At 43.4% G+C, this 72,089-nt stretch overlaps 2 protein-coding genes across 5 annotated transcripts; both read right to left on the bottom strand.

The window, feature by feature from the left end:
* Positions 1-16,322: 16,322 nt before the first annotated feature.
* On the bottom strand, positions 16,323-21,639 carry LOC117365478 (potassium voltage-gated channel subfamily V member 2-like). Its single transcript, XM_033955955.1, has 2 exons — positions 20,383-21,639; positions 16,323-16,717 (listed from the first exon to the last, which is right to left on the bottom strand). Exons 1-2 carry the CDS (start codon positions 21,637-21,639, stop codon positions 16,451-16,453), a joined length of 1,524 nt encoding a protein of 507 aa, XP_033811846.1. The 3' UTR covers positions 16,323-16,450.
* Positions 21,640-40,179: 18,540 nt separating this feature from the next.
* Positions 40,180-71,124, bottom strand: LOC117364466 (very low-density lipoprotein receptor-like). Of its 4 annotated transcripts, none has more exons than XM_033953665.1 (7): positions 70,974-71,124; positions 64,277-64,399; positions 60,650-60,778; positions 59,097-59,522; positions 55,077-55,154; positions 44,570-44,712; positions 40,180-41,691 (listed from the first exon to the last, which is right to left on the bottom strand). In XM_033953665.1, exons 1-7 carry the CDS (start codon positions 71,050-71,052, stop codon positions 41,656-41,658), a joined length of 1,014 nt encoding a protein of 337 aa, XP_033809556.1. In that variant the 5' UTR covers positions 71,053-71,124; the 3' UTR covers positions 40,180-41,655. The 4 variants fall into 4 exon arrangements, with proteins under 4 accessions (XP_033809556.1, XP_033809557.1, XP_033809559.1 ...); XM_033953666.1 differs by having other exon boundaries at positions 60,650-60,772; XM_033953668.1 differs by lacking the exon at positions 70,974-71,124 and adding an exon at positions 70,670-70,725 and having other exon boundaries at positions 60,650-60,772.
* Positions 71,125-72,089: the final 965 nt, after the last annotated feature.

Raw genomic sequence — 72,089 nt, 5'->3', positions numbered from 1 at the left:
ACCTCTGAATCCTGCTGGGCGCCCAGAGCTGAAAGGGGTGTTTTTGGAGGAGGGGTTAGGGCGGGATGTGGGCTGACCTAGACTTAGTTGACCTGCAACGATAATCGAATGTTTGACGAGACTGCCTAGACGAAACTTATACATTGTGAGTTAGACAATGTAAAGAAAGGTATAAGTGCCCAAAAAGTATCCAAAGTGACCAAATAATCACTGCAGGGACAAAGTAAAGACCCCACACACTCCCCCCCCCCCCCCCAAATGCTTGAGTACCTGAATAAACCCATGTAAACCGTTCTGAGCTCTTCTGAGAGAGAGGTATAGAAAACTGAATAAATAAAAAATAAATGTTCACTGAGCCCATCACACCCTCACAAAGTTCAGAATAAAAATGTACATACCTGCCTGGAACATCAGCAGCTGTCTTAAGTAATTTGGGGGGTTGGCTAGTGAACCATAGAGAGGAGGACCCAGGCCCATAAGCCACTCTAACCATTACCTTCATGATGGAAAATGTGAGCCCTCAAAACTCTACTGTACTGCCATATAGGTGGCACTTGCAGCCATAAGGTCTATTGGGGTTGTAGACAGGTGGGTATAGTGGGTTTTGGGGGTGTTTTAGGGGGCTCACCATAACCTATAAGGGAGTTCTGGTGAGGTGTTTATGTGGCACCCTTTTTGTGAAGTTCACAGCAGTGCCTGCAAGGTGCCCCACTTCTCTGTTGCTATGTCTGGGTGGCCAGTCCATCACAATGCTGTCCCCTCCCATGTCCAAAAGGTCTGGTTCTAAGTGTTTGGGACTTGGATGAATTTTTGGTCAAGAATATGGTATAAAAATAGACGTAGTGGCGGTCTAGATGATCAAACGTCTGGATGTACAGATAGACAATTTTAGAAAAAAATATATTTTGGACATGCTTTTCGAGAATGGACATTTTACCGCTGCCGACTTTGGGCGACTAGCACCCTATGTCCAAATCGGATTTAGATGTATGTTTTGATTATGCCCCTCTATGTGTGTTGGTAGAGGAAGCATATTATATATGTGGAAGAGAGAATGTTTTTCGTTTAAAAACTTTATTTTTTTCATGTAAATTTATTAAACATGAAATATCTATCAAAGCAAAAAAAATAAGCTTAAGAAACACTACTACAATTAAGTTTCAAGTTTATTAGGATTTTATATACCGCCTATCAAGGTTATCTAAGCGGTTTTACAATCAGGTACTCAAGCATTTTCCCTCTCTGTCCCGGTGGGCTCACAATCTAGCTAACGTACCTGGGGCTATGGAGGATTAAGTGACTTGCCCAGGATCACAAGGAGCAGCGCGGGGTTTGAACCCACAACCCCAGGGTGCTGAGGCTGTAGATCCAACCACTGCACCACACACTCCTCCACAATTTGAAACCACCTGAGCTGTAATATAGGCCCCCTTTTATGAAGCTACATTAGCGTTTTTTATTGCAGGCTGCTGTGGCAAAAGCTCTGATGCTCATAGAATTCCTATGAGCATTGAAGCTTTTACCACAGCGACTCACTTTTTTTAAAAAAAAAACCCCTAACACAGCTTCATTAAAGGAGGCCATAAGCCATAGAAAGTCACAGCAGATACAGGGCTCCTTTTACTAAACAGAGGAAAAACTTCTTACTGCAGGCCGGCGAGGTAAAGGCTCCGATGCTTATTCAATTCCTATGAACATCGGAGCATTTACCTCACTGGCTTGCAGTAAGAAGTTCTTCCGTGGTTTTAGCAAAACCCAGCCACAATGAAAAACAGATTTGTAGAAGTGATTTTATTACTACATAATAAATAATACGTATTTTAAAGTGAGTAGATCTTATAAATGAAAGGGTCACTCTTTTTGCCGTGATTTTTTTTTTTATATATATAATTTTTATTAACTTTTTCAAATAATACATCTTAAACATAAATTACACATATCGATCAAAAATAAAGAAAATCGAAAAACAATACAAATTTATATATAAAATAGAACATATACTAATAAATTAAAGTAAACATAAAATAAAACAAAAATACACACAAGAGCTGCAGAATCTTTAATCAGAAACAAAGGAGTCTCGTTTAACTATAATAGGTTTCTACAAAAATCATCTAGTGGAGCCCATTTCAGATTGAAATTAACAATGTTATTACATTTGAAAGCTATCATTTCTTTTTTTTTTTTTTAAATTCTTTATTCATTTTCAAACTTACAATAAGTGTGATAAAATGTCCAAACAAATTAACAATATCTATATCACTTAATAATCATCAATGGTAACAGTGATAAATACTTAACTCCCACCCTTCCCCCTTACCTATCAAATAATCAATACTTATACAATACATAACTATAAAATTCCCCCCCTTCCCTCACAATTGACTTGTAAATTTAAGGGAAAAGAAAATTTCATCTAATCAGTAAAATACTTTGTTAATGGCTCCCAAACATCTTGAAATTTCTTGAAACTACTCCACTGTATTGCTAGAAATCTCTCCATTTTATATATATGACATAAGGAATTCCACCAAAAATTATAACTTAATCTACTCCAGTTATTCCAATTATACATAATTTGTGAAATAGCACAGTATCATATGATAATGCCACTGGGTTATCTAATAAACAATTAATTTGGTCCCAAATTGATTTACAGAAATTCATAATAAATGGACAATAGAATAATAAATGATCTAAAGTCCCTGCTTCGAGATAACAGTGGCAACATCTATTAGACTTAGAGCTATCCAATTTTTTTTTTTTTTTTAATTTATCAAATTTTTACATGTTATAAATCAAGTATCCACTTGTACAGAAAGTTGAAGAAAAGCAAGAAAATAATACTCAAAGGTAAAATACATAATAATCAAATAAAATAAAATAAATATTTAGCTTAAATTCAGCTCAAGTCCTCAACATTAGATCCAAGAAGGATAAGGCGGACATATTAACAAATGCTAACAACTGCTAACAACTATCAATTCAAATATTAGGAAAACAAGATCCCCTGGCTGAGAAAGGATATCATTATTCAAATGCACTTCACTTTGATTTTGATTTTCCTTCATCCAGCCGAGTTCCTGCCAAAAAGGCTGTCAACTGGAATGGTTCAAAGAATACATATTTCTTCATATGGTATTGTATTATACATTTACAAGGGTGTCGAAGGAAAAAAGTCCCACCAAGAGATGTAACCCCTGGCTTCATCAAAAGAAACTCTCGCCTTCTCCTCTGGGTTTCCCGTGCCAAGTCTGGAAACATTAATATTTTTTGTCCAAGAAATTCTTTCATTTTATTTCTAAAGAACAATCTAAGCAACCAATTTTTATCTGGAGCAAGAGCCACAGTGAGAAGCAATGTTGCCGGAGATGCAAGCTCTCTATCCGAAAGTTCCAAGATTGCTGAAACATTAAGTAGTTGATTATTCTCCTGTTGTTTAGATGGTGATTTAATAGCTTTCATTGGTAGGTAATATACTTGAGTAAGTGGTGGTAATGTATCCTCTGGGATACCCAAAATCTCCAACATATAACGTTTCAACATATCCCTAGGTGTCACCGAGGCTATCCTAGGAAAGTTAATCAGTCGGAGATTATTATTACGAGAAAAATTCTCCAAAGATTCCAGTTTTCTACGCATATTTGTATTATCTTTTATTATTGCTTCATTAAGCTGTTTTGATACTTTTAACTCCTGTTGCTATCCAATTTCTTCATTTATCATTTGTACATTTATTCTGGTCAAGCATTTGGCCAAAAATACTTTCTATAACTCATTTAGACAGTGATATCTCTATCTCTTACAGAGTCATTATTTTGCGCGCCTCGTGCCCAGATATCTCGATCCCATCAAAGTACTTTAAAATATTTGACATTATCGGCCTCTTTTACAAAGCCGTGCTAGCGGCTGCACTGCGCTAATGGCCCCGAAGCCCATAGAGATTTAAAGGGCTTTGGGGCTGTTTCCGCACGGCTTTGTAAAAGAGGCCGTATGATTGCTCTGGCTATTCATCATATTGTCTGCAATTGGAAAGATAACTCCAATCTCAATTTTCATGAATGGTGGACTCACTTGTGTATGATTAGGAAATATGAAGAAATAATAATAATAACAGTTTATATACCGCAGGACCGTGAAGTTCTAAGCGGTTTACAATGAATTAGAAAGATTCTATGAATTAGAATGAATTACAATGAATTAGAAAGATTCAATGCGGTTTACAATTAATTAGAAGATTCTACAATTGAATGGAACATTCATAGCTAGAGATTAGTGGTTGACAGTTTACGGGATCGGATTTGGGGGGGGTGAGATTGTGATGGGGTCGATTGTGCAGATTCGTTACCTAGGTACTTCAAGAACAGGTATGTTTTTAGATGTTTCCTAAATTCACCATAGTTATTTGCGTGTATAATTAGTTTTTCCAGGTCTTGAAATGATAGCTTTCTGCCGTGATTTTAACTTAGCACAGTTTACTACACAAGTTAGTTCAAGAGAAAGGTGTCACTTTGATTTTTATTTGGTTTTATTATGACTGTTCTGAATATTTGTACTTGATTCGCTTAGTCCTTGAATAATGCCCCAAATACATTATTTGTATTTGGCTAAATTGTGATTTAAATTTGAATCCGTATAATCCAGGGCTCTACTGTGCTAAATCTTACTGAAATAAACACTTGATCTCTGATTTTGCATTGATTTTTTTTATTATTCGTTATATTAAAGCTCAATGTCCATTATTTGTATTTGGTATAGGAGGAGTAACCTAGTGGTTAGTGCAGCAGACTACAATCCCTGGGGAACTGGATTCGATTTCCACTGCAGTTCCTTGTGACTCTGGGAAAGCCACTTAACTCTCCATTGCTCCAGGTACAAAAACTTAGGGCCTCTTTTCATGGCAGGATTAATTCGTCGAGGACCCCTAAGCACACAAGTACACTGGGAAAGTTAAGGAGGTAGGAGGGAAGGGGTGCCCAAAGACAGCAGGGAGGGGGGTCAGGAAGGAGCAGTGGGAGGAGAGGAGAAAAGGTGCTGGCACCCCCACCAAGACAGCGCCTGGGGTGGACTACCCCCCTTACTACACCACTGGCAGCAGGAAGATCACTACCACGGCTTTTTAAAAAGCATCCTTAGATTGGAAGCCCATTAGGAACAGAGAAAGTACCGTATTTTTCAGACCATAAGATGCACTTTTTCCACCCCCAAAAAGGGGGTGCGTCTTATGGACCAAATACACCGCGCCCCCCCCTCCCCCCCGGGGTCTGGTACCTTTTTTAAGTGGCGGTGGTCCAGCGCGATCTCCAGCTGGACAGCTGCCTCTATGCACAGCGACGCACAATGCAGGAGCGCAACCTTTGCGCTTTCTACCTGCTCCCATGCTGCTCTGTGATTGGCAGCAGTCAGCTACGGATTGTTAAGTGTATATATGTAAGATAATGCTCTGATGTGTGTTTATATATAGGTCTGTCCTATTTTAGTATTTGGAGTTCCTTTCTATTTTATGATATGTTTGTAAACCACTTGGACCTGTCTTTTTTTAATCATTTATTCTTTATTGAATTTCAATTTTTTATGACCACAATCATATTGAAAATAACAGTATTACTGGCAATAATTTCTTAATAAGATGCAAGGAAAACATAGTATGTTTCTACTGTACATTAGTCCACTATTCATAGAGAAGGAGTTACAAATAGTCGGATATTATTACCACTTCATAATTAAACATTCCAGGAAAAAAGAAAACAGTCTGAACTAGGCCCAGAGTTCCCAAATATGAGCGTTACACTTGTCTATTGGTAGGGTGTTAATTTCAATCTTGCCCACTGCAGACATCTAAGTGTGTTACTCAGGTGTCTCATTTATGAAATTTGCTACTGTTGACAATCCAAAATAAAGTGAAGCATTGAACCAATATAAGTATTAATTTTTAATGTTTAACACAGTCTGAACAAGCAGGTCAAGGCAGTTTACAAAATTAATAGTATGTGTAAGCTTGAAATCTTTTGATGGCCATCAGAGCTTTCTTAAAAGTCACACTGCAACTCTTTACATTACAAAGATCGGAGACCACTGGTCTATGATACATGGCCACGTGTTGCATTCTATAAGCAAACTCCAGTTCTAGTTTGATATAAACACCATTTTACAACAATCGTAAATTAGATTGTAGTCTCTGTCCCCTGGAAGCAAGTTTCAAGTTTATTGGTTTTTTATACCCCGATCATAAAACAAATATCTGACCGGTTAACAATAAAATTTAGATAGGAAAGAAAGAAATATTTAAATGTGTTTAGAGAGATTAGTGAGAAAAATAGAAACATTTAAAACGTATGGACAAACCTGACAGTGAGGGTAAGTGGGAAGGTTGGGAAAAAGTTACATAATCTTAGGAGAAATGAGATAGAGGGAAGGGATATAACACAGGGGACAGGGGTGCCTGCTAAGAGTGATATACTCTGAGGATGATAATAAGATTGAAAAAGAAATCGACAAGTAGACGAGGAAAAGATTAAGATTTGGCATAGGCGTCTTTAAATAGATAAGTTTTAAGAATAGTCTTAAATTTTGGTAATTGGGTTTCGTCCCGAAGAAATTGGGGGAGAGAGTTCCATAATGTGGGTGCAGTTATGGCGAAGTTAGTATTCCTGGTGTAAAAGGATTCTTTTAGAGAAGGAATGAAGCATCTGCTATGCAATAGTGAGTGCCACGTCATTGCTCAAGGGAGTGAAGAGAGGCAGGATGTGTGAACTAAGGCCTGCAGTACAGCACAGCGTGTCTACTACCTAAAGGTGGCATTCACAGAGCAACTAAACTCACCCCACCAAACCTAAAAGTCATTTCTAAGTAGAGGTCTGCACGGGAACGGGGATCGCGGGAATCCCGCGGGTCCCGTGGGGGTCCCCCCCCATAATCCACAGGACTCCCACGGGGACCCCCTTCTGGCCCACGGGACTCCCACGGGGATGGAAGGCTTTGGAAGAAGGGTTCGTCCATATAATACAATGGACACATCAGCCTTAGTAAAAGAGGGGGTTTATAAGTTAATTACCTGAAAAGAAAACAAAAAAAAAGGGTTCCACCAAAGAGATTCCACAAGGAAGACAGCAAAAGCAACTGTGGAATTGATGATCCTGTCAGAAGTAATTGCTGCTTTTTATGGGGATGGGCGGGGATGGAGGTAATTCCTTGCAGGGATGGGTGGGGACGAGAGGATCCTGATGGGGACGGTGGAGATGGGTGGGATTTCTGTCCCCACGCAACTCTCTATTTCTAAGGGCAAGCAGCACTACCTTACAATGCTGAGTCTGAGCTATTTTTACTAAGCCGTGGTCAAGATGGACTTGAGAAAATCCACTGCTTATTTGGACACAGGATACTGGGCTTGATGGTCCTTCGGTCTGTTCCAGTAAGGCAATTCTTATGCTCTTAAAGACCACAAGATATTATGTCCTATGCACACATCTGGACTCGTTTGCCCTGTCTCTCACACACTGCCTGTTTCTCTTGCACCTAAGTCTTTTTAAACACAACACCTGCATGACACAGAATTACAAATAAACCTTCCCAGCCTTCCTCTATGCTTGCCAGTTCATCCACCTTCCTGCTGGATTCTCTCCCCAAGTTTTTGTCCCCTTCTCTTAAAATTACTTGAATTCTAATCAGGGCTGAGGGTCAGCTCCTCTTCCTGGCTGTAGTATTTGGTTCTGAGATCTAGATTCTCAAAACTTTGTGTTAAAAACCGATGGGCCGCTTTCTCAGCTGTTATTGGAGCGAAGGTTTGCTAAATCTGCATGTGCTCTTCGCTGGCGATAGCGATGGGCACATGCGCAGAATAAACGCCAAGCAACGCCCCCCTGACTAGGGTTACCAGATGTCTGGATTTCTCGGACATGTCCTCCTTTTGAGGACATGTCCGGGGGTCCAGACGGCTTTTCAAAACTCAGCACTTTGTCCAGGTTTTGAAAAGCTTGCAACAAATCACTGTCGGGCAGGAGGGTGTCCACACATGCACTGATGCCAAACGCACATGCGCGTAAAATCATCGTGTTGCATCCGTGTATGCGCGGATGCCCTCCTGCCCAACAAGAGCAGGCAGTTGGGGGGGGAGGGGGAGGCTGGGGGGGCTAGGGCAGGATTGGGGGCGGGACTGGGACATAATGGGGTGGGGATGGGTTGAACTGGTCGGGTCTGGGGGCGGGTCTAAGGGGTCCAGATTTTCCAAATGGACACCTCCGGCAGCGGGAGAGATGCCCACTCCCTCCTGCTGCCATACAACCCCCCACCCCCATGCTTCCGACGACATCCGCCCCTCATCTTGTTAACAATGGCTGGCTGGAGGGATGCCTACTCCTCTGGCCAGCAGGCCCTCTTCTTCAAAATGGTGGGCTTGTCCCTCTCTGGTTCATCCTGGGATGCACTGGGGAAGGACCTAAGACTCTGATTGGCCCAGGTTGTTTAAGGCCCCTCCTATGGGAGAGGCCTTAGGCTTCTAGGCCAAACAGAGCCTCAGATCCCTCCCCGGATGCACCGGGGAGTGGCCTATGGTTCTGAATAGCCCAGGTCGTTTAAGGCCCTTCCTATGGGCATTGCTTGTTGGCCAATCTGCACTCAAGCACTGATCAAAAAGTAAGGCATTGACAGCTCAGACCTGTCTGCAAATTTTGGCCACAAATGTGGCACAACGAGGTTAGAGAATCACTCGGCGATTATAGAGAATCACTCGGAGCAATCATTTTAATATTAATGACGTCATTGTACTACATTTGCATGGCAGTATCGGAGACTGCTAGAAAACTCGGAAAAGATCTCAGTAAGCCATTTTGATAATTCGCCGCTAAAATACATGCATGCTAAACCAGCTGGAACCGGTTTAGCGAGCACGTTAAAGGCAGATTTTAGTTTTGAGAATCTGCCCCTCTGAATTCCTTGAGGTGTAGCACTCTCCCTCCTGGAGATTCGGATAATTAAACTCAACAATCATGACTACTGTAACAGCGGAGCTTGCAGGGGGCATTTGTAGGTCAGTAGGAGGAGTTTGAATTGTATTCAGAAATGGATGGGAAGTCAATGAAGTGACTTTAGGAGAGGGGTACTGTGAATATAGTGGTTCTCATGGAGTATGAGTCGTGCAGCTGAATTCTGGACGGATTGAAGGGGAGAGATGGCTGAACAGAAGACCTGAAAGTAGTGAGTTGCAGGAAACTAAGCACAAGGTGATGAGGTTGTGGAGAAGGGTTTTGGTAGTGTACTTGGAGAAGGGTCGGATTTCAGTAATAATAGCCATGTGCCATGCATAGGTGTTCCTAAGGGTGCAGAGTAAGGATTGAATCGTGACATGCCCATATATATATATATATTGTAAATACACAAGTACATGTGTAGCTTCGGAGTAGGTATGAATGAATATAGTGGCATTTGTGTGCTTTAGGATGTCTATTTTATAAATGCCCATTGGCACCTGTACTGCCTTCATAAAATAGATGCTTTTTGGACTTTTCATGTAGTATCCTTTTGTAAATACAAGCCCTTAGATTAGTGAATCTTAGCTCAATGGAGGTACCAGGGTTCAATACCAGTTGAGGTTTTATATGCTTCCTGGATCTGGGGATGCTTAAGAGGAAGCTCTGGCATTCCCTGAGGAGGAAGGTATTGGAGTCATTTTGTAACCTAATGGTTAGATTTGGTGGCCATAATTACACAGTTCCAATAAGATCCCTGATGCGGGACCTCCTATGGACTGGAGGACTGCCTTTCAGTGACCTGGCTGAAGTAAGCTGGGCATGGATATAAATAGGAGGGGAGAAATTCCTGGGAGGTTACAAAAGAAAGCGCATAGCACTTGATCCCAGCATAAGTTCTGTTTTTTTTAGTTCACATAATTTTTGTTCCTGTGAAAACAGCATATGATTCCTTACGGATAGGTTAAGCAACTACACGTGGTTAAGGCCTTCCAGCATGCACAGGTGCTCAAGGGCCCGCACCGTACACTGTACGTGGCCAATCTCAGTATCATAGGGACATTGACTAATCTGCCTTGCCATCTACCAAATTAAACAGAGGCTATCTTGTAGCTCCCTCTGCTGGAAGCAGTACAGACTGCAAGGCCAGTAATCAGGATTCACCATTTTCAGTCAGGACACCCCTGATAGACAATACTCACATAGGGTTACTGTCAACCCCCTGGTGGTGAAAGATGGTACTACAGTTGGTGCATTTAAAATTAATTTTTGTCATGAGTTTTAGGGTTTCCCAGTTAAATTTTCACCAGCTAGCGTTTTGCACAAGAAAAATATATTTATTTTTACTAGTTGTTAAAATTTCAAAATACAAACACACAAAAAAATCATACAAAACAAATTCTATTTAAAAAGATTGCATTTCTATAACAGAAACTCATTTTTACATATTAGATTAGAATACTAACTGATTTCAAACAACAAGTCAGAAATTATTCTCTCTCAGTTTCTTCAAACCCAGATTATTTTTAAAAGAATCTGTGACCTGGGTCAGTGTGCACACTTTTTTAAAAAATTCCCAGAGCTTTCTTGAAAGTTGGGCGACTTTGTCTTTGCTTTCTGGTCACCATGGTCAGGAACCTCCAGCAGCGCACCTATTAGCCTAGCTATACCAAATTAATAAAACAAATCTACTTCCCTAACAATATGTAATTCAAAGTATCCTGGCATTTTCAAAAACGTGTATGTGAGGGTTGCTTCAACATAACTGAATAAATAGCTAGCCCAAGAAATAAAATTTAACAAAAACAGTCCCCGACTTTCCCACCCAGAAGCCCAAATCATAGCTTCCTCCCAAATGACTCTCATCAGCAACTGCAGCATCTAGAATGTTTACACCCTGGTTACCAGGGCAACCAGCAAATGCAATGAAAGTGCATAGAATAACTTTATCACCCCCTTTACACTTCTCCCGGCTGACACAAATGGCATCCCGACATTCCTAAGCATACCACCGTAGCTGATAAACACTATACACAATTAAATCTAGTACTATCTTCAATTAAACACTCACATCATTTCCTCACAGACCAAGCATACCACTCCCTGAACTAATACAAATAATAGTTTTCTGTCAGGTATTTTGGAAGACACCTTCTATTTTCCCTAGAGTAATTACTCCTAGGAGAGCAAACAGTTGCTTCTCCCGCTATTTCATTGTCCATGTCAATTTCTACTGTCTCAGCTACTGGAATAGCAATGTCATGTTCAATATGGGTACCAGGCTCACCTAATAATAAATATAACACACTACAGTGTTCTCCCCAGAAATTTTTTCCAGCCGGGTGGCATGAAAAAGTAGCTGGGTGGGGCGGGGCGGGGAAATTTGGTAGTGGGGAAAATTAAATGTATACTATTTTTATTAGTTAATTATTATTATTTTCCAATGCTCGATATGACTTCCTTTTTTAAGGTTTGACACTTGTGCCAGAATATTTTTACTAAATTTAAGAAGTATCCAATTCTAGAAGTGAATAATTAGATATTCACCCTCTTTCAAATAGTATAGAGGTTTAAAAAAGGGAAATACGTTAATGAAGTCATTAGGTTCAATCTAACCATTTATTTCTGCATGAATTTAAACAACTAAAAAAAAAAGATAAATATAGCTCATCCAGTCATACAAGAAATGGCTGTACAACACCTGTAATAATGTTTTGATCACTAGGTTCCTTCCTGAGGTCTTACTGAGGATATGAAATAGATGCTATCCCCACTTCCAGACCTCTTCCACATAATTTATGGAGAGGGCCTTGAAGGGCACCTGTGTGATTGATCGTTATCTGCTTCTTTTTTATTTTGCTATAGTGCAAAGTAAGAGCTAGGGCAAAACAGTATAGGTAAAGATGCAGGTAATAATTAGCAATGTATTAAAAATATTTTATTTTTATTTGCTTATAATGTCATTTGAAAGATGCTTGATGATAATACAACTTTAATTTAATTCTTTATAATGTGTTTGTCTGTGTGTTGGGGGGGACAACACCTACGTCAAAGTAAAGTTAGAATAGGGTCATTAAATCCAGTGGTGTACCTAGTATATATGACAGCCAGTGCTAATCATATTTTTAACAATCCCCTCCTCTATATAAAAAAAGATATTTTTAGTAATAATCCATGAGTCACACAAGTGCATCTAGGAAAAGGCAGCATCTTAAACACTGCAGTGAGCACTAGAACACCAACACACGCATTGTAAAACTAAACAAACCAGATTCTACACAGTCAATTGATTCTGTACAGTCATTGCTAACAGAAAGCCATGTCCCTTTTATACACACAGACAGATACACCCTCGCCCAATATGGAATAATCACAAACTAAAAATAGAAATATGTAGACAAAAGTTAAACTGAACCAAGAAACCAGACTCTGCATACAATGCAACACGACAGAAACAGTGACACATGTCCCCTAATACTGTGCAAAATATAAAGACAGTAGATGTAAATTTGAAAAAAAACTTCTACATAACAGTCACCACTTTACAAATTAACAAATAGAAATAAAATAATGAGAAATATGAAAATACAATTTTATTGGACTAATCCATTTTTCAATTAGCTTTCAGAGGCCAAATCTTTCTTCAAGACAGTACAGTATACAGCTGTTATGGTATCCTGTCCTGACCTGAGGAAAGGGGTTTATTCCCCCCCAAAATTGCATTTCCATTTCCTATTGATAAATTTTAATCAATACAGTTACAATACTGCTTGATTCTACATAAAGCAACAAAAATATTTTTTTTCTACCTTTTGTCGTTTCGGCTTTAGTCATCTTCTCTTCACTCTCTTCTTTCTATTCAGCATTTGTCCTCGCTCCCTTCCATGCAACATCTGTCCTTTCTCTCTTTGCCCCTTCCACCCAGCCTCTACCTTCTCTCTACCCCTTCCATCTACTGTCCACCTTATCTCTGCCCCTTGCATCCACTGTCCACCCTTTCTGCTTTTTCCATCCAGTGTCTGCCCTCTCCCTGTTCCATATGGTATTTTCCCTCTTTCTATGTCCCTTCAATAAACTCTATATCCTGTGCCCTTTCTCTCCTTTGTACATGATTTATTTCAGCTTTAACCCCTCTCCATTTTTTTGTCTCCACCCCTCCCCTATGCTCTGGCATCTCTCTCTTCTCCTTTCATTCCTTCCTTCCCACTCCACCCCATGGTCTGACATCTCTATCTCCTTCCCTTCTCTCCCCCCTCTCCAGTATCTGCCTCCTGTCTTTCCCCTTTGGTCCAGGCCTCTCTCTTTCTCTCCGTCTCTTCTGTGAGGAGATCATGTTGATCTTGAACACTGAATAATTCTTCCACATTCTCCATATCACTGTACTGTAGACTGGTCCAGCAGACTGCTTTGGCACTATTACATGGGTAATAGTAAATTCATTATGCATCAGCTTTCCACACAGAATGCCACAAGTCTCTATTTCTTGCACTGTGTTTACATCTGCCAACAGCAGAAACTTGTGAGACAGATCCCTTGGCAATACTACACTTCGGAGCCCTTTGACCATCTGGTTCTGTATGGCTGCAGGCTTTAAAGCTCTGTTTACTGGAAGAGACTGTCCAGCATACATAGTTGCATCACTCTTAAGGATCTGATCAGAGATTACATTAGACAAGGTGGTATTTTTAGGCATGGAAAAACAGGACATGTTCTCCTCAATCTGCTCAGATGCCTTCAAATGCCCTTTAATGTTCATCTGATCTCGGGCTAAATCTTGCCTCCTGAGCTGATCTTCAAAGGAGAGCGGAGTGAGAGCCATATCGGCAGTGAGATCCATTTTGGGCCGCATGTTGTGCGGGGCTGGACTAAGGCAAGTTGTAAGCTTCCTTCCATTGCTGACCTATCTTCCATAAGTCAGCAACGGAAAGAAGCTTACAACTCGCTGCTCTTGCTTGCTTCGGGCCTTCCTCGTTGCCGGATCCTGCCTTCACGGAAACAGAAAGTAGGCAGTACCCGGCAGCGAGGAAAGCCCGAAGCAAGCAAGAGCAAGTTGTAAGCTGACCTGTCTCCTATAGCGAACCCATGCTCCGGGGCGTGTGCATGCCGACTTCCACCCTCGGGACGTGACTTCCAGTTTCGGAGGGAAGCGGCATGCACGTTAGAGCCCCGGAGCATGGGTTCAAGTCGCTTGCTGGCATTAAAAACTAAAAAAAAAAAAAAAGGCTCCTGCGATTCAGGCTGTGCCGAGTCAGCCCGGTAAATCTCCAAGCCGGTGAGAAGGTTTTTTTTTTAAATGTTGAGCAGAAGGCGGCAGCAGCAGCAGGATTGCGATCGAAATTACAGCCAGTCGCTCATCTAAATTAGCTGGGCAGAGCACCCGGCTGAAAGGCCCTGGGGAGAACACTGCACTATTGTCTCCATCAACATCAGTTTCTGCATCAATCTCTGTAAAACTGTATCAATCTCGGAAAACTGTTTTTATAAGACCACCTTCTTCAGGTATAACTTTAAGATTACTTTCATCTGGGTCATTTACTTGATCAACCACATATACCTTATTCTCCCAGAAATCTTGGATTTTGTGACAACCTATAAATATCTCCCTTCTTCAGTAAGGTCTCTTTCACTTGCCGATCATAACATCTCTTCCGAATTTGACCTTTTTTTCAGCTGTCTCCTCTTCCCAGAGCTTTCTTGAAAGTTGGGTGCCTTTGTCTTTGCTTTCTGGTCACTATGGTCAGTAACCTCCAGCATTGATCTCAGCAGCTCACCTACTAGTCTATCTATACCAAATTAATAAAACAAATCTACTTCCCTAGCAATATGCAATTCAAAGTATCCTGGCATTTTCAAAATGTCTATGTGAGGGTTGCTTCAACATAACTGAATAAATATCTAGCCCAAGAAATAAAATTTAACAAAAACAGTCCCCGACTTTCCCACCCAGAAGCCCAAATCATAGCTTCCTTCCAACTGACTCTCATCACAACTGACTCTCTTCAGCAACTGCAGCATCTAAAATGTTTACACCCTGGTTACCTTGGCAACCAGTAAATACATTACCTTATATCCAGATTTACCTGGACATGTCCTATTTTTAGAGGACAACTTGGATGTCCGGATGTTTCTTCTAAAACCCAGCAGTTTGTCCGGGTTTTGGACTCAGAGTCCAGCCTTTTTTTTTCCTTTGCAGGAAGGCAGCATTCTAGCCTAGTGCAACGATCACCCTGGAGGGCCAGAACGGAACTGCCAGGGATTGTTTCTGGAGGGTCGCAAAGCCCCGAGCACCAGAAAGGGGCAGCGAGGCTGCCCAGAGCATGGTGGTGCTTGACGCCACAGTGCATTTACAAAACAGCAGCCATTAGTATGAGCTCATGATTCTGTGGATGTAGAGGAGAGAAAAAAGCAAGCAGCAAATAGAGGAAACATATGCTGCATGAATTCTCCACTTACTCAGAAACACTTCCTTGTACAACATCCATCACGGCGTATCTCAAAGGTACCGCCTGAGAAGTGGGTGTTTTTTTGATTCTCTAATAGGAAGCTTGAAGGAGAAAGGGACAGAGAAGGTACTTGGCAGGGGTGGGGTCTGAGAGGGGTAGGGACAGCTTTGAAGAAAGATCTCATTACTGTGGTGTGGCTTTGACTTGTCAGTGATATGGATGGGCATGGTGGTGATAACATGTTTCCTAAGCCCTCCATCTGACCATGGGAAAAATATGCTTTGGATATCAGGGTTTAAATAGCCTGCTCATTAGCACAAAAAAGATCCAGGGGTTGATTCCTAGTCAATCTGGATTCAAGTCTTCAGGCTGTCTGGAACTCTAGACTGCATTCACAAGTAAATCCCCAGGAAGATATCTCATGTATTGTGCAATGGCGCCACCTACTGCTTTCCCAGAGGTGGGGTTAATGAAAGAAAGTAAAAATGAGAAAACCTCCAGGGCGATATAGGTCCAATAGAGGCCAGTTCTGATTGAACTAGAAGCCCAAATGAAGTAACCATACATAAAAGATTTTAAAAAGGAATATATAATATAACCAAGAAGAGGTTTTGAGAGTTGCTATGTGAAGTGACATAAAATCTTAGGGCAGTACTGCACTCATCATTCCCTCAAGAACTGTCATCTTTGCAGTAACTACAAACATGTTTATTAAGATTTGATATACCCCTCCCGCATTTTACTGACCTACGTGGTTTACAATGTTAACAATTGAATAATGAAAGGAACTCCATTGGTTCCCCATCATTGTATGTCAAAATGTATCTGTTCATCCCGCTAGGTTTATGGGGTCCTCTTTTTAGAAGACATCCCCATTTCTGACACATTGGTTCAAACATCTCAATGAGATCCCATAATAATGCTGCACCTATCACCATCTAATCAACATGCTATCCTATACAGCAGCCCTCGTTTCTGCACAGAAAACTCTGCTTGCCTAATTGTTATATTCCCCTCTACTGCCCCAGGGTTCCTTGGCCTCTTTCACTGCCTTAGGCTAGAGTTTCCTGTCCAGCATTCTTCCAGCCTTCTGAGCACACGTTTCTGGAACTGAACTGCTGTCTCAGGTTTCTTGGCTCTGGGAGTTTCATGCGCTTTTAGCTTGGTATAGAAATCAGAGAATCTGTTGTATAGGATGGAAATGGGCATCCCGTTCAGGATGATACCAAAGGAGATACAGAGGAATGCCACAATCCGCCCCAGCAATGTTTCTGGCACACTGTCACCATAGCCCACTGTAGAGATGCTGACCTGAAAGCAGAAAATGAGAAGAGTTGACTTCCTTGGTTCCCCATCATTGTATTTGTATGTCAAAATGTATCTGTTCATCCTGCTAGGTTTATGGTGTCCTCTTTTTAGAACAAAAGACAAACAGGAGAAACTGCCTTCACAAAAGTGAGGGGCATGAAAACAACAATGAAGACCAGATGGTCTCCTTCGTTGTTGTTTTCATGCATCCTCTTTTTAGAAGACATCCCTGTTTCTGACAAATTGGTTCACACAGGTTGCAGAAATTGCAGCCATTGAAAAACTGCCTCATATCTTCCAGAAATAACAATCCCAAAACTCTTAGAGGGTAATTAACTTAGGGCTCCATAAGCAAGTTTTATGACCCTATTTGGGGTCCTAACCTACAGTTTGGGAAGCTCTGCTCTATATTAACTCCTTTATAACCTCAGCCCTGTTTTGGCCAAGACCTGTAACTGCAGTCTTTCCAGCACTAAGGACCCCTCTAGCTCCTTTAGGATCTAAGCCCTCTGTTGCCTAAGACCTGTAACTGTAGTTTTGTTTAGCACTGAGGAAAACCACTCTCCTCAATTTCCCTCTTTCCTAGCTTCTTTTTAATTCCAGCTCTCTATAGGCTAAACCTAGTAATAAATCTAGTACTCTTTTTCCATCTTCCAACCCATCAACCAAAAGATCCACTGATCACATAGGGCCAATTCAACTGACCCCTTTTACTGTCAGGATGAGGCATTTGTCTTGCCACCATAAAATGCACCCATTACTTATGTACACTAAATTGTGTTTCTATAAACAGACGCTGATCCTTTCCCCCAGCCCCACACTAAGGTTTCAGAATGTAATGTAATATTTTCCTGCCTGCAGTGAACTTGCCCAGCTGTCAGTATGCCTTCAACAAACAAATCCTATCTCATACAAAACCTTTGTCCAGAAGAGTTTCATTCATGGGCCTGGAACTTGGTAGCCTATTAGCAGGGTGGCTTGCCATTGACTTAAGAACATAAGAATTGTCATACAGGGATAAACCAAAGGTCCATCAAGCCCAGTATCCTGTATCCAAAAGTGGTCAATCCAGGTCACAAGCACCTGGCAAGATCCCAAGGAGAAAAACAGTATTTATGCTGCCTATTTTAGGAATAAGCAGTGGATTTTCCCCAAGCTATCTTTATCCACCAGTGAATGGATAGCTGAGTTGGCCAGATGCTGGCTATCTGATGGTAACACGAGCGTGGAATTTGAACAGAAGTCATGGGCAAGAAAGCAAGCAACTTACCAATTGCACAAGAAGGCCTCAATTAGGAATTATTGAACCTGAATACAGATATTGCTATAAGTCATCTTGACCATTAATTTAATGCCCTCTGTAAAGGCATAATTTAATGCTCTCTATAAAGGCATAACCAAAAAAGAAATAAGAAGACTCCAGATAATACAGAACACCGCCGTAAAGATTATATTCAATGCAAAGAAATCCGACCATGTTACCCCCCCCCCCCCTTTTGCAAGAAGCCCACTGGTTGCCAGTGGAACACAGAATCACTTACAAAATTCTTCTGTTAACATTTAAGACCAGCCAAAACAATCAACCTGAATTTATTAATAATCTTCTTACCCCTTATAATCTTTCTAAGACCCTAAGATCGACAGCTAATAACCTTTTCTCTATTCCGTCACTGAAGTTTATATATACAGTAAAGCCTTGGTTTGCGAGCATAATTCGTTCCAGAAGAATGCTTGTAATCCAAAGCACTCGTATATCAAAGCAAATTTTCCCATAGGAAATAATGGAAACTCAGACGATTCGTTCCACAACCCAAAAATTTTAATACAAAATACTATACATACTTGTATTGCAATACCTCGCTCATTTAGAACAGTCACTACACTCTTGCAGTGTCAGAGAGAGAAGAATCATCGGCTAAGTTGTGATGTGTGTATACTGAATGTACTTGTATTGCGAGACATTGCTTGTATATCAAGTTAAAATTTAAACAAATGTTTTGCTTGTCTTGCAAACCAAGTTACTTGCAATCCAAGGTTTTACTGTACAACGAGGTCTACTATCTTCTCTGTCACTGCCCCCTCTCTTTGGAATAGTATTCCAAATTACTTACGCGAAGAATCAATTCTTAATAACTTTAAGACGAAGCTAAAGACATTTTTTCTTCCTTGATACCTTTGAGACCTAACTGTCCTTTTAAGGACAATTGAGTGCAAATACTATTGAGTTCAACGTTATTTATAGCAGCCCCTCCTATTGTTTCTTCCTTAATTGTTCTCTTTTACTTTGACTATTGTATTTCTTGCCTTTTACCTTTTGTTCCTGTTTGTCTTTGTCTTTAAATGTCTTCAAAAGTTATTAAAAGTTACAGTTTGGTAATGTAATGTCAGCTTAAACTTGTATTTTAATAAAGTTTGTTCTATGTTTTTATGAATTTGTACACCGCCTAGAAGGATGATTGGGTGGCATAAGAAATTTTAAATAAACTTGAAACTTGCCTTAAACAACTGAAATCCATACAGTTAATTATGAAGAGCTAGTGCCGATACCTCATATACATTTTCATCGACTTGCAAATGGTACTAAAAAAACTATTTTGTGAAAACATGGAATACTCTATCAAATGTACAGCATTTTGAAAATTCAAGATAATTTAGCTTAATTAAATACACCTACACTGGCCAATATTCAAAATCATTTAACCAGCAAGAAATGCTGCCGACCTGTTAAATCGTTTGTTTGTGGCTACTTAGGGCCCCTTTTACAAAACTGTGGTAGCAATTTCCATGCAGCAAATGCAACACAGCCCATTCAATTCCTATGGGTTGCGTTGGATTTGCCACACTGGGACTCAGCTTTGTAAAAGGGGTCCTTAACCAATTATCTTTGCTTAAAATGACCGGTTAGCATCAAATTCAAAAGCGGTTAACTTGTGGGTGTTTCAGGAGCAGAATTGGGTTAAGTGCTTCTATTCAACCCCCTCACCACATAAGTAAGCTGCTTAAATCGGGCAGCATAAATAGCAGTCCTATCTTTAAGTGGTTTGGCTTATGCAGTCAAGGATTGAATATTGACTTAAACGGCTATATGTCAGCCTGCTCAAAAAAAAAAAAAAATGGCTATTCAGTGCCAAAGCCCAGACAGGGCCCAACACTGAATATATGGGGGTAACACCGGCAGCAGACAGCAAAATGCATAGGCCTGGACTTTCAGCTGCCGATTGCGTGTCAATCACGTGATAGAGCCGAATACAGAATTGTGTCTCCGAGAAAGATAGGTGCCGGAAATGTAGGCCTGGGTTTTCCAGGCCTCTATTTTTGGCACCTATCTTTGTCATGAATTGCGCCATAGTAGGCGCTTTAGGCTGCCTAATGCCACTTCTGCCCACAGTGGCGTTAGGCAGCCAAAGCACCTATGGAGGCAGGATCCCAGCACTGATTTTTTAGGCTCCAGTAGGAACTTTAACTTCAACATTTTTGCCATTTTAAATGGTGTTTCTTAATTAACTTAGGCGCCGGTAGGGCACCATTTATAGAATTTCCCCTTTACTGCCATCAGCTGTGTATTGGAGGCAGAGTTTAATAAGCACAACATTGTTGTTATCATCCTTGGTAATCCTCTAAAGACTGAAAAATTATGATCAGGGATAATGAAATTGGATTAGACTGACCGTTGCCCACCACCAGGTCTCAGGGATGCTGGTGAAGTTGGTGCCAGGATGATCGTGCTCCACTGAATGCATAAGAGATGAGAAGGTGAAGATGCTTATGGTGATGAAGAGGATGAGGCAGCAAACTTGCTGGTAGCAGTGCCGTAGGGTGAACCCGAAAGCCCTCAGTCCTGTGGAGTGCCGGGCAAGCTTCAAAATCCGGAAAATATGCATGAGCCGGACGATTTTCAGTACGTTTCCCAGCTGCCCTACCCTCTCCATTTTCTTGATGTCATCATGGTGGACATGCAGTTCTACCTCTTCCGGAAGTTGCTCAAAGAGAATCTGGATGTAAAATGGGAGGATTGCCACCAAGTCCACAACATTTAGGGCTGTGGTCAGGAACTTCTTTATGTCTGCTGTGGAAAGCATCCGCACCAGGTACTCCATGGTGAAGAACCCTATGCAGAAAACTTCCACCTGCTCCATGCAGGACTTTCCATGGATATGGAGCTGCTGCAGCTCCTTCACTGTGCTGAGGCACATGGCCACAATGGAAACCAGGACAAAGATGCTGGAGAGGATGGAAATGACTTTTGCAGAGACTGAAGAGTAGGGATTCTCCACAAGATTCCATATCCTTTTTCGAAGCTCGCTGAGCCACTTCCCCTCAAAGTGTTCTTCCTGTGCGAGGGGCTCCAGCTCAGCTTGCAGCTCCTTTTGGATCTTAAGATGTTCTTTCAGTTCATCCTGGTGCTCCTTGAAAAGACTGTGGCAGCAGCTCTGCAAATAGCTCAAAGGAATTCCCCAGTACTCAATTTCCTCAATAAAGCTGGTTGGGCAAAGCTCATCCATGATCCACAGGACCCCAGTACAGTAAAAATGAACAATATAATGGAAGATGATGGGATCACGGTCAAAAAAATATTCATTACTTTCAACAGAGAAGTCATCACAGAGGTCTAATTTCTTGACTGGGTCCATACAGGCAGCCAGCCTTCCAATTCTTGTGAGGGGGTAACGAGCAGGCATATAGATATCCAGTTGGAATACTGTACCTCCAACATTGATGTTGAGAAAGCAGTAGCTGTCGCTAGAAGATGCTGGAGGTGCACCATGCTTTTGCTGGGGCCTTTCATTTAGGTTTTGCATGGATCTCCAAGGCTTCACTGAACTCGCCTGTGCAAATAGAAAGGAGTGCTCCTCCACTGTCCTCACCCGCTCACCAATTTTCAGGTTTGCAGAGAGGCTTAGTCGTCTCCTTGCCAATGCCCTCATTACCCTTGGCGATTTTCAGAGCAGAGAGAAGTTTTGGTTTCCAAGCATTGTCCTACATTTGCTCAGCTGTTCAGAGCAAACTGCAGTTTGTCAGTCCTTGAATATATGCACATCCTTTTCAACTAGGATGTTGCTCTCTCATGAGTCACCTAATCTCTGGCCCTGAGCAAAAGCCAGATTATAAGCGAGAGAGACTTAGTGATTGTTTGCAATATACACAGCCTCCAGAAAGAGATTCCAGTTGCTTAAGAAGATAATAAGATTGATTCCCAAGCCATCTTAACTGGCCAGAGACTGGGACAATGTTACTGTCAAAATATTTCAGTCTGATTCCTATTTTGCATACTTGTAACTTGCATTTTCCACCATCAGCTTTTGCCCATGCATAAGGGAAGGAAACAAGACATTTCTTGCGGTAGATCTACACTCAATTCATATGGTCACACAGGGCATCAATTAATCAATAAATTCATTAAGCTGAAACTTTTAACCAAAATCATTTCATATAACAACACAAAAGTAGCTCAGAAAGGAGGAGTCAAAAGGACTTAGGTTTAAACTCAATACTTAACAATGAAAGATCAAAGGATAGAAGAACCTTTTTCCACTGAAAGTCACTTAACCCTCCATTGCCCCAGGTACAAAATAAGTACCTATATGTAAATATGTAAAACTGCTTTGATTGTAAATACAGAAAAGAGGTAAATCAATTCCATTTCCTTTCAGAATATTTTTAGACATAAAACACTGGATTGAGTGCAGAATTTTGGGTGTGGATCACAGATCTGCATGTAAACTAATTAGGCAATAATAATCAATTATTCACATTAACAAGCACCTAATTGGCAGTAATTAGGAATTACACAGAGATCTGCCCTACTGCCTATTCTATAACATTGTGACAGGGTGAAGTTTCTGTCACTGGCCAGCAGAAGGAACCTGAGCAATGGAGAGTGTAGAGCTAATTTGCTTTAAGAGCTGAAAAGGCACCTGGGAGCTATCCACTCACCCTGAGTGAAAAAGGGTGCTGAGAAGAAAAGCTCCAGGATAGAGAGCTAGGGAAAGCAGAAGCTAGGTGATCCTCAAAGGGAGGAATGCTTGTTTCTGATCTAGCCCTTGGTAAGCCTGTTAGACTGGCCTACTTGGTAGAGCTTAGAGTGACTAGTGGGGTACCCCAGGCTTGATGACTAGCAGTGGGCTGGGTGAGTGACAGTGCTGTCCTCACAGAAAGCACATGAGGAGCTGGAGGAAGTTCTCAGGAAGAGCCCTCTGCGAGAGACTGGTTTGGGAAGGAGTCCTCAGTATGTGCATCCAGAAAAAGACAGTTAAGTGACTGGTTCTCAATGTGTGCTTCTGGGAAATAACTGAGGGACCGGAAGAGTCCTCAGTGCATGTGTCCAGGAAAGGATAACTGATTTACTGTGAGAGGGCCTAGAAGAAGGAGTAGCCAAAGGGCCCTGGTAGAGCCTGGAGTCCAGGTGGGGCTCAGGCATGATGACTGGTTGAGGGACTGGTGAAGAAGTTTCCAGAATTCATGGGGACCCAAGAGGCCGGGAAGCATAGGGACTGGTGATGGCCCAAGAACAGCTAGAAGAATGAAGGTCCAAGGCTGAGAGGGTCTGGCAAGTGACCGACGGAGGGACCGACAGATCAGTGGCAACCATCGGAGAGATCGTTAATGGCACTGGAAGCAGCCACAGGAGTCCAGGGAAGCAGCCTGAAAGACTCGGGAGAAAGTTGGCTAAAGGTGACTGTCGAGCAACTAGTGGTGACCAGCAGAGAGACAGATAATGGCACTGGAAGCTGCAAGAAGACCTGAAGGGTCAATGAACAGTTGGGAGAGGACCAGAAGACTATGGAGTCCAGGAAGGACCCAGGTAAGACCTGTAGGACAAGTGAGGGTCAGAGAAGACCCAGAGATGACCAGGAGGTTCTGGAAGAACCTGGCCAGTTTTAAGAGTTTGTGAATAAAGTGTTGATGTGTTGTGTAACTGTGTTGTGTTTTGTACCAACAGTGCCTGGGGACAGATTGGGACGGGTGTTGACCGCTGAGCCCATCACATGATGACAAACATTCACACTTAAATTTCATAACGCAATACTCCAAAGGAGGCGTGGACATGGAAGGGGCATGAATGGTCCAAGAAAATAAAAGGGCAGCTGATCCACAAAATACAGGATACAAAAAGGAAACAGTAGATCAGAATAGAGGTTCAAAATTCCAATGTAAAATTTATTTACCACATAATATCATAAATACATAAATAATTAAAAGTCTGATACCACCATGTTTCACCCTCATAAGGGCTGCATCAGGGGCTGTAAAAACTGACAATCAAAAAAAAATAAAACAATATATTAGTATATTCACAATAAATGATCCAATCAAAACCATCAATAATAATTAAACCCTTAGCGCCGGCTGACTTCTGACTACACTGTGCTTGCTGGCTTCCCAACCTTGTTCCTCTGAAACCGGAGAGGGGGGAGGGAGGAGAAGCGAAGTCAGCGAAGTTAGAGATCTGGAGCATGGCCAAAGTCGTTTCCTGGCTAGTGCGGCATTGACGGAAGTTAGGGCAGAGAGGGAGGCTTCAACTCACTGCTCCTGTTTGCTTTGGGCCTTCCTCGTTGCCAGGTCCTGCTTTTTAATGGCCATTGTTTAGCTCTTGTATCTTCACCAGCTCTTGCTCGCTTGGGCCCCTTTTTATAAAGCAGTGTGAGTGCCACATAGCAAATGTTCCAACCCCCATTCATACCCAAAGGGCATTGGAGCATTTACTACGTCAGCCCGCGCTATCAGGCTTAGTAAAAGAGGGGATTGGAATGTATAAGGTATTCTGCATTCTTTTTTGTGACTCCTTCATATAAGAATAATCCAGTATTTTGCAAATTTTGCAAAGTCGTGGCACACTAAACTGGTGGCCACGGCTCAAGAGCATCCAGAAGTGTGCGGACGGATGACGTGATGACATCATGTGCATGAGTGACATCATCACACTGACATCCGCACATGCTCGAAGCCCCTTCAGATGGGGCCCTGACCACCAGGAGGGGGTTGGGGGGGTAGGGGGAAGGTGCTGGAAATGAAGCGGCGTGGAGAAGCACCGAGGATGAAGAGAGCTGCTGGCACCAGCTGACTGCATACAGGATGTTCCTCTTGCCACAAGAGGCATGTCCTGAAGGCAGTCAGCTGCGCCGATACCTCTCCTTCTCAGTATCTTGCAGCAGTTTGCGATACACTGGAATAATCTATCCTTCTTCCTAAGATCCAAGTTGTCTATCCATAAATTTAAATCTGATCTCAATGCTCATCTGATTTGCCTATCATTTGGAGTTGAGGGATTGAGGCTGCTGAGTGATGTTTTTCCTGCCTTTCTTATCTTGATTTTATGCTTTATATGTTTGTGATACTCTTAAAACATATTTATAAATGACCTGGAAATTGGTACAACGAGTGAGGTGATTAAATTTGCGGACGATATAAAGTTATTCAGAATAGTGAGGACACAGAAAGAATTTGGATTCATAAAAGAAGTACATGTTATATATTGGACAGACATCTCAACCTTTCAAAAGTAGAATAATTGAACATAGGTCTTGATTTGACATGTAACAAAGTTGAAGCACCTATGGTGCAGCACTGCCTGGATGTGAATCACTCTTTCTCGGAGATGCGATGCTGGATCATAGAACATCTTTTTCCATCTAGTAAGGGAGGGTATTTTAAAACTTTTCTAAGGCAGCGTGAACAGAAATGCATACTTGCACCCCTAATTGGCTTGAATGCCAGAGTTGAATGGCGCGCCTTTTTAAAAATTCCCTACTATGCAAAATGAGAAGTGACTTCTGATTGGTTTTGTTTTTTCCCCTTACTATATTTTTATTGGCTGTTAGTGATGCCAGCACGCATCCTTTTAAAGCCCTTACAGACGCCGAGTTGCCATTTTCTTGAAGAGAATCTTTGAAGTAGTTCTTTATTCAGTGTAAATGAAATGAAATTAGCATTTTTGTTCTAAGTAATGCTTTAATTGATAAGTTATTTGAGTATTTTCCTTTGGTATTTTTATCTTTTAGATATTCCCCTGATACAGCAATAATGTGAAAAAGGGCCTGTCGGGAATTCTAAATCTTTCTCCTGTGCGTTGAAATTCTAACAGCACTAGGAGATCTGTCTCAACTGCGGATATTTTTTCAACACCAGAGGACATACTGTGATCAGTAAGATAAGTATTGGTTTCCTATTTTCATAAGAAAATTTATATTCACAAGCTTTTTGAGTGTTGCTTATTTTTAAACTGAGTTTTTCTTGGACCGAGGATGGATTTCTCTATGGCAACTTTATACTTGTCATAGAAAGTTTCCTGGGTGTGTTCCTGGGAAACACTGAGATCTTTTCTACGTATCAATTTGGAAACTTGGTTAATAGAATCTCTAGTTTTGATTTATTACATGAATATTTTTTGGTGGTTATATAATTTTTAGATATTCTACTTGTATAAATTTATTTTTGACAGTACAATAATGGCCATAAAATGTGAGGTCAAAAATTAAATAAGAGAGCATCGTCATCTTTCATTTATGGTTATTTTTTTCAAGTAGCATAATCCTTCTTATTTGACCCCTAGACTTGACAGCCCTGTACCCCAGTAGAAATGAAACATGCCATTAGCGTAGTGTGAGAAAAGACTTGTGCAATGGAGCTCCACAGCTAGGTAGAAAGAATGACATCACTCTCATTCCTTCCTCAGAAGGAACCAATAAGAGAAGCTGCAACATTAGTGTGGAACCTCCAAATACGCCAGAACCTTGACTAGAAAGAAAACATGTTTGTTGTTGTGTGGTTTGGTTGCCTGGTTTCCTTGGCCAGGGCCCCTCCCCTTTGGACTGTGATATCATCAGAAATCATGTCACTGCCTTTGTGATGTCATGGCTCTGTGGACGTTTTCTGCTGTTTCAACTGATATAAACTCTGTTGGAGTTTGGTGTCGCTGAGAGAAGCAGCCTCCAGGAGTTTCTTGAAGCATTTTTGAAGCAAGAAGATTGCCAGTTTTTTTTACAAGCATTCAAAAGCCTTTTTTTATTTATTTATATTTTTAAGGAAGATTCTTTAATTCAGGGTTGTCCAACATTAGTCCTCGAGGGCCACACAATCCAGTCGAGTTTTCAGGATTTCCCCAATGAATTTGCATGCACTGCTTCCATTATATGCAAAAAGGTCTCAGGCATCTTCAATAAGAAATCCTGAAAACCTGACCTGGCGAGGGCCAAGATTGGATGCCTCTGCTTTAATTATTTAGAGAGCTCATAATGGTCTACCACGTTAGTGTACTCATTACCGCCATTGAGGAACTTTAATTGTACACTTGTGAGAAATCTGGAGTTGGAGAGATATCTGAGGTACAAGTTCTAAGCTAAGTAACCAATTACATTGGGGAAATTAATTTTGAAATTACTGTACTATTTGAACTGGGTGATTTATATTTTGTCCTGCCTGCTTTGATCTGGTTATGAACACTAAGTGCAACGTGTAGGGTGGTAAATCAGAACACCGACTATGGAGGTTTTTATGATCAATGATAGCTCCTAACATTAGACATAGGACAAGAATTTCTTCTATACCATATGTCTGGAGCACTTGCGGGCTTTTCCTCCTACAATATTGTTTGCCAATAATATTTAGCCACCATTCTTTAGTTATCAATTTTTTAATTATTTAGAGGACATTTTTAACAACCAGTGCCTGTTGAGAGTTTTCCTTTCTAATCTAATCTTCTATTTGCACGTCACACATACCTAAACAGGTGCAAGGCAACTTACAGAGAGAAGAAGGTAGGAAAAAGAGCAGGGGAAGGGGGGAGGGGAGGAAAAGCACAGTTACTTACCGTAACAGGTGTTATCCAGGGACAGCAGGCAGATATTCTTGACTGATGGGTGACGGCACCGACGGAGCCCCGGTACGGACAATTTTAGAGTGATTGCACTCTAAGAACTTGGAAAGTTCTAGAGGCCGCACCGCGCATGCGCGAGTGCCTTCCCGCCCGACACAGGCACGCGGTCCCCAGTTATGATAAGCCAGCTAAGAAGCCAACCCGGGGAGGTGGGTGGGACGCAAGAATATCTGCCTGCTGTCCCTGGATAACACCTGTTACGGTAAGTAACTGTGCTTTATCCCAGGACAAGCAGGCAGCATATTCTTGACTGATGGGTGACCTCCAAGCTAACAAAAAGAGGGATGGAGGGAAGGTTGGCCATTAGGAAAACAAATTTTGCAAAACAGACTGGCCGAAGTGACCATCCCGTCTGGAAAATGCATCCAGACAATAATGTGATGTAAAAGTATGAACTGAGGACCAAGTGGCAGCCTTGCAGATTTCCTCAATAGGCGTAGAACGGAGGAAAGCTACAGATGCTGCCATAGCTCTAACTCTATGGGCCGTGACGTAACCTCCCAGTGTCAGTCCGGACTGAGCAGAGCAGAAAGAAATGCACGCTGCCAACCAATTCGACAGCGTACGCTTAGAAACAGGATGACCCAATTTATTAGGATCAAAGGACAAAAAGAGTTGTGGCGATGATCTGTTGGGCTTAGTACGATCCAAATAGTAAGCTAAAGCCCGCTTACAATCCAAAGTATGTAGAGCCTGTTCCCCAGAATGAGAATGAGGTTTTGGAAAGAAGACAGGCAGAACAATGGATTGGTTGAGATGGAATTCAGAGACAACCTTAGGGAGAAACTTTGGATGTGTACGCAGAACCACTTTGTCATGATGAAAGACCGTAAAAGGTGGATCTGCAACTAGTGCATGTAGCTCACTGACCCTCCTGGCAGAGGTAAGAGCAATAAGGAAAAGTACCTTCCAAGTGAGAAACTTGAAAGTGGCAGTCGCCAAAGGTTCAAATGGAGGCTTCATCAAAGCGGAGAGAACCACATTAAGATCCCAGATCACAGGAGGTGCTTTAAGAGGTGGTTTAACATTGAAAAGACCTCGCATGAATCTGGAGACCAGGGGATGAGCTGTAAGGAGTTTCCCATGGACTGGCTCATGAAAAGCAGCAATAGCACTGAGATGGACTCTGATGGAGGTAGATTTGAGGCCAGAGTCAGACAGAGAAAGCAGATAATCCAACAAGGTCTCCACTGGAAGGGACGTAGGATCATGATGATGAAGAAGACACCAAGAAGAAAACCTTGTCCACTTCTGATGATAACACTGCAGAGTGGCGGGCTTCCTGGAAGCATCTAGAATAGAACGAACGGGCTGAGATAGAAGAGAGTTGTGTGAAGTCAGCCCGAGAGATACCAAGCTGTCAGGTGTAGAGACTGAAGGTTGGGATGCAGTAGGGTCTCCTGATGCTGCGAAAGCAGAGAAGGAAACAGAGGAAGTAGCAAAGGCTCTCTGGAACTGAGTTGAAGAAGAAGGGAGAACCAATGTTGTCTGGGCCATCGTGGAGTAATCAGAATCATGGTGGCTCGTTCCTTCTTGAGTTTGAACAAGGTCCGCAGCATGAGCGGCAGAGGAGGAAAAGCATACAGGAACCGATTGGACCAATCCAGAAGAAATGCATCCGCTGCCAGACGGTGAGGAGTATAGATTCTGGAGTAGAATTGGGGCAGTTGGTGATTGTGAGGAGCTGCAAAGAGGTCCACTTGAGGAATGCCCCATTGATCGAAGATGGACTGTAGGGTTGAAGGATCGAGAGTCCATTCGTGAGGTTGGAGAATTCTGCTGAGCTTGTCCGCTAATGAATTCTGCTCTCCTTGGATGTAGATTGCCTTCAGGAATAGGCTGCGAGCTGTGGCCCAAATCCAGATTTTCTGGGATTCCTGACACAAGAGGCGAGAGCCTGTTCCACCCTGTTTGTTGATGTAGTACATCGCAACCTGATTGTCTGTGCACAGCAGGGGACTTGAGGAAAGAGAAGGTGTTGGAAGGCCTTGAGGGCGTAAAACATCGCTCTGAGTTCCAGGAAATTGATGTGATGCTTCTTTTCCTGGGCTGTCCAAAGGCCTTGAGTTTGGAATTCGTTCAAATGAGCTCCCCAGGCATAAGGGGATGCGTCGGTGGTGATGACTAGTTGATGAGGAGGTAGATGGAGCAGAAGACCTCTGGAGAGACCATTGTAGAGACTGACGAAGGGATGATGTCACAGATATGTGTCGTGAGCAAGGATCCGTCGCTTGGGACCACTGGGTAGCAAGGGGCCATTGAGGAGTGCGCAGGTGAAGATGTGCTAAAGGTGTTACATGAACTGTGGAAGCCATGTGACCTAAGAGTATCATCATCTGTTTGGCAGAGATGGAACTCTGAAGAAGTACCTGCTGACAGAGAAATTGGATAGTCTGAAGACGGTAGAAATGCTCTCATGAGGACTGTGTCTAGCACTGCTCCAATGAATTGAAGTCTCTGAGTGGGGATGAGATGAGATTTGGGAAGGTTGATCTCGAACCCCAGAAGTTGTAGAAACAGGATGGTTTGGTTGGTGGCCAGGAGCACTGTCTGAGATGAATTGGCCTTGATTAACCAATCGTCCAAGTAAGGAAAGACTTGAAGGTGGTGAGAGCGTAGAAAGGCAGCTACCACAATCAGACATTTGGTGAACACTCTTGGAGAGGAGGCAAGACCGAAGGGTAGTACCTTGTATTAGTAATGACAACGGTTGATCATGAAGCGGAGGTACTGTCTGGAGGTCAGATTGACCGGTATGTGAGTGTATGCCTCTTTGAGATCAAGGGAGCATAGCCATTCATTTTGATTGAGAAGAGGATAAAGCGTGGCTAAAGATAGCATCTTGAATTTCTCTTTGACCAAGCATTTGTTGAGATCGTGAAGATCTAGAATCGGTCTGAGGTCTCCTGTCTTTTTGGGAACTAGAAAGTAACGGGAGTAGAATCCCTGCCCCTTTTGTTCTGGAGGAACTTCCTCTATAGCGTTCAGAAGGAGGAGGGATTGAACCTCCTGAAGAAGGAGGGAAGACTGAGGAGAGTTCAAAGCAGACTCTTTTGGTAGATTTGGGACCGGGAGGTTCTGAAAGTTGAGAGAGTAGCCGTGGTGGATGATGTTGAGGACCCATTGGTCCGAAGTGATAACTTCCCACCGGCTGAGGAAAAAAGAAAGACGACCTCCTATAGGTTGAGGTAGAAGGGAAGATGGTTGGACGCTGGCTATGCCCTGGAGAAGTAAGTCAAAAGGGCTGCGTGGATTTCTGTTGAGGAGGCGGCTTGGCAGGCTGCTGCTGCTGTGGTCTAGGTGTCTGTCGTTGCTGCTGATGCTGCCGTCTAGGTTGTTGTGGAGCTGACTGCAGAGGACGAGCCACATAACGGCGTTGGTAGGCCGATTGTTGTCTGAAAGGCCGTGCCGGTGGAGGTTTCTTTTTTGTCTTGAGGAGAGTATCCCAGCGTGTTTCATGGGCGGAGAGCTTTTGGGTAGTTGAGTCCATAGACTCTCCAAACAGCTCATCCCCTAAGCACGGTGCATTAGCCAACCGGTCTTGATGGTTGACATCAAGCTCGGATACCCTCAGCCAGGCAAGGCGGCGCATGGCCACAGACATAGCTGTTGCTCTGGAGGTAAGTTCAAAAGTATCGTAAATAGATCTTACCATATACTTTCTCAGCTGGAAAAGTGAAGAAGAATATTGGCGAAAAGTCAGTCGTTTTCGCTCAGGAAGGTACTGTTCAAAAGAAGCCATGGTGGTAAGGAGATGCTTTAAATAGAAAGAAAAATGAAAAGCATAGTTGCAAGATCTATTAGCGAGCATCGCATTCTGGTAAAGACGCTTACCAAATTTGTCCATGGCTTTACCTTCTCTGCCAGGAGGGATAGAAGCATAAACACTAGCTCCTGAAGACTTTTTAAGTGTAGATTCCACAAGAAGAGACTCATGTGGAAGCTGGGGCTTGTCGAACCCTGGAATAGGGATGACTTTGTACAGAGAGTCCAATTTGCGGGGAGCTCCCGGGATAGTAAGAGGAGTCTCTAGATTTTTGTAAAAAGTTTCCCTCAGGATGTCATGAAGAGGGAGTTTCAAAAATTCCTTTGGAGGCTGGTCAAAGTCAAGGGCGTCAAGAAAGGCTTTAGACTTTTGAGACTCAGCCTCCAAAGGAATGGAAAGAGACTCACACATGTCTTTTAAAAAGGAAGAAAAAGACAAAGAGTCATGCTTGGAGGATGGGTCAGGAATAACAGGATCATCCTCATCCGAAGAACACTCACCTTCTGATAGAAAAGGTTCTTCGGAATCACCCCACAGATCAGGGTCCCTAATATGGGAACTACGGTCCCGAGACTCGGGGGTGGATGGTTCCAAGTGTCGGGACTTGCGAATTGACTTACCAGACCTCATCGATGCGGTACCGGGAGAAGTCACCGGTCGCATCAGTGCCGAAGTCTGTACCGACTGGTGGTGGGCTGTCGGCTCCGGTGCGAGGAGTGACATCGACACCGATGAGGCCGAGTGTACCGGTACCGAAACAGTGGATGCAGACAATACAGGCTGTTCCACTGCCGGCTCAGTACGGACCGGCACCGGGAGATTCGGAGCCAAGATAGCTGGAAGGAGTTGTTGTAATTGCTCCTTAAGCTGCACTTGGAGGATGGCCGCTATGCGATCATCTAATGAAGGCACCGGTACCGCCTTTTTCTTTTGCGGTACCTGCGGTGCCGCTCTACACCCCGGAGATGAGGAGCCCGATGTCGAGGGACTCACCTCAATAGGGGCGGAGCGCTTCCGCTGGCACCTCACGGTCGGCAGGACTGGACTCGCTGCAATCGAGACCGGAGGACGCTCCAGCGGGGAAGGCTTCTTAGCCGGCTTACCTGGGTGTTCCGACGCGGTGTCACGCGGTGTCGATGAGGTGGGTGCCGACTGTACAGGAGCCGATACCGGTGTCGATGTTGCGGGATCGGACATTTCGGTACCGAAAAGTAATCGTTGTTGAATTTCACGATTTTTCAATGTACGTTTTTTCAACGTGGCACAGCGGGTGCAGGTGGACACTTGATGCTCCGGACCCAGGCACTGTAGGCACCAGTTGTGCGGGTCCGTAAGGGAGATAGGCCGTGCACACCGCTGGCACTTCTTGAACCCTGGCTGAGGGGGCATGAAAGGAAAAACGGCTTCCGCCAAATCGAAGGCCGAGGCCTCGATGGTGGCAGAAGGCCCCACCGGGGAAAAACCAAAATGAAGAAAAAATACAAAGTGTTTTTTTTTTTTTTTTTACAAAAATAAAATAAAAGAAAAAAAGGCAATAGAGCCAAAGGGGTTTACGCGAGCGGGAAGGCGTGGAGAAAAATTTTCAACGGCCGTTGAAAAACGCGTCTTCTTAGCTCCGCGGAAACTAAGAAACTGGGGACCGCGCGCCTGTGTCGGGCGGGAAGGCACTCGCGCATGCGCGGTGCGGCCTCTAGAACTTTCCAAGTTCTTAGAGTGCAATCACTCTAAAAGTGTCCGTACCGGGGCTCCGTCGGTGCCGTCACCCATCAGTCAAGAATATGCTGCCTGCTTGTCCTGGGATAAAGGGAACATGACTACCTAGCAGGAAGGGTATAAAGAGAGATTCATTTAAAGTTCAGGTATCAAAGGGAAAGGTTTTCAGTTTCTTCCACAATAAGGTGTAGCTAAGCCCCGTTCTGCTTGTTTCTGCCAGGTCGTTCTAAGTTTTCACTCCCAGGAAGGTTAGGATGGAGTGAAAAATACACCTGTAAAGATTTTTTTGTAGTTGGGAGATTTAATTGTATCCTGTTAAGGGTTCTACGAGAGGCAGACCATGCCATTGAGAAGAGTTGCTTCCCCTCTGTAAAAAATCAGAACATTGAAAATAGTTTCACTGATCATAGTTTTTGATTGCCCTGAAAAAGCAGTGATGACACACAGGAAACGTGTGTTCTTATGCAGTTCTGAAGTGATGTCACTCTTGGAGAACACGTTCTCAGAATGTGGCTTTTTATGCATTGCAGAGTCATATCATTCTCAGAATGTGGCTCCGTTTGTGAACCTGCTGTTCTGTAAGAGGAGCAGGAATAGGCCACAGGCAGAATCTGGAGTATGTTTGAGAGACAGGAAGTAATCCTAGACAGGTGGGCACTGATTGAGGGGATAAAATGGAGAGGGAGAGGACAAGTTAGTGATGTCTGATGGAATGGCAATTGAACTGAGCACTTTTTATACTAATCCCTTTATATATCTTGTCTCCCTACAATTTACAACAATCCCCACTTCTCTCTTTATTATTACAGTCAGCTCTGATCTGTACTCATGCTGGGCACCTACAAGAAAATCCTTAAAAAATTGAGAGTGGTTCAAAACACTGCAGTCCGACTGATTTTTGGCCTAAAAAAAATGGAAGCACATTACTCCCTATTATCAGAAACTTCACTGGTTGCCAGTTGAGGCCAGAGTCTTGTTTAAATTTACATGCATTTGTTACAAATAAATTTTCGGCATGTCACCAGGCTATCTTTTCCTCATTTTTCTTTGACCCATTCTAATAAGCCTACACATAGAGTTCATTTGTTTACATACCCTTCTATTAAATTATGTCATTATAAAGAGGTTTCTTGAGAGAACCCTCTCTTTTCAGGCTGCTAAATTGAATGTTTGGTTTGGAAAATTCATGCTAGGAGCTTCTTAATTCTATTTTAGAAAATTATTAAAATCACAACTATTTGATAAGTTTGTATCTTAATGCACTCTTTGCTTTTAAAATAATTTTGTATTTCTTATATTTTACAATTTGATGCATGTTCAGCTCTATTTGTTGTGAACCACCTAGAACCATTTCTGGTCTGGCAGTATATAAGAATAAATTATTATTATTATTATTATTATTAATACAACCCTGCACATTATCTCACATCTACTGTTGTACAGAAGTATTGTCTGCACCAGCCAGTCAGATTTCAGGATACCCACAACAAAATATGACTGGAGACACATTTGTGTGCACTAAGAACATAAAAACATAAAGACTAGTCTTACTGGGTCACACCAATGGCCCATCAAGCCCAGTAGCCCATTCTCACGGTCACCAATCCAGGTCACTAGTACCTGGCCAAAACCCAAAGATTAGCAACATTCATGTTACCAATCCATGACAAGCAGTTGCTTCTCCCATGCACAGACTATGGACTTTTCCTCCAGGAAATTGTCCACACCTTTCTTAAAACGAGCTATGCTAGCCGCTCTTATCACAACTTCTGGCAATGTGTTCCAGAGCTTAACTACCATATTTTTTGCTCCATAAGACGTACTTTTTTCCCCCAAAAAAGGGTGCATCCTATGGAGTGAATACCCCCCTCCCGTTACCTTATTTAGATCAGGGTTTCTCGCCCGCCACTGCTGCTGCTGCTACTCATCGCTCGTTCGCCGCAAGTAGAGGAAGGAAAAGCCAATGGCTGGTCCGGACCTTCTCTCTGATGTCAGAATTAAGGTTGAGGGGTAAGGCTTCTGGGCTGGCGGCGTGTAATCGCTGCACCTGCCTAGCCCTTCCCAGAAATTCATTCCATTTGGAGGGAGTGAAATGCCGCAGTGAGGCCATGGCTTGTGGTGCCGCGCTGGACTGGAGTTCTACCCACTGCTGAGCCAGGCGTGTCCCCCCCCCCCGCCACTGCTGCTTTGTTCCGCCTGGAGCCCTCACCCTTCAGCAATGTGTCTTCAGAGCGGCAGCAGCAGGAGGCAATTAAATTCAGTGGATGGGCAGGCTTGAGGTGGGGGGGGAAAGAGGATAAAGGCTGGAAGGCAGTGAGGGGGAAACATAGGAGGGAGGAAGGGACAATTGTTGGGCCCGAGGAAAGGAAGGAAGGAAAGAAAGCATCAAAAAACAAAGGTAGAAAAAATGATTTTATTTTTAATTTAGTGATCAAAATGTGTCAGTTTTGAGAATTTATATCTGCTGTCTATAATTTGCACTATATTTGTCTATTTTTCTATAGTTATTACTGAGGTGACATTGCATTTTTTTAAAAAAGTCATCTGCCTTGACATCTGTGCCCTGTCCCAGCCTACCACTAGACCACCAGAGGGGGGACAGGGTGCAGAGCCTGGCAAAGAGTGTGGGGTTGGGTGCAGAGCCTGGCAATGAGAATTTGGTTCAGAATTTTTTTTCTTGTTTTCCTCTTCTAAATCTAGGGTGTGTCTTATGGTCAGGTGCGTCTTATGGAACAAAAAATACGGTATTTTCCCGAGTGAAAAAATATTTCCTCCTATTGGTTTTAAAAGTATTTCCCTGTAACTTCATTGAGTGTCCCCTAGTCTTTGTCATTTTTGATAGAGTGAAAAATTGATCCACTTGTACCTTTCTACTCCACTCAGGATTTTTTAGACTTCAATCATATCTCCCCTCAGCCATCTCTTTTCCAAGCTGAAGAGCCCTAACCTTTTTAGTCTGTCGTCATAAAAGAGGAGTTTTATCCCCTTTATCATCCTATGTTCTATATCTCTTCTTTGAACCTTTCCTAGTACCGCTATATCTTTCTTGAGATAATGAGACCAGAACTGAACGCAATACTCCAGGTGAGGTCACACCATGGAGCAATACAGGGGCATTAGTCTTGTTAACCATCCCTTTTTAAATAATTTCTAGCATCTTGTTTGCATTTTTGGCCGCCGCCACACATTGGGCAGAAGGTTTCATCGTATTGTCTACAATGACACCCAGATCCTTTTCTTGGGTGCTAACGCCCAACATGGACTCTAACATCTAGTAACTGTGATTTGGGTTATTCTTCCCAATGTGCATCACTTTGCATTTGTCCACATTAAATTTCATCTGTCACTTGGATGCCGAGTCTTCCACTTTAAGGTTTGCCTGTAATTTTTAACAATCTGCAAACGTTTTAACAACTTTGATCAGTTTAGTGTCATCTGCAAATTTAATCACCTTACTCGTCATTCCAATTCCCCCACCATTTCTCCATCTCCACTGCCCTCACTCTCCACTACACTCCATAATTCTCCAAACAACTGCTAGGCCAATCCTCCCACACATTTTCACTAAGTCACAACTAGAGAGCTGCACGGGAACGGGGACGATGGGAATCCCGTGGGTTCCCCCTTCGGGTCACGGGGATCCCGTGGGGACACCTCCTAGGGTCACGGGGTTCCTGCGGGGCTGGATGTACTCAGTCGCACGGCTCTTCTTCTCCCTACCTGCTCTGCTTGCAGCACAGAGCCGAACGGAAGTCTTCCCGACGTCAGCGCTGACGTCGGAGGGGAGGGAGGGCTTAAACAAAGCCCTAACTGCACAAGCTTTGAACATTTATGATTTTAAAGTGTTTGAGGCTTGTGCAGATGAGGACGGAGCTTGCAGGGATGGGGCAGGGGCAAGGACAGTAAAATAACTCACGGGGACAGGAAAGGAAAATGAGTTCCCACAGGGATGGAGAAAAATTTGTCCCCGTGTCATTCTCTAGTTTGTGGGTTGCAGCTCATTGGTCTGTCTCCATCTGCTGGCTGACAGGCATTAACTCATACATTCTGGACTGTTTAAGTCAGGCCAAGAAGGAAGTTTTGTTGGATACAGACTGGAACTGATTGCCAACTCTAGATCTTGGTAGCATTAGATCCCAGCTTGGGCCTGAGCCTGAATGGATTGCTTTCCCTTCCTGAATGCAAATGTATAGCATTTTCCTGCCATTCTCCCCTCCAGTATGTGTGTGTAAGAAATTCCTTCCCTAATCTCCAATATGTGCTTCTTCTATGCATAAAATATCCCTCCTCCCCAATTAAAATCAAATGCACAAAATATTTTATTCCAATTTTACTAATATATTTCAGGCATATCTCTAAATCAATAATTTAAACATAATCTACATCTCTTATATAATCCCTGAAGCAGGGCTTCATACCCTTAAAAATAGGACAGTTAACAGATAAACCTTAAATATGGAAGAATTCTTATAAAACATTCACTATTAAAATAATATCCTGCAAAAAGTTTTGTATCCACTACTTCTACACATGCCTGGCTGAGCCTCCGCGTGTGCAGATCACCGGACTGGATGGACCCCAGGTCTGATCCAGTGCAAGCATTTCTTATGTTCTTGTGTACACTTATCCAGGTCAAAATTTGTAATATCATTTTTTATACAAATACCACAAAACGATTACAATATAATCAAAATTCAGTACCGTGAAATGTGCTCAGAAAACCAAAACGTGACCACACAGCAGGAATATGGTCACTTATCTATCATCGCACATTGTTAATATGTTCAAATAATCTTAGCAATAGCCACAAAAAAATACTAAGTCCTAATTTTGAGCATATTCTTGATCAGTGGTGTAGTGAGGGATGTTTGCACCAGAGCAGAGGTGGTCAACATCACTGCACCATGTGCCCTCTCTAGCGCTCCACTCTAGCATCACCATGCATCCTTACCCACAACCCCTGGTACCTTTTCAAATCTTCACTGGAGCGAGCAGCAGCTCTTACCCTCTGCTTGGCCTACCTCATCCTTCCCTGACGTCACTTCCTGGTCCCTGCAAACAGGAAGCGACATCAGAGGGATGGATGAGGCTGGCATGAGTAGAGGATAAGCTATCCTGCTCATTGCTGGTGAAAATTTGAAGAGGTACAGGGAGAGCAGGGGGATGGAAGAGGAGAGGTACTTGTGCCCCTTGCCATGGCGGTGCCTGGGGTGTTCCACACCCTCCCTTACTATGTCACTGTCAGTAATTAAATCCAGGTGATGAGGACATCAAGCATAAAGTGAAACCACATCTTAGATTACAGAGTGAAAATTAAATGTCTTCTCAAACTACCAGTTTTAAGGAGAAATTCAATTCTTTTTTGGGAGGTGGCATTTAAGGAGGTTGATGTCTAGACTGTGAGATGTCCTCATCACCTGGATTTAATTACTGATAAGTTTTATTTTTGAGCTTATTCATGTTTTGTGGTGGATATTGCTGAGATTGCACACTGCACATTGCAAAAAGTCCAAATCAATGTTATATAGCAGTGGCCATATTCTTGCTGTGTGGTCACATTTTGTTTTCTGAGCAAATTATGGTTATATTGTAGGCATGTTGTGGTATCGATATAAATGAAAGACATTTTTGACCTGGATAAGTTATGAGAAGTTTACAAAAAACATCAACACCTCTGACAGACAGACACAGCACCAGAAACAACTTGTGGACAGTTGGAGGAATGAGACCAGGACTAAGGAAAGCATTACAGCATTCAAACTTCAAAGATGAAAGAACATCAGAAAACACTGAAACATATTACGAGGGGGTCCTGAAAAGGTCTCAGCCCAACCAACCAACTTTCTAAACTCTGAACATTACTTTGGCAGTGTAGCTGAAAAGAGAGTTCATTTATTTTGTTAAGTGCCAATTTGCAAAAACAAAATTCTGAAACAATGTCAAAACACAGCTCATTAATTAAACCATATCCATATCATTCTCTTCTTGGTTGGGCAGAGAACTTTTCAGCACCCCCCTCATAAATCCCTCACAAGCACCAGATTCAGGCATATTGGAGCCAAAAGGGAAATCTGAGCATAGACCTTCCAATGACAGAGGCATGAAAATTAGCCACTTTAATGCTAAATAAACCCTGTTTAACCTTTTAAGTGTCACTGGCTTGAGGCTGGGAGCCATGGACCTGCTCCTCTTGACATGCAGGTTTCTTTTTCCTGTAGTGCTGCCCAGTCCCCAATACTTAAGAGCCTGGAGAGCACAGACAGGTCAGAGAAGGGCACCTCCCCTCCATCCATAGCTGCAGACTATATTTATCATTGTAAACAGATAAACTACTTAACCTAATGAAATTAAACAGTAAACTGGTATTTCAGGTGTACTCAAAGGGAGGCTGGGAGAGGGGGGGCACAGGCCAGCTGGGCTTTTAGAATACAGGCAGTTCCTGGGTTAAGAACGAGTTCCGTTTTTTTTAAACCGTTCTTAAGTTGAATTTGTATGTAACTCAGATCCTATACAGTACACAAGTCTATAAAAACATTAAAGAAACAGTCCTCAGAATAAAGTACTGTAGTTTAAATAGAAAGAAAAAATATAGGAAGTTTATACTTATTTTTGTTCTTCATTCATCCCACTATTCCTTCTCCACTACCACATCCAACATTTCTCCCTTTCATCTCTCTATACCTCACATCTCTTCCACCACCATGTCCAATCTTTCTTTCTCCCTCCTTTTGCCCAACAATTTGACACTTTCTTTATTTCCCCATGTGCACCATCTCTTTCCCTCTCACTGAGACCCATGCCCAACAATTCTCCCATTCTATTCCCTCACTCCCTCCATTGTTCCAGCCTAGGTCCCAAGTTTGTGCTCCCTCCCTTCCGTGTCCCAATGCCACCCTGCTTCTCCCTTCCTGTGCCAATGCACCCCCTCTTCTCCCTTCTGTGGCCCAATGCGCCCCTCGTCACCTTTCTCCCCTCCCTCCCACCCCCACATGCTTACCTTCCCTGGCCAGCTGAGGCTCCCTCCTCCCAGTCGTACTTCTCTTTGAAAAGCTGCAGCTGATCCAGAAGCCTTCTCTCTGACATTAGAGGCAAGGCTTCCAGGTTAGGGGGCCCAGTGAAGGAGCCGCTGCTCACGGCTTTGAAAAGAGGAGGGAGCCTCAGCCAGCCAGAGAAGGTAAACACCTGCGGGTGGGCAGGAGGGATGCATGAATTTGGGATGCAAAATGAGGGAAAGACGAGGGGTACATTGGCACAGGAAGGGAGAGGCAGAACCCTGGTTTGTAAATATGAGTTAGACAAGACAGATGTTCTTAAATCGGGGACTGCCTCTATCCCTAATGAATATACATGAAAGAGATTTGCACATAATGGGGGTGATAGGTACACACTTTCATGCATATTCATTAGGGCTACCCTGAAAACCCGACCTGCCTTCGGAGCCCTCTAGGACAGATTTAAATACTCCTATTTACATCCCTGTTAGGACAGACAGGAGGCCTAAGCACAGATGCCAGTGAGACATATTGGAAGATTTAGCACAATAGGAGCACCAATGAATAACTCGTCAGATTACTGATCAAGTCTGAGTAGGAAAAGTTTTTAAAACTGTGGTGAGGGCAGGTACAGAGACCAGTATGCACAGGCTGTGGTGGCTGGCTTCAGGCTGGATTGGAGAAATTGCCCAGATCAACCAGACTTTTGGCATCCGAGATAGCTAGTTAACAAATCTTGCTAGACAATGCTTTGCCCTATCCTGTCCCAAGACATCCTGTGCCATCCAACTCACACACAGAAGGTCATGAGTTAAGATTAGTCTGGGCAGTAGGCCTCAAGCAGGCAAAGCAAAAGTGGGAAATAGGAACTGGTATGTGGGAGGCAAATGCCAATTTTGTGATCAAACATCTCTCCCTCTGCCCTAGAAAATTATATATTTTATAACAATAAATAAGTGAAAATGTATTGATCTTGTTCTGACATGTTAAAACGGAGATAACAGGATGATTTTACTCTATCCTGTCACAGGGAGAAAGGTGTCCCTCATGCTCTACTTAGACGCAGGCTGGTATTGAGGGGGCAGACGGGGGAGAAAGGAGGAGGGAGGGGGAAGAGGCCTACACATAGACTCAAGGAATGACTCAACTCATGGATTAAGCAGCACTTGAAAGCAGGTCAGTTTCTCTGTTTCCCATCTCATTCAGTTTGTGACATGGAGGAGAGACTGGCACACAGCAGTTCAGGACTGGACCAATAGCCCAACAAACTCATTATGTTACTGATTAGTGCCAGAATGTTTTCTCTCTGAACACCAAAGATGACTGAAGACAAATCATAAGTCCTTACTGAGGTAACTACAACAGATCATTCCATGTACAGTGCATCGTTTCATCTATGAACCTCAATCCCTTGTAGTAAAAAGACAACCTGATTTTTCTCCCATTAACCAACATCAAATACTGCCACCAGCGCATTTTCCAATGAAAACAAAATATGACTCAATCTTGAGCTGCCAAGACAGTTGAAGAGGCCTTTCTTTCAACCACCTTCGCTGCAGCATTCCCACGTGTGAGCAGCTGGAACATGAAACATGGCTCAATCCTCAACAGCTTCTGTGCTTCTGTCCGTCAGCTACAGAAACAAAAGACAAGGGACTGAGGCATGGTACTCTGAGAACGGCTACAATGTTTTGCTGCGAGTTTCATGAATATGGTCAAGGCATACAGAAAACAAGGCACACAGGGCAATGCAGAAAACCAGAAACTGGCTCACTCAGAAGGCCATGCTGTTTTTTAACGTAAACGCCTTGTGGATCTTGTCTGTTTGTTGCAGGGACAAAGTACGACTAGTAGTGCTATAGAAATAATAAAATGAGGAGCCATACAATGAATATTTTTCTCAAAATGGGTAATGTGGGTAAGGGGGGAGGGGTTAATATGGAGTTTACTACCACTACTACTCCTCATTTCTATAACACTACTAGGCATATGCAGCGCTATACACATTATATGCAGGTACTATTTCTTAGGGCTCACAATCTGGGGCAATGGAGTGCCCAGTGATCTGCCCAGGGTCACAAGGAGGCTACACTAGGTGCTTTAGGGTGAGGGGTTAGGAGTTAAAAGCAACCTTGAGAAAGTGGACTTTTAGTCTGGACTTCAATACTGCCAGGGTTTGACGTACCGACGCAGGGAGTCTGTTCCAGGTAAACAGCAACTCACTTTTCAAGCACAGAACACTAAGTTTAAAAGGGATTAGGTGGGGGGAGCGAGCTTCTCAATTTACAGTAGCCGCCAAAGAAGAGTGGCAATATTACAATTACCATTCCACACCCATAAAACTATTCAAGATAAGGAAGGCAGGTATGTCATGGTGAGCTATAGGGATATAAGTTCCTTCTTTGTAACGTTTATGCCCCTAATATTTATAGCCATTCTTTCTTTTCTTTCTAAGCTGGTGTAGAACACCGACTACAGAATGTTAGTTGGGGGGGGGGTGGATTTTAAAATAAGCTTGAACCCTCAGTTGATTGTGGCCCTGCCGTGTTGGCCTACAATCATGCCTTAAAAGGAGTGAATTTCTTGCTCAGTCAGTTAAATTTACTTGATAACTAGAGGATCATGCATCCAAACAAGCTAGAATTTACATTTTTCTCTAATCCTTAGAAGTATTATGACCGGGATAGCCATGCAAATGGTTAATCGTAATTGGAAAAATTGGGATCACCTTAGTTTTACTTTTTGGTGGGCAAATTTATGTTTGAGTTATAAGTATGAGAAGACGAATGTGGATATGCTGGGGCATTCTAAGATATTCAAGTTAGTTTGGGGCCATTGACGTCTTTTGTGGATTTGTTATAGTTGTCTTTTATCTTTATTTCTGTTGGTATAATACACACACTTCCGGGGGGGGGGGGGTATATCTTTTGTGTGGTTTTATTCCCTGTTGAAAATGTTGGTTGGGAGAGGGAGTTTTAATTTTGATTTGATACTGATTGATTATAAGTGTATATATGATTATTATTTGAATGTATATTGTATTACAATTTTTGGTAGCTTTGAAAACTTAATAAAGATTTTAAAAAAAATAATAAAGTATATGAGAGTTTGGATTACTGGTTAGTAACTAGATCCCTATTCTCAATGAGGTTTAACTTTCAAGTTGCAGCTCTGTTGAACCATTCAAGCACACCAGAGTCAACAGGTGACACAGACATTTCCTAGTTATTTGCTTAGTGAAGGAGAATTCCATAAATATCTCAGCAAGAACTGGGTGGCGTAGTATCATACTAATACAACCCTGAACATTGATCCAGGGATTTTTTGGGAAGCTTTCAAGGCAATTATTCTAGCAAAACACTTGAATGCATTTTTGCCCACAGTGGTTCACAGTGACCACTTCTAATCTTACCTGTTCCACTCGCCAGACAAAGGACATCCCATATTTATGTTTATTCAGAAGATCCGATATATCTCTACAACTATACAGGTCACAGTGGTTTACAAAAATCATACCAAAACAGTACAGACCTACAGCAGTCAAACTAAAATCTAAAAACCAAATTGTTTTAAATAATTTCTTGCAGGCAGTAGTCTGTGCAGCTACACAACTCCCTACAACCTATAAGGTCAAAAGCATATGGAGCTTTTCACTACCAGGCACCTGTGTATTAAAAGAGGGACCATAGCAACTGGACTGTGACATCACAATAATATGACCTGTCAGTAATGTCATCACTCAGGAATACGCTCTCCCCAGTTATGAGCTGGTTTAACCCTCTGCTGTCTTTTGATCTATAATTTGTCAACACCAAACTGGTAGACCTTTGCTGCATACAAGCCTCATGAAGTTAGTGGAGCATCACAAGATGAAGTAGTGTGGGAGTCTGAGATCAACTTATACTGCAAGAGCCACAGAAGTCACATCATATACTACCCTCACCTCCCATAACACAATAGGACCCCTATCATCAGTCATCACATTGGACAGACCAGTAATTGAAGGACAAGTTTAGCATTATCCATAGTCTTCGAGTTGGATCCATGCCACCCCACCCCACATCAACGTGTTGACAAATAATGGGGGAAAAAAAGCTGTGCTGAGATCAGCGCTGGACACCAGAACAATGCAGCCCAGTCCTTTCCCCATCATATGGCCAGCTATGGTGATGGCCCTGGCAGGAATTACCTGGCTGTACCTCCCAGTACAGTCACGAAAAGATCATAGCAATCTTAACAATGAATGTACTAAAAATATCAAAATATCTTTTGAATATTTCTAATAGACAGAAAGACAGCAAGCTCTGCCAGCTAAGGGGGCTACTGTTAAGACCTATTATTTTACTGTTATTAGTAATTAAGTCTCATTACATAAAATGGGGCCTATGGTAAAACACATCTTAAATGGTAGCCCACATTGCTAAATATGCCCCCAAATCTGAAAAGACTGCCCATTCTTAGTATCTAAAACTGGCAGTATTCCCATTTCCCCAGACAAAAAAAATACTGACCATGTACGAGATGGAGCTGGATCGTATCTTCTCGGGCACTGTTTGCTTCTTAGAGATTTGCACAAAGTCTGAAAGCAGAAAACTCCACTTTGATTTTGTACCACACCACCATCCAAGGCAAGCCAGAATAAGACCCAAGAACACTGCAAAGGAAAGGAGCTCTTATCAGTTTCACATGTGTATTATCAGTATACTAGAATTTACCACATTAAAAACTGCAATCTTATATATCCAATATAAAAGGTCATCACCCCTCTAGAAACAAACAATCTAGCTTTCTCTTGGAGCGATTCAGCTGCTAGTAGCCTGAAAGTGGGCTATATCAGCGACTCAGCCATTTGGGACAACAATATGCATGACCTTCTTCTTACATGTGCATAACCTCACGTCTTACACGTCCTGGGTGAACCAGGAATGGGAATATTGTGGAGGCCCAGAGGGAGGGAGGGGGCAAAGTGGAAATCTCAGTCACTGGTTGATATTCAGTGCCATTTAACTGGCCAGTTAAATAGTGCTAAGCCGGCTAACCGCAAATATTCAGTGGAAATAGCCAGTTATCTCAGTTGAATATGCACAGTTAGTGGCTAGCCTGGTCACCAACTGTCACACAACATAGCCAGTTAACACCAAATATTATTGGCTGATCAGCTAAGTTTAGTGTCCAGATAGATTTGCTATTTATGTGGGTCTTTCTTTGGCCGCTAAATGCCAAGTTGATATTTATTGTAGAGAATGACACGGTGACAAAATTCTTTACCGTTCCCGTCCCCGCAGATAACTGCGGGAAACCATCTTCATATCATTCTTTAGGGAGAGAGGGAAGAATCAGAGTACGAATGGCCATAACCACTGACCTGCAAGCTTTGCTTTGAATAATGCTGGTGTAGAAGGATTGAGATTGAAATAGACACTAGAAAATGACATGGGATTATTTCCCGCGGTTATCCGCGGGGACGGGAACGGTGATGAATTTTGTCACCGTGTCATTCTCTAATTTATCGGCTGATCGGTTAACTGGCTATTCATTGGCACTCACCAGATACATCCTGGCATTGAATTTCCAGGTTCACTGCCACCCATGGGAAATATCGGGCCCCTAGTTACCTGATTTAAGCTTCACATTTCCAGGACTGGGTCACAGACCCCAGTCAAAGACTTTCACTGTGATGACCAAGCATAAATCTGGAGGAAAAGTACTTAACAGTTCATGGTGCTGCAGTCCAACAGAAGTCGATTCCATGCGAGATAGTACTATCACAATCCTCCTCCTTCAGAAAAAGGAAGTGCACATCTCCTTCCTACTCAGACTGAAAAGGTTCCAAAGGCAGTTTCAAGGTCATGAGGAGGAAAACAATTTACAGCCCAATAAATCAGATGTAAAAAGTGGCTCTGATTCAGGAATTCTGTAAAAAGGAGGCATATGCTCTCAGGCTTACATTTTTACAAATCATTGGCAGCTTGGCAAGTCGAGCTAAAGGAGGGGAAGGCAAGGGTCAAAATGAACCCCCCTTCCCCTCTTCTGCTTCAGGCATACACCTAAATTGTACGCTCTTTCATGCAGTGACTTCATGCACTGTACTGAACTGAATTCCAATAATGTTGTAAGCCGCTTTGAGACTAAAAATCCTAAAACAAGAAGTTTCATGCTACAATGCATTCCTCAGCAGATTCTGCTGCCAAGCTCCTGCTGCTCAAATCAGAACATTGCTCCCTGGTTTTTAATTATTCTTCAGCCCTGTAAAACCTTGGGACCCTTATGAACTAACATACTGAATTCTCTTTACCATATAGAGTGCTATGAGTGCAAATTGGTCTCCCAGAGCAAGGGCCACTAAGAAAAAGAGGGCTGATATCACAAAACTGAAAGACAGCGTGGTGGTGGTGGGGAGGAATTTACTGATGCCTCTTCTGCTGTACAACTTCCCTTCAGATTGGAAGATTAGGTTTTCACCTTCGATAATCTTTTTCTTAATCTGTCCCTGGAGGACTCAGTACATTAGGTGTTCAATCCCTTCCCGCAATCTGGGAGTTGCAGAAATCCAAACACTTTTCTGAGCACATGCTCCTCCCACATTAGAGAGGGTTAGAGCCCGCTGTAGTTCAGTCCCAAAGCCAAGCAACATACCTGAACAAATCCATGACAAGGAAGGGGGTACTGGGGAAGCTCCCCAGCAACATAAACAATTTGTGAACTGGTCTGCTCTGCAAAACATGAAAACAAGCAATAAACAGGCACCAAGGCAACACAGAAAAAGCATTGAGGAACAATGTAGAACTAGCCTGCTGCGTGCAACGAGCACTCACATGAGACAGCCTTCAGTAATACATACTCACAGAAGTGGAAAACTTCCCACAGTATCTGTCAATAGACTGGAAAATCCTGAAGCCTGGAAGGAGAATAAGAGAGGCAGAAAGCAGGCGATTCAGAACAAGTGAGAGGACAGGCTGGACTGAATCTTCCAGGGGCTAACAGGAAGAAGATTATCAAAGGTGAAAACCTAATTTTCCATTCTGTTACGTCCCTTCTGGATTCAGTACTCTAGGAGATGTACCAAAGCAATGGCAGAGTCTAGGGCGGGACAGAAGTGCCTGCCCTCAACACCAAGGTCCCAAAAGCAGTATCAGAGCGAGCCACCACATCCACCCGGAAAAAAATCTGGTAAAGGTAAGAAGAGAGGACCAAGGAGCCACCCTGCAAATTTTGTCTGGAGAAAATGCACAAACCTCCACCCATGAAGCAACAACACTTCTAGTGGAGTGGGCCTGACGGGAAACCAGCAGCAGCTTGCTGAAGGTAACATAAGCCGCAGAAATGGCCTTACAAATCCATCAGGCAATCAAGGTCACACGCCAGTCTACTACGCCGAGGTGGACCAATCAGGACAAAATGCAGCAATCCGAGTCCTAAACAGCCTCAATTACTGTGACCCCTACCTCCCCAAGCAGAACAATGGCTACCTATCAGGAAACACTGCATTTTCAAGACTCTGGTAATCGCCCACAAAAGATTCCACAACATAGCCCCTATACATATTTTCCAAACTACACCAGTACACTCCCAATCGCCCCCTCCGCTCAGCTGCGGAAAGACGACTGTGCATCCCCCAGGGAAAATCTCTCCAGATGGAAACAGCCTGAAAACGCTCAGTCATTTCATTCCTCAGCTTTAGAACCAGTTGCCTAACCAGATAAGATCTCAGAACTCACTGATGACATTCAGAAGAACAGTGAAGACCCTCCTTTTCAGCTAAACAGACTCTGACGGACCGCCTCCTCCTCTTCTGTAACCCCCCCCCCCCGTGTACCCCTTCATTTAATGACCAATTTTGACCCTAATCTGTGAAATTCCAAATTTTTTCCCCCTTTGTTCCCACTACCTTATGTCCTTAGCCTTATGTCCTTAGCCTTTGGGAAATGTCTGCATTGTGAATGTCATTATGTAACTCGTTCTGAGCTTCGGGGAGGATGGGCTAGAAATTGAAATAAATAAATACATAAATAAAAGATCAGATAGCAGAAAATCATTAGTCCTCTCCAAAAGACTCTCTTGACGTCCAACTTATGGAAGATCCGAGTCTATGGAATGAAATACATGCAAATGAACCTCCATCAGAAGAAAGGAAGGTACAGTATGGAAAGCATCTCCAATGTCTGTAATACGGAGAAAGGATCTCCGCACGAAGAGCTTGAAATACGCTATGCCAAGACAAAAGGTGACCAGACCGTGAGCTTCATATCCAGAAGAGTAGCAGCCTTCAGTGGCTCAAATAGGGGTTCCACAAGACCCTGTAGAACGATGGTAATATTCCACGAAGGGAAAGGATGACGCAAGGGAAGCCGCAAACAAAGCGCCCCTCAGAAACCTGGTCCCACCCAATGCTGAGCAAGAAGCAAACTAGAACCTCATGCACAAAAAGCTTGCAAGCAGAACTTTAAGGGAGGCCACCGCTAAACCCTTATCTAAGTCTACTTGAAGAAAAGCCAGGACCACCAAAATGGGAGTCCGCTCAGGCACTACCCGGTCCTCAGCACACCACTGTTGGGAAGCCTTCCAAGCTGAGGCATAAGAAGCCATAGTTTAGGGATTCTTGGACTTCAAGAGCATTGAGGACTTCCTCTGAATAACTGCACCTCATCAAGGCTAAGCACTCAAGAGCCATGCCAGAAGACCAAAGCCCTGTGGGTCTCAACAGGCACCGGACCCTGACCAAAACGTGAGAAAGAGGGAGATTGAGTTTCCTGTCCCACTGAAGACTGACAAGATCCGCAAACCACAGATGAAGCCAGTGCAGAGCAATTAGAATCATGAAGCTGGGATGGGTCGCTATCCAAGCAGCTGACCCGACCAACCAGAGGCCACGGAGATAACACAAAGGAGCTCATGAGCTGGCTAGGGTTGAACCAAGGCGTTCAGCCCCATGCTTCTGCCCTCTGTTCTTTGATTGAAAAAGCACCTGACCTTAGAGTTCGTTCTCTACTGAAGCCATCAAGTCCATCTGAGGTTGAACTCAGTACTGTATGATCTAATGCTTTCCGCAAGAGGGATCATTCTCCTGGGTCCAGATCTTTATCGACTGAGGAAGTTTGTCGACATCAGACGTAACTCCATCCAGCAAAACAGCATGTGAGTCACCTAGCCCAAGGGAGGGCTTCTTGTGCCCGCTTGATGAATTATATACGCCAACACTATAGTGTTGTCCGAGAACACTTGCACTGCTTTTCCTTCTAGAGTGGGCTGGGAGTAACACCAGAAGAATCGTCTGAAACTCCAAATGACTGATCGACCAACATCACCGACAAGGAGTCCACTGGCTCTGAATGGAGCGGTCCCCACAGTGATCACTCCAAACCAACAGGCTGGCATCCTTCATAAGAGTTAACCACTCTAATATCTGAAGAAGCTTGCCTTGGCTTGAAGCTTGCCTCCCCTTGAAGCCACCAGCGCAGACTTCTGCATGCTGGTTCCATCCAGTGAAGCGGCATCTGAAAGGGATGATGGAGACCACCAAAAGAGGAGGGACTCCTGTGGAGGGCGCATGTGTGCACTGGTCCAAGGGACCACCTCCAAGGAGGCTGTCAAGGACCCCAGCACCTGTAAATAATGCTAGGGCATTGAAGCTGGAAGGTTCAGGAGATCTCTGATCTGCTGCTGAAGTTATTTTGACTGCGTGGCTCGGGATGAAACGCATGACCCTTCTGGGTGTCAAAAAGAAGATCAAACAAAACCACAGTGGAGATATGTAGAAGTGTTGGTGTTAAGTTTATTCAACAGTCATAAAAAGTCTGTGTGGTGGCTCGACATGCACATGTTTCGGCCAATATGGCCTGCCTCAAGAGCCTTGTTCAAAATATTCAATTACTGTTTGTGTGTGTAGAGACCAGTACGGTGTCTTCATTACACTTTATTATGGTGTATCACTCAAGTAATTGAATATTTTGAACAAGGCTCCTGAGGCAGACCATATTGGCTGAAACATGTGTGTGTTGAGCCACCACAAAGACTTATGACTGTAGAATAAACTGCACATCAACACTTCTCCATATCTCCACTGTGGTTTTGTTTGATCTTGTTCGGATTGTGGAGAACTTTCTCCTGATTTTCCTGTCAAAAAGAAGGCCCAGATACTCGGTGGCAACTGGCTCTTTTTGAAGTTGACAATCCAACCCAAGCTCTGTAGCAGAGAGACCAGTCTCCACTGTATGGGCGCATTCGTGTCGAGACAGAGCTTGGATCAATCAGTCATCCAAGAAAGGATGGACTTGGACACCCTGCCTGTGGAGAAAAGCAGCTACAAGTACCATCACCTTGGTGAAAGTGTGGAAAGCTGACTAGAAATGCTGTTGCAGAACATGAAAACAAAGAAACCTGCAATGCTCCGGAAATATTGGAATATGGAGGAAAGCCTCCGTGAGATCCAAGGATGCTAGAAACTCCTCAGCAGAGACAGCAGCAATGACTGTGCACAAGGGTTCAATTCAGAGATGAGGAATCCGCAGGAAGTGATTGACTTGAGATCCAGAATGGGTCTCCAGTCCTTTGAACCGTACTTTGGCATGGCAAAATATAACGAGTATCTGCTGAAACCTGATTCATGTTCTGAATGGGTTCTAGTGCGTGGATGTCCAAGATATGCTGCAAACTAGTGCTGCGAACTTTTGACTCCTTTTCCAGCCGACCTGCTGGCAAGTCCAGAAACAAATCTGGAAGCAAAAGAAATCTCTCTTGTGCCCCTCTCAAATGATGTCCAGCACCTATTTATCTGAGGAAATGCAAGTTCACTCCTGGTAAAACTGAGCAAGGCAGCCCTCTGGAGAGCTGTTTAGGAGTAGTAGCTGCCTGGGATCTAGATGTCTGAGGACATCTGGAATTGGAACTGTCACAGGAACTGTATCCCTGATGAAAACAGCAGTAGGGGCAAAAATTACTACCGTCCCCTCCTGAAGTCTGGAAAGACTTGTTCACAGGGAGAGACTTAGGGTGGCAATCAGCAACACCAGCCATGAGGTCATCCAGACCTTTCCCAAAAAGAAGCCGACCCTTGAAAGAGTCTGCTTAAAGGGATCTTGAAGGCAGTGTTCCCAGCCCAAGGACAGATCCAAAGAGGCCAGCACACATACACTGCATAAGCAGTAAGAACGCGAATGAGATCATAAAGGGCTTATGCACATAATCCACACCATCCATCACTAGCTGGGAACAGAGAGCACCCTGTGCAGTCACGTGCCACAAAGGAGGCTGCCACCACCTTGATGCCTGAAGAAGCCACTTCAAAAAGGTTTGTTTAAAACCTATCATCCTGGAAGTCCTTAAACAGGAGCCTTATTCAAAATATCTCTAGGGAGGTCCGTTTAGCAGGTATCCTGCACTATGGCAGAATCCACCTTAGGTTGCTCAAAAACTGCTGAAAAGCATGAGCCAGTGAATAACACTTAGACATAGCTTGAGAAAGCAGCCTGGGCATCCTATTTTTTATTTATTTATTTATATACCACTTATATCCTAAATGGTTTACATTCAGGTACTTCATCATATTTCCCTATCAGTCCTGGCAGGCTCAAACTATCTAGTGCAGTGTTTTTCAACCTTTTTACACCCGTGGACCGGCAGAAATAAGAGAATTATTTTGTGGACCGGCAAACTGCAAAGGACTAAAATTTAAAACCCCCGTTTCTGCTCCATCTCCGCGAGCTCGGTCACCTCAGTAACTATAGAAAAATAGACAAATATAGTGCAAAATATAGACAGCAGATATAAATTCTCAAAACTGACACGTTTTGATCACTAAATTGAAAATAAAATCATTTTTCCTACCTTTGATGTCTGGTGATTTCATGAGTCTCTGGTTGAGTTTCCTTCTGTCTGTGTAACCTTTCTTTCATTTCTTTCTTTCTGCACTCAGGCCCAAGAATTGTCCCTTTCTATTCCCTCCCTCTTTCCTTCCCATGTCCTTAGTGCCCCCGGTGCCTCCTTCCCATGTCCTTAGTGCCCCCGGTGCCTCCTTCCCATGTCCTTAGTGCCCCTTCCTGTCTTTAGTGCCCCCAGTGCCTCCTTCCTATGTCCCTTTCTCTGCCTTCCACACTTTGTCCCACCCCCACCCTCGAAGCTTGCCTGCCTGCCTACCTCCTTCCTTCCCTGTCACGCAAAAAAAAAAAAAAAAAAAGCCTCCCTCTCCCCTGCTCTTACTGCACTGCTGCTGCTGCTAAAGCCGACAGGAAGTCTTCTTTCTGACGTCAATTCTGATGTCAGAGAGGACATTCTGGGCCAGCCAGGCAGCGATTGGCTAGCCCAGAACATCCTCTCCGACGTCAGAATTGACGTCGGAAAGACGACTTCCTGTCGGCTTTAGTAGCAGCAGCAGGGCGATAAGAGAAGGGGACCTGGGGAAAGGAAGGAGGGAGGGACAGGAAATGATCGCCTGTCCCGTTGTCCCTGAGCACAGCTTCGGGACACTGTCTCGAAGACCTATGGTCACCTTAATCTTGCCGGCCCTGCACGGACCGGCAGAAATTTTCTGCGGACCGATACCGGTCCGCAGACTGGCGGTTGAAGAACAGTGATCTATTGTACCTATTGTTCTGTAACTAGGCCAAGAAGCTGTGGATGGGATGGAAAAAAAATAAATGATAGAACAGCAAATTAGAACGGTCCATGACCAAACACTGATGTAGAAAGAGGAGATTCCAATTTGTTGCTCTTTCAGAACCTCAACAATAAAATTGTGGACAGAGCCATGCTGAAAAAGTCTGCAAAGGGGTTCTCACCCAAATCCAGACTCTCAGGGCGACCGTGTTGACTAGTCCCAGCAAGGGTATCAGCTGGATCCAAAATAAAAGAAGTGTCAAGAGACAAAAGCGCTCCTGAAAAGGATCTCTGCCACTGGCGCAAGTGGTTTAGAAGAAACAAACTGCATCCAACAAGCTGGGTCTGAAGAATACACTTTCCAGAGAAGCAAAAAAAAGTCCAGTGAAAACTCACACTTTGTCCACAATAGGGCCCTGCTGAGGCCCTTGCACCGCTCCAAAAGAGTCCCCAGACTTGGAGTGCAAGTGTTTAACGCCAAACTGCAGAACAGCCTCTGGGCAAGATTTTTCTAAAATCATAGACCCAGGCCAATTCCCCAGCCCTGGAGGACTTGAAGGAGGCAAAGCCCAAAACGCCCAACCCCTACCCCAGTGTGTTGCAACACTTGGTCACTAATCCTGGTGCCAATCCAGCACAATCAATGCACACATTCAACAGATTAGGGGCTGGGGAGTCCATCCCAAATGATTTTTTATCAAATTGAGGGTTTTTTTATGCAAAAATAAAAAAAGATTGATAAAATTCAAAGAAGGCCACTGCCAGCAAATTTGCGCCAAAAACGACAAAAAAAAAAATAAATATAGCAATTTGGGGAGGCAGGAGACCTGAACTCTACCCTCAGAAACTCAAAAAAATGCATTTTACAGAGTTCCACAGACCATGACCGAAGCTCCTATAGGAAATAATGAAGGTGTACTTACAAGTGCCTGTCTGCCAGCTCTGTTACATTGCAGCTGAATGGAAGAAAATGATTTTCTGCCTCAGAAACTGCTCCAAATGACTAAACTTGAAGATCTTCGGACTGCCAGTCAAATGGACAGACTAACCTCTGCCCTCACAGAAAAACTCTCCATGTGACCTAGGGCGGAAAATGCAGCCTGCTTCCTGAAACCCGGAGGGAAATTTTACTCAGGATACATACAGCCTGCGCTTAAACCCTTGACATGGTCAAAGGGCAAGCGAACTCCCAGGGGAATGGACCCAGATTCTGAGAAAGGTGGCACAAGTAGGCTGGCTCCACAGATCCACCGAAGCTTCTCTGTGAAGCAGCAGTCCTGCTCCACGGGACTGCATCCTTTCCTCCAGCAGAAGACGTCTTAAGGCATTTAAGCCACCAAAAAAACTTTTAAGCGAAAAAATATGCAGAGTATATCCAAAAAACTTCTGCACAGATTGCTTGTAGAAACAAACTATAGGGGGCTTCAACTCTCTAAGGTGGGAGAAGCATGTGCTCAGAAAAGTGTTTGGTTTTCTGTAACTCCTGGACTGCGAGAAGGGATTGAACACTAAATCCAGAAAGAATGTAACAATCTGCATTCATGATCAGCTTCATCCCCAGATTCAGGAAGGATCAGTGGTGTAGTAGGGGAGGGCAAGGGGCATGGTCTTCCTAAGAGCACAGCATCCATCCTCCTCTTCTCCTTGCCTTCCCCCGTACCTTTTTTATTTCCCCAGCATGAGGTTGCTGCCTGCATTGACATCACTTCCAGGACCCATGCCTAAGAAGTAACTTCAAAGGGAATGCCGACACCATTGTTGGCATGCTGCTCACACCAGGGATGTTAAAAAGGTAGGGGGAAGGGGGGCACCCTTACTATCTAGAACCACATACTGGGAAGCCACTAAAGGAAAAAAAACAAAAATGAACAAGGCCAACAAAGTAGGAAGAGGGAAGCATAAAACTGAATGCAAGGGATTGTGGGAAAAGCAAGAACAAGAGAATATCACTGTAGGTTTTGTGCCCTGGATGTAACAGCCACAGGTGAGGCTCATCACAGATGGCAGCCTCACATGAGATTCCTGTGAAGGTTCAAGTTCATTATAGACTTTAGTTACAGTGAAATCCTGTGAAGAGAAAATGTGCTCAGTGAAGTCCTGCTGACACATACCAAGAGCTGCCACCATCCAATGAACATTTCCTTGGATGCGAGAAACATTCTTCCCAGCTTCATGGGCAGTACAATTACCTGCAACAAATATTTGAGTACATGCACCCTGGTCTGCTTCTCTCTGTGTCCTGGCCTGCACTGCTCTCCCATCCGAAACACAGCACTCTTTCTAGATTTCCCACCCTCAACCTTTGCTCATCTTCCCTCTTCCTCCCCTCAAATTTGACTCCTGTGAAGGTTCAAGTGCACCGCACGTCAGACTTTAAAATATCAGTTATAAAGAAATCATGTTCACTGCAATACTATTGATACATACCGAAAGCTACCACCATCCAATGAACGTTTCCTTGGATGCGAGAAACATTCTTCTCAACTTCATGGGAAGTACGATTACCTGCAACAAAGATTTGAATACATGCTAATGATAGCTATTTGCTGCTAAAAGCAACGCTGTGCACTTAGATGCTATACAGGTTTAACAGTCACCAACATGGGAGCCATCTCTCTCTCAGCACCCTGGTCCGCCTCTCTCTCAATTTCTTGGCCTTCACAGCACTGTCTAGATTTCCCACCCCCAACATTTGCTCACCTTTAGAGAATGACCCGGGGGACAAATTTTTCCCTATCCTCTTGGGAACTCATTTTCCCATCCCAGCGAGTTCTTTTCCTGTACCTGCCCCATTCCTATTAGTACAAGCTGTCCTCATCTGCACAAGCCTCAAACACTTTAAATCAGAAGTGTTCAAGACTTGTGCAGTTAAGGCAGAGCTTCTAGGAATGGGGCAGAGATGGGACAGGGAAACTGAGTTCTTGTGCGCCGGGGAAAAAATGTCCCTATGTCATTTTCTACAGCCACCCGAGGTGGAAATAAACATAAGGAGACCTATGGTGCAATTTCCAAAGGGAACTGCAGTGGTGTGCAAAAGTCTAGAGCTACTTATGAATTTTGCATTTTCAACTTTTTCTGATCTTATATTTTCTTTGTTGACCCAATAGATTTCTGTGTACCACATTATAAAGGATCCATTTGACTATTAGAATCAACTTTTTAAGATCACTTGTTTCTAATTTTACAAATTGTTTTGATACTGGAACATAGCTACTATAACTTTTACAGTTCAATCAGCACACATTATTTCTGAACAAATCAGGAGGCTACTTTCGTCAGCCACAGTCCAGACACCTACATAACAGGGCAGCTATAAAAAGTGCAGGCTTTTTGGGTTTCATACACTTTCTGCATCAACCATGAACAAGACTTAGAACCTGACATTGGAGGAGCATTTTCGTGTGTGTCTGTGATGAGTGAGGAAGGATTTTCATGTCACCAGAAAAGTCAGGTACCATCACAGCGCAGTAGTAAAGATTGTACAAAAGAAGAAAGAGACAGGTTCATTGGTAGACAAATCTCAGTCCAGTTGACCACATGAAGCAGCATCACACCAAGACACATTTTGACACATTTCATTGACAAATCGCAAGTTGACTTCAGCTCACCTACTCCATGAGTGGTCAGACAAGTGTCATGTTGGTGTCAGCTCATCAACAGTTCACCTGCAGTTTGATCTGCAGGGCAACAAAGCATGCAACAAGCTACTTATGACTAACATCCAAAAGGCATAACCTAAGAGTGGGCTTGAAAGCACTCAAGCTGGACATGTGAAATGTGGGAAAAGGTGCTTTTCAGTTATGAAAGCATCTTCTGCCTGGCTGATAACCAGGCCCACATCTATATGAGGAGTTTTCCTGGCGAGGAGTTCAAACCCGAGTGCCTCAACCTCACTGTGAAGCATCCTTTTAAAGTCATAGTCTGGGGCTGCATGGCTGCCAGAAATGTCAGATGCCTGCACATTATTGATGGAATGGTCAACGGGACCAAGTACGATCACAATTCTACAAAAGTGCATGGTGCCATCAGCTCAGCTTATAATGTGGTACACAGATAAATCTACTAGGTTAAAAAATTTTTTTTTTAAAAAAGGTCAGAAAGTTGAATGAATGCAAAATTCATAAGCGGTTCCAGACTCTGGCATACCACAGTAGGTTGGAAGCAAAACTAGCTCAACTAAGACACAAAAAGGAAGGTAAATTGTAGAAAAGAATGAGGACCTATGTGGTGAAGTAACATCAGGACAAGTCCGGGCATAGCTGTTGGGTACTATCATTAATCCGAATGTTCAGCAGTTGACAAGGCCTGTCTAAAATAGCAAATTGAGAAATGTTTTACTTTTCTTTTTAATGAAGAGATTTTAATAAAAAAGTGTTTAAAGAATTCCATAATGTAAAGCACTAAAGCAAGTGGTTCTGGCCATATGAGTTTGACCTGTAAAATGAGTTGGGATCACGAGTTGATTCCAATATATAGATTGGAGCTTCCTTGAAGATACATAAGGCATAAGAAAACTGAACAAGGATGGCATCTCAAGAGTGAAATATCTGATGGATAAGAGTTCCTTACTAGAGAATGACACGGTGGCGGTTTACCCGCGGCCACCGCATTTTAGCTGCGGGTCACCCGCCGAAAACGGGGAAGAAAACTAGCAGTCGCTGCGGCGACGGGGACAAGGCCATTCACCGCCCGCGGTGAGGCATGAAGGATCGCGCGGTCCCCGCAGCTCACACCCGCCTGCCCAATCGATTCTAGTGTTTAGCCAGCTCTCTCCCTTCTCCTCACCTTAGTTTGTAGATTTTCTTTTTCGGCGACCCGCACGCTATCAGAGAGCCGCCCACCCGCTGCTGCTCAGTTTCGATCTTCTGCTCTGACGCAACCGGAAACAGGAAGTTGCAGCAGAGCAGAAGATTGAACACTGAGCAGCCGCGCATGCGCGGCTCTTTGGGAAAGCGTGCAGGTCGCCGAAAAAGAAAACCTATAAACTAAGGTGAGGAGAAGGGAGAGAGCTGGCTAAACACTAGGATCGATTGGGCAGGCAGGTAGTGGCTGCGGGGACCGTGCGATCGCTAGTGTTCCCGGCTCAAATTGGAAGGAGGGAGTGAAAGGGAAAAGGATTCTGGGCCAAGGGGATGAAGTCGGAAAGAAAAACCCACAGCAGGAAAGAAAGGGAAGGACTGGCAGGTGAGCCAGATGCTAGAAGCAGGGGGGGGGGGGGGGAAGAAAGAGGGGAAAAAGCTAGATGGGGTTGAAAAGAAGAGACACACTGGTATGGAAGAGGAAGATAGGGGAAATCTGGACACAGGAAGGTAACAGAAAGAGGGGAAATTATGTGCATGGGGCATAGGGACAGAGACATAAAGGGGACATGCCATGGGGATGGTATATGGACACAGGGGGGGCAATGACAGATACATAGGGGAGATATTAGAAATGGAGAAAATAGGAGCACAGAAGCGAGATGGTTTGTGAGGATGGGACAGGGACCGAGCTTGCAGGCTCCAGTGGCTTGCACAAATTACATTGTAACGTGCCATGAAAATAAGAGGAAGGAAGGTAGATAGGCCACGCGAGAGGAGCTGAAGGGTAGTAGAAAGGAACAGATGGTAAAGGAGGGAGGGAAGGGTGGTGGTGGAAAGGAATAGAACAGACATTGAAGGAGGGTGGAGAGGAACAGACCCCCAAGGGAAATGTGGAAGACAGAGTGGGAAGAAGACAGATGCCAGACTATGCGGGAGCGGAGGGAAGAAGATGGGTGCTAGACCAATTGGGGGGGGGGGGGTTAAGGGAAAGGCACAGTAACAGCAAATGGAAGATGCAGAGAGAAGACACACAGTGGATGGAAGGAATTCAATGAGAAGATGTGGAAAGCAGAAACCAGACAACAAAGGTAGAAAAAAAAATTATATTTATTTATTTATTTTTTGCTTTAGGATAAAATAGTATATTAGTTGTGTTGATAAAAATTTATAAACAAAGCCCTGCCAGCTGAACATCTCTTTCTCTAGTTCAGCAGCAGGAACTTTGATTTATAAGAAAGGAATAAACTAAATATTACAGTACTAAGGCTTATATGGATGCAGCGGGGACGGTGACGGGGCGGTGAATGGGATGGCAGTGGCGGTGACGGGGCGGTGAAAGGGATGGCGGTGACGGGGCGGTGAAAGGGAACGGCGGTGACGGGGCGGTGCAGAGGATGGTGGGCCGGTGACGGGGACAGATTTTTTCCCCGTGTCATTCTCTATTCCTTACTACCCTTTAGTGACCCATCTCCAAACACTCAGCACCTCTGGGGCTGCACCCTAGACTGCCCTTCTCAACTCATTCAATGCCCTAAGCTACCATCCTCCAGTTGACAAACAGAGCACCATACATTCTCCACCCCAAGCCCTGCACACCACCTCTCCCTCTCAATCCTGGACTGGCTCTTCAGGATCTTGCACTTACCAGTTGCTATGTCATCTTCCACTGAGGGGGGTTCTATAGACTCAGTGTCAGACAGCTTGCAATCTGCCTCGTCTGCTTCATCGTCACAATCTCCATGTCCATCACATTTCCAAGCCTCTGGGATACAATGTCCTGAAGCACACTGGAATTCTGAGTCAGCACAGAGAGGGAACTCTTGGGGCTGGCAGAGCTCAAATGATTCATCTGACCCATCTGGACAGTCCTTTTTCCCATCACAGGTGGAATTTGTGGGCAGACAGATGCCCAAGGGCAGGCATTGAAATTTCTGGGGCCCACAGCTGGCAGATGGGCAGTCAGTTTCATCACTGGCATCCTTGCAATCTTCTTTTCCATCACAGACCAGCTTTTGAGGGATACACCACATGTTGTTGCAGCGAAACTGTTTAGAAGTACATGTGCCATTCCCTAAACACAGTTCAAAGATATAGACATATCACACAACTACCAAATTTAAATGGTACATTATACCCCAGGAGTAAAGTTATAAAAACAAGAATTCCTCTCAATATTGCTTCAAACAGAATAAAATATACCTACTAATTTATAAAATGTTAACTATATAAATATTTTATTGAGATTTGGATTTTATGTCTATTATTTTTGTAAATTATGTCTGACTTTTTAATTTCATTAAGCATCTTATGTAAACAGAGTTGAGCTTTTATTTTTAAAAGATTACCCGGTATATAAATTTAAGGATTAGATTATATATAATGAATATCAAAAATTAATTAAAAAAAATTTTAAAAAAAGGTTACACAAATTATGAAGTCCACAAAATTAGATTAGAAAACAACTCCATTACAGTAAAATGAAGGTCCCCTTTTATGAAGCCATGTTAGGCTTTATCGCTAGTTGCTGCGGTATTAGCTCGGATGCTCATAGGAATTCTATGAGCATCTGTTTTAATAGGCTTTTTTATCGCCAGCCACAGCAGTAACACAGCTTAGTAAAAAAAAAAAAAAAAAGGGGGGGTGTAAATTAAGAATACTCCAACCTGTAAATAGTTATTGGCTCAGTATTCAATGGTACTTATGTGAATAATGCCAATTAAAATTACTATAGATTGCCCCAGTGCTTTCCAAATAGTGTCAGAGCAAGATGGGGGGGTGAAGCCGGAAATTATCTGGATATTGGTGATTTTCCAGACTAGTACCAAGGCGGGAAAAAAGAGTCAGGACAACAGAAAAGCTTTCCTAACTTTAGTCTGGGTGCCAGTTTGTATATTACCAGTGGCCTCAGTGGGAAAAATTCTAAAATCAGTATCTGAACTTAGGTGACTAAGTTAATTGAAGAACGCCATTATAAATGGCAAAAAAAATGGTGAGGTTTAGTTGTCCCAACACCAGAAAATGGTAGCCTTTTATGTAAGGCATCACTATCAAAACAGAACTGAACGAATCTGCTTTAATTTATATAATTTTTGTACCAGAGAGGAGTATGTGCCCAAACGTTCAGAATCTCTTTGGCATACAGCATTGCATATACAGTCAATGTTAAGTAAACCATGGTGTACACACAAGTCCACAAACCTTTATCACATAGTTCTGATATTTCATCAGATCCATCCCTACAATCTTCTTCCCCGTCACACTGCCATGCCATCTTAATACAGTGGCCATCAGAACACAAGAACCCAGAGCAGGCATCCTCTCCTGTAACTGAGAAAGGGAAACAGTGAGGACAGAATTGCTAGGAGTCATTTTGTAGTTTTACAACCACACTCAAAATGGTTTACATACAGGTAAACATAGAAACATAGAAATAGACGGCAGATAAGGGCCACGGCCCATCTAGTCTGCCCATCCTAATGTCCCTCCCCTACCTTTGCCCTGTGAATAGATCCCATGTGCCGATCCCATTTGGCCTTAAAATCAGGCACGCTGCTGGCCTCAATCACCTGTAGTGGAAGACTATTCCAGCGATCAACCACTCTTTCAGTGAAAAAGAATTTCCTGGTGTCACCTCGTAGTTTCCCGCCCCTGATTTTCAACGGATGCCCTCTTGTTATCGTGGGACCCTTGAAAAAGAAGATATCTTCCTCCGCCTCGATGCGGCCCGTAAGATACTTGAACGTCTCGATCATGTACCTCAAGCATTTTCCCTATCTGGCTCAGTGGACTCACAATCTATCTAATGTACCTGATGCAGTGAAGGATTAAGTTCAAGTTCAATTTATTTGATATACCACATATATAAAACCAAAGTTAAAATGTAGGCGTTTTCAATATAAAAATATAATAGGGAGGGGGACAAAAACTGATTGACAAATACAACTGAACATAAGAAACATGAAGGAAAGAAAAATATGGATTGGTTACAATTAAATCTAAGTATAGGGAAGAGGAAAGAAGTAATACATAAAGGTGTGGGATAAAGAATGTAGGGTCACAAGGAGCAGCGCAGGGTTTGAACCCACAACCTCTGGGTACTGAGGAAGTAGCTCTAACACACACACAATTACCAAAAAGCCACAACTTGCATATAGAAAACACCAAAAATAGAAAGCACCATTTCCTCCTATATTGAAAAGCAAAGACCACATATGGCAGGAACAGTGACAGAAATGTAACTAGGGCATCTGCCCTCTGGCCCGAGAACCCTAAACCTGCTGGAAACTGAAGGCAACACAGTCTGGCAGTGGGCTTTGTGGTCCCCAATTATGTCTAACACCAGCTCTGGCAGGATACACATTTCAAATCTGATATATTCTAATCAGAAAATAGAAGATAAAAGCCTTTGGCTACCTTTTGTTGTCTCATTTTATTCTTCAAATCATGTTGATCTGAGGCTCTCGTTTGTTTTCTTCTGTCTTCTAACTCACTCGCCAGGGTCTCCTGTCCATTTGACATTTCTTCTTTTTCCGTGCTCACCATCCAGCTTCCATCTCTATGTATTTTTCCCATGTTCAGTACAGTAGTACCTCGGTTTACGAGTGCACCGGTTTGCGAGTGTTTTGCAAGACGAGCAAAACGTTTGCAAAATCGGTGCCTCGGAAACCGAGCACGGCTCGATTTACGAGCACCCCCCCCAACACAATTGGGCAGCCCCCCGCCGCTTCTTACCCTCATCTGGGCACTCTTGAAGATCGGCCTCCTCGTCTGCTGGGCCTTGAGCATCTGAGCATGCTCAAGGCCTGCGAGTTCACGTTCTGAACGTCAGGGGCAGGATCGCGGCAGAGAGAATGTGCCACAGAGGCCGACGGGCAGCTGCAGGGATCGCTATAACACCAGTGAGCTTGCAGGCTGCCGTATTAGCCTTAAGGAGGTAAGAGCGGGGAAGGTGCAGGCTTGTGGGAGGAGCAGGCGTTCATTCGCAGCAAAGCAGGAGAAGAAAGAGTGCCTTCGCGGCAGGGGGGAGCAGGCCTTCACGACGGGGAGGAGGAGAAAGAGTGCTTTCGCGGCAGGGGAGGAGCAGGCCTTCGCGGGGAGAACAGGCCTGTGAAGAGGGAGGAAAAGGAAGGAGTAAGAGAGGGGAGGGGAGATGCCAGACCTGGGTTGAAGTGAAGGGAAGAGAGAGACCAAACTAAAAAGAGGGGGAGGAAAGCAAAGGAGAGGTGCTGGACTAAAGGAGAGAGAGAGAAGAAATGCAAGACCACAAGGGGAAGGGTACAAGAGGGACAGACACTGCTCCAAAGTAGGTGGGCAGGGTGCAGGATGGCAGGAGAGATAGTGGGAGAAAGCCTGTACCTGGGGAAGGGGATACAGGAGGTAAGGAAGAGAGAAAGATGAAACTGGATATGAGGAGAGATAAGATGCTGGGCATGGTGGGAGCATAGGAACAGGGACACAAGGGGGACAGTACTGGAGGGGAGAATAGGGACAGGGACACAGAAGAGAGATGCTGGATGAAAGGGTAGATGAGAAAAGGAGAGATGGTGGATCTGTGGATGGTGGGGTCCATCACTGCAGCTGCAGGGAGATGGAAATGAAAAAAAGGAAAGATGCCAGACCTCTGGGGGAGGAAAGGGAAACAGAAGGGGAGGACAGAGATAGAAGATGGATGGTTAGCACGGAGAAAGAAGAAAGAAGAGAGCCTAATCAGAAGACAACCAGACCAACATGGGACCAACATGATTTGAAAAATGACCAGACAACAAAAGGTAGGAAAAATAATTTTATGTTCTGTTTTGTGATTACAATATGTCAGATTTGAAATGTATATCCTTCCAGAGCTGGTGTTGGACCGCAAACGTGAGCTAGGATTTAACAGGAGAGAGGAAAAGCATTTTTTGCTTTTTGTTTACACTACAGGACCAGTGTGAGTAAGAGAGGGCAAAGGAGGTGAAGAGGCTATAAAATAAACCCACCAGGATGTTTGGAAAAAAAACACCTAATTGGGCAGGAAAATCGAATCAAAAAATCGATTCAATAGGCTGAACCGAATCAAAATTTTTTCCCCTGAATTGGGCAGCACTAGTCCCCATCCCCATGTCATTCTATAGTAGTAACACTAGAGCTCATGATGGTTACTTTGGAAACCAGGACCTTTATTTATTTATTGGGATTATTCATGAAAAACTCACTATAATCGCACCAAAGTTTGTAAATAAAACAGGGTGCCATTTTGTTTTATGTATTAGGCTGAACAACTATGGGCTACCAAGGAAATCTGTGTACTTTTGGATAAAGTTAGATAGATATAGATGAATTAGATTATATATAAAGATATGTTAAAACAAAATTTTTGCTTTTCAGAGTAATTTCACCCTGATGCAGACCACTGCTTGAAATGTGATCATATCGGTGACTTCTGTTCTGGTGATTTTTCAGAATGAAAGCTAAATAGTGTTTTCTATTTTTATATGGATAGGCACATTATGTGATTACAAATGGTGGCACTAACAGAGGTAAGAGTTATTACTATCTCGGAATGCCGACGGTACGAAGATCCAAAAAAGAAAAAAAAAAGTGAAAAATGTAGCTGCATTTTTTTTATCTTTAAAAGCTGGCATTGACTGCAGAAGCTTACTAAGTGTGAGCTGTCATTCTGCACATCCTTAATACAAATTTCATTACATCATTTACCCCTCAGTATAAATGTCTGCCAGATATATCCTACATGAATACATCTATACTGCCCCCATTAAAAGGTGGCACTTTTCCAGTTGCTACGGAACCGAAGCCGAGAACTTTGGCTCTCATGTCTGGGTAACTTACGGCATTCAATTTCATCGCTGCCATCCGCACAATCTTTATCACCGTCACACTGCCAGAACGCAGGAATACAACCGCCAGCTCTGCATGCGAACTGTGTCAGAAGACAGGTTGTCACGGGCAATCCTAATTAGAAAATCGGAGAAGCAATTTAAAAATGTTGATCCAGCAAATCCCAGCTAGTCAGGTTTTCAGGGGATCCCTAGCTAGGTCAGGTTTTCAGGATACCCACAATGAATATTTACGAGATCAATTTGCATACACTGCAACCTTGATAGGCACATCTCATGCATATTCAAGACCCTAAAATATTTTTTTTCAAAGAGGGTTGCAAAATTTGCCCCCTCTTCTATTAAACTGCGCTAGCAGTTTTTAGTGCAGAGAGCCGAGCTGAATGGCCTGCACTGCTCCCAGCGCTAGAAAACTGCTAGCACAGTTTAATAGAAGAGGCCCTTAATAAAGGTCAGGGCAAGTCTTTTGATCCTGTCAACTGTATTCAGTACACAGGAACAAAGGAGGCTGTATGAGTTTTGTAATTTCATTTGGGGACTTTTTTACTAACATTTTTAATGTGCTAAATGCAGTGCATCCTATTTTATTCTATGGGTCATTTAACAGTGCATGCTAACGTTAGCGAGTGCTAAATTTTAGCAAACAGCCCTTTAACTGGTTGTTTAATATCTAGGTTTCTGCGATTAGCTTTCTGCATTAATAAAGATCACTGCTCTTAAGTGATTTGAGGCCTTCTAGCCCCCGTTTAGGAAGCGCAAAGAAAGATATTCTACAAATTTCTAAAGCAGGTTGGTCTCAAAGATGCCATTAAAACAGGTCAGATAACTCTCAAGGCTTAGAGCAACCTTAAACCATCACTGCCGGAAAGAGAGATTGACATATGAACACTACATATGCTCCACTTTTATAGGCATCTAAGCACCCGGTATTTCAGAGACAAGATAAGCTGGATGGACCTTTGGTCTGAGCTGATCCAACAATTCCGATGTACAACCAAAATCCATGGAGGAATCTCTACTGAAGTCTAAAATCAATCTGTATTTCGATATCAAAAGAAGAATTAGGCCAATTTCATAGCTAAATATATAGTGTAAGCACACACACCATGAATTTAAAGTTTAAAATCTATTTCCCTTCCCTCCTCCCACCGCCTTTTCTGAAGCGGCATTAGTGGTTTTTTTATCGCTGGACACAGCGGTAAAAGCTCCAATGCTCAGAGAATTCCTATGAGCATCAGAACTTTTACGGCCATGGCCAGTGATAGAAAATGCTAACAAAGCTTCATTAAAGGGAGGGGGTATATACTGATCAGCACCACTTAGTTGGAAGTGCATTCGTTTTTCAGTACTGGAAATGGCTTGTCAGTGCGCAGTGTTAGCTTCAGGCCTTAACTGGGAGCCAATGGTGATGAATAAAAGATTACTTCTTTCATATGGCCCGCCCCTCTTCTGTTATCCACATTGGATCTTATGGACCATTTGCCTTGTTGCTCCCTTAAGTCTTATTTGCAGCACTACAAGACTAGTGTGCACAAGGGAGCTCGTCCTCTGCATAGCTGCAACACAGCCCTAACTTTTCTCCTACAACTGTTGTAATAAGACTATAAAAAAAAAGTTTTATATGCAGCAGAGGACAAAGCAAGCTTGGAACAGGCACGAGAAAGGGTGCTCCAATATGTTTCATTATCTTTATGAATCTCAGATGTAGAGGACAGGTTAAGATCTGTTGCGTAATACCTACCTCAGATAGTGATCTCAGGGCAGACTTATCATTAGGCACAGTGCCTAGAGCCCATAAAGTATGTTTTTATTTTATTTTTTTTTTAATCAGAAAGATTTAAAATGAAATAGAAATGTTTTCATGCCTTGTTTTTCAGACTTGAAAATATACACAAGTACAAATAAAATATACACTTCTCCCTCCGTATTCACTGTAATAGGGGATTAACAGACCTGCGAATACAGAAAACCGCAAATAACTTTTTCATGTTATTAGCTATTTTCTATTAAAAACCATCATGAATATGGTGAAACCGTGAATAATATGGTGGGAGACCTGGCCTGTTCCTGAAGGAGAGGCAAAACACGGTGAAGAAAGTGCTGGAATCGGTGATTTTCTCTGTAAACGCTTGGAATCAGCGATTTTTTCTATAAATGCTTGGAATCAGCGATTTCTCTATGCAAGCTGATGTAATTTGGGGGGAGGAGCCAGTAAGCTAAAAACCATGAATAATCGAAACCGTGAATGCTGAAACCGCGAATACGGAGGGAGAAGTGTACATATAATGCAAATTAAAAGCTCAATCATATTAACTGCCATATTAAGTGAGGGAGAGGTCCATGAAGGCAAAATTGCATTAGGCCCACAAGTCATAAAGTGGCTCTGAGTAACCTCATCTCCAAAACGGCTTCTGAGTTTTTCCCTCTACTATCTTTAGCGCCAGCAAGAATTAACTACACAGTAGTATATAAAGAAGGAAAAAGGCCTCCTCCAGGAGGACTGCTAAGCCTACTCAGTAACATCTTGCACTCATACAAAATGCCAGTGAAAGAACCTATGCACAATTTTCTTTATGTTTAAATCTATTTTATTAAACAACAGTAAGTACAACTACAATAATAACCATGGTATACATTTTCAGCAAACACCCGCGGAGGACTGGACTCTTATGTCCTCCCCGGACCTACCTGACCCCCATCCCCAACAAAGAAAACCCTACCCCCCACCCACCCCTCCCCATCCCCCCACAAAGACATAAACACTCGTAAGCAGGGAACAGCAGAGACAGCTAGAAGCACAGTTTCAGAGGTGGAGTCTATTCAAGACCCGGCTACGACTCTCAGGAGGCAAAATGTTCAAATATGGAGTCCAAGTGTGAACAAAGTCTCTGCTCCGGCGTCGGGAAGAACGTGCCAAACGGGCCTCCCAACCCATAAGTTCATGGAGGCGATTCCTCCAATACCAGAATGAAGGTGGTTCAGAAGACAACCAACAACACAAGATACATTTCTTCCCCAAAATAAAACATTTACTAGGAAATAATTTTTCATATGAATTGTACATGTACAAGAATGAAAAATGGGCAAACAGCATAGACTGCACGGATACTGGCACAGGGGTCCGCAACAAGCCCTGTAAAAAGGAGGCCAGCTCCGTCCAGAAGGTCTGAATCCCCTCACAACTCCAAAGACCATGAAAGTAAGAATTTATCTCCACCGAGCAGCGAATACATAACTGAGTATCAATACAACCCATATGGTAATATCCTGACTATAAGGCTGATCTAACTCAACAAACAAAAATTACACTACCCTCTCTTCCATTCAGTCTATACACGTTTTTATTATTGCAATTGGCTCATACCTTTCATAACTCAAGTCAAGTTATATACATTTGTACCTGAGGCAATGGAGCATTCAGTTACTAGCTCAAGCCGTACGTAGTGGGATCTGAATCCCAGCCAGGGCCGGCTCAAGAGGTTGTGGCACCCCAGAACAATGTTTACCTTCGTTCCTCCCCATGCCCCACCTTACCTTGGGGTCATCCAGCAGCTCTTCCTCTGCCTTCTTCATCCATCTCCCTCCTATGTGTCCACCACGACCCCCCTCACCCCCTATGGTCTGACATGTCTCTCCTCTCTTCCCTCAGCCAAGGTCCGACACGTTGGTCCCCCGCCCCAACAAATATCCAACACCACTCATTTTACCGTCGTTCCTGCATGTCATATGCACAGTTTGACTACTTCATTTGGTGGAGGGGTATCAGACAAAGCTTAGATTGGTGGCATCTAGTAATTTTTGCTCAAGTCCTTTTCCAGGATATCACTCCATTTTCTGTTTCTTCTTCCTTTCATTTTTCTGACACTGATCCTTCTGTTTTAGATTTCTCCATTTCTTTTAACTGCCTTTTTATATCTTTTAGCTAAATTGTATTCTTCCAATCTACCTCCAGCCCTCTCATCAAATGCTTGCTTCACTAGTCCTTCCATTTCTTCCTTTGTCTCTCATACCCATTTTTCAGCCACTTTCTAGCTTTCCATTTCCACGTACCTACTACTATTTAATATGAGTCTATGACAAGATTCACCTTGAAGTCTCAACCAAGTCACCTCCTCAACCACCCCTATCAGCTGTCCACTCCTCCCTTCAACCCCTGCCACTTTTTCCTCCTTTTCAGTGACTTCAGAAAACTGCTCACCTTCTCCAAACCCAACACCTGTTCCTCTGATTCAATTTCCACCCGCCTACTTGGAACTATTGCTCCCACTGTCATCCCTCCCATCCCATCCTCAACCTATCACTCTCCACTGCAACAGTTCCTGATGTCTTCAAACATGTCATAGTTACACCTCTCCTCAAACAACCCTCACTAGACCCTGCATCCCCCACCAACTATCGCCCCCCCCATCTCCCTCCTCCCCTTCCTAGCCAAGCTACTCGAACGTGCTGTTCACCAGCACTGCCTGGACTTCAAATCGGGCTTTCGCCCTCTCCATTCTATGGAAACTGCCCTTGCTAAAGTCTCCAACAACCTGTTCCTGGCCAAATCCAATGGCCTTTACTCCATTCTCCTTGATCTATCTGCTGCCTTTGATATTGTTGATCACAACCTACTCCTCAATATGCTGTCCTCGCTGGGATTCCAGGGTTTGGTCCTGGTTTTCTTCTTATCTCTCCCATTGTATGTTCAGTATATGTAGTGGTGGATCTTCTGCTGCTATCCTACCATCTTATCGGTGTACCTCAAAACTCTGTCTTGGGCCCTCTTCTCTTCTCCATATATACCCGCTCTCTCAATGCACTGACCTCTTCCCATGGTTTTCAATATCACCTCTATGCTGATGTCTCCCAGATCTACCTCTACCTCGCCACACCAGATATTTCTACAGGAATTCAGACCCAAGTCTCCGTCTGCGTATACGACTTGGATGTCTCACTGCCATCTAAAACTGAATATGGCTAAACCCGAACTCATTATCTTTCCGCCTAAACCTACCTCCACCTTCCCACTGTTCTCTATTTCTGTGGCTAACACTCATCCTCCCTGTCTTGTCTGCTCACAACCTCGGTGTGATCTTTGACACCACTCTCCTTCTCCACACAGATCCAAACAGATAAAAACTATCGTTTCCTCCTCTATAATATTACCAAAATCTGATCTCTCCTCTTTGAGCACACTACCAAAAACTCTTTATCACCTCTCACTTATTTATTTATTTTTAGTATTTATATGCCACTTATAACCTAAGTGGTGTACATTCAGGTATTCACACATTTTTCCTCCATCTGTCCAGGTAGGCTTACACTATCTAATGCAGGTGTGTCCATCCTGCGGCCCCGTGAAGTATTTGATGCGGCTCCAGTCAAGGGCGATGCAGTGTTTTCCTCTGCTGTCCCCAGGTGTTTTCCGTCTTGCTGGCTCCCTCCTCTGTCTTGCTGCAGCATTTGCGCAGACCCAGAAAATTTATTTCGACCAATGCGGCCCAGGGAAGCCAAAAGGTTGGACACCACTGATCTAATGTACCAGGGGCAATGGGGGATTAAGTGACCCGCCCAGGGTCACAAGGCATTTGAGATCACAACCTCAGAGTGCATAACTGTTTTCAACTCTTAACTTGCTCACCGTCAGTTACCTTTACCCAGAGGAAGGCAGTCAGTCTAGAAACATCTGGAGGGACAATGCCTCCCTCGCCCCAATCTATGCCCATGCTGTGGATCCAGCACTTCTCCCTTCCTTCCCCCACAAGTCTAGCACCATTTCCTTGTCCTTCCTAAGCACTGCCATCCACAAAACCATTTTTCTACAAGTGCCCCTCTGACATAACTTCCAGTGTACGCACAGACACTGCAGGTGGAAGGATCTGGGTCAGCCCCAGTAGTCCGTTACCACTGACGGCCCCTAGCGGAAAAACAAGTTCTTGCGGACTTGCAGAAGGGAGGAGGTGCTGGACTCATGAGGGAGAGAAGGGAGACACACCAGTTGAGAACTGCAGACCTAGCTTAATTTACAGGCTGCCCTTCAACACTAGCGCCCCAAAGCAAGAGCCTCACCGGTCCATAGGTAGAGCCAGCCCCGATCCCAGCCCGTTGCTGTTAGGATACTCCTTAATAAGGCAGTAGAGAGAGAAAAAAGATCCCTCAAGCAAGAGCAACAGAACACCTTTTTGGTTGGAGAGGCCAAATAAACCAATGTCCAACCCCAAACGTTCTAGTTACCTAGTTACTTATGCTTTGTTGGGCTAAATGTTGTTGGGGTAATGGCCCACCCCATTACACTGCCCAGTCAAAATATCAGAAATAAATTGCAGATAACGAAATTGCGGCAGAAATATACGGAAGCTGTTCAACGTAAAATACATCAGTCCCTTCCCAGGGAACCACGTACCAACTACAGCACTCGACCTAATTCAGCTAGAATAGACAGTAACCTTCAGCTTTTAAGTAAAGACAAAAAGGAGGCGTTGCTCAGACCGACCCATAAGCCGACCAATGAGCTTTAGTAAATGTAGGCGGTCATGTAGTTCGGTACAACAGCACCAATCAGCAAACCCGTAATGGTCTTCGGCAGGGCAAAGCTCCACCCTATGCCCATAGCAGTCATCGGAAGGCGGGCTAAGCAGTCCACATGGCCACTGCTGTAAATGAGAGACTACGAGCTCGGGTGATGGAAAGGCAAGATTCACACTTACCGGGTACCCCGCGCTCCCAGAGAAGAGTGGCAAACAAGAGGACCTCGAAGACACAGTAGCCGCGCAACATATGCAACATGCTGTCCTCAGCTCTCCCTCTGAATGTCACGCCCCTCCCACTACTGCGGCGTGTAGCTGAGGAACAAGGCCACTCTGACGTCAGGAGGGACGCACTGCCAGTTACCTTTATCTTAGACTTGGTTGGCGACAGTGCAAAGAGGAGGAGGAGCTCTTCGGCTCTGTAATATTACCAGCCTTTACTTATGGTCATATCAGAACATTGCTCAGTGCGACTCTCTTTTTAGTGGGATTATTAATGTACGCCCCTACTAGATGGCTCTGACTCGGCCCTTTCCAATGAGTGGCTCTGAGCAACTACAGTACTAGGTCTTATTAACAAGGTGTCTATAGGATTCCTTAAAAAATACGTCTAAACATATTTGAAAATAAATTACTGAATGCACTGTACTAGGAATAGGGGACACTTCATGAACACAGCAGATTTAAAATAAATTTCAGGAAGTATTTTCTTTTATTTAAGTCCTGGGGGATAGGCTGGCTCAACTTTTTCTAATGGGGCTGATATTATGTGTGCATTACACACACATCTGTGCCCCTAGGAACAAAAAAAATGAAAAAAAACCCAGGAAGACTTGTCGGTTTTTCTCGGGTCACTATTTAATCAAGTAAAGCATTCCCCTTATAATGCTACTAACTTCAGGTGGTGACATTACTACCGTGTTTCCCTGAAAATAAGACAGTGTCATATTAATTTTGGGCCCAAACAATACTAGGTCTTATTTTGGGGGTATGTACATGATCATCTCTCCCTCTCCTTCACCCCGATTCTTCCTCTTTCCTTTCTCTCCCCCACATGGGTCCCCTGCCCTACCCCACCATGCTCAACCCCCATTTACCCATTTTCTTATTTACTTCTTTATTTCCACTTTTTATATATATATATATATATATATATATTAGAGGCCCCTTCATATAATGGACTACCTGTTGATTTGCAACCACAGATATGGTAACAAGGAAGAACCTGCAAATCTGTCTAGATCAAGCTTTATACTTGGGCATAAGACAGAATGCATTTTCCAGAAATAGAACAAC

The sequence above is a fragment of the Geotrypetes seraphini genome, chromosome 8 (assembly GCF_902459505.1).
Source record: "Geotrypetes seraphini chromosome 8, aGeoSer1.1, whole genome shotgun sequence".
NCBI classification, from domain to species: Eukaryota; Metazoa; Chordata; class Amphibia; order Gymnophiona; family Dermophiidae; genus Geotrypetes; species Geotrypetes seraphini.
This window is presented reverse-complemented; position numbering and strand designations above follow the sequence as displayed.

Coding starts and splice junctions, on each gene's coding strand:
- LOC117364466 (XM_033953665.1), bottom strand. CDS start 71,052: ATGTTGCATATGTTGCGCGGCTACTGTGTCTTCGAGGTCCTCTTGTTT. Junction 55,155..59,096: donor GGAAGATGACATAGCAACTG/GTAAGTGCAAGA, acceptor TCTTTGTTGCAG/GTAATCGTACTTCCCATGAA. Junction 44,713..55,076: donor TTGGATGGTGGTAGCTTTCG/GTATGTATCAAT, acceptor TTTCCTTTGCAG/TGTTCTTGGGTCTTATTCTG.
- LOC117365478 (XM_033955955.1), bottom strand. CDS start 21,639: ATGAGGGCATTGGCAAGGAGACGACTAAGCCTCTCTGCAAACCTGAAA. Junction 16,718..20,382: donor AGACCTGGTGGTGGGCAACG/GTCAGTCTAATC, acceptor TTCTGCTTTCAG/GTCAGCATCTCTACAGTGGG.